At 44.4% G+C, this 72,089-nt stretch overlaps 1 long non-coding RNA gene and 1 pseudogene across 1 annotated transcript; both read left to right on the plus strand.

Moving 5' to 3' along the window:
- Nucleotides 1-4,640: 4,640 nt before the first annotated feature.
- Nucleotides 4,641-25,729, plus strand: LOC146350674 (uncharacterized). Its single transcript, XR_014788869.1, has 5 exons — nucleotides 4,641-4,780; nucleotides 7,796-7,873; nucleotides 12,541-12,672; nucleotides 13,408-13,567; nucleotides 25,382-25,729. It is a non-coding gene; the product is annotated as an uncharacterized LOC146350674 (long non-coding RNA).
- LOC146350675 (ATP synthase F(0) complex subunit C3, mitochondrial pseudogene) lies at nucleotides 15,170-15,609 on the plus strand (annotated as a pseudogene).
- Nucleotides 25,730-72,089: the final 46,360 nt, after the last annotated feature.

The following is a 72,089-nucleotide window of genomic DNA, read 5'->3' on the forward strand; positions in this document are numbered from 1 at the left end:
GTCTCGTGCCCCCACTACCTTCTGGTCAAGACCACCCCAGAACTGGACAAGAGACTGAAGGAAGAAGAGGAGCCTTTCACCAGCCTTGGTATTGATAGGATTCAAGGGGAGCCCACAGCCACCCCCCCCCCCCCGATTACCAGAAAGAAGATACCCTGCTTGAGGAGGCAGCAGGTAAAGGGGAACCCATGTGCCCTGACTGGTTCCATCTTCCACTTCCAGCCCCTCTAGGGCTTGTCTTGCTATGGTCTCTGTGACACCTTTGCTAGACAGCTTTCCTGCTATCTGGAAGACTTTGCTGCCCATCCCAACTGCTTGCTGGTAAGGCAGAATTCTGAGCTACTGAATTCTGAATTCTGAATTCATGGCAATGGTGGTGGGAACAGGACAGAATGTATGAAAAAGTGAATGCAACAAGAATTTAGGGGCCTGGTACAGTGAAGTATCTTACGCACTGAGACGCAGACACATTGCTCTGAGATAACCCACAGATGGGGACAAGAGAAAGAGCATCCAAAATACTGCATTCACCAATACACCAGGCTGGACAACGCTGGGAGGTCTGGGGGCCATTTTTGCCTGCAGACTCCCATGGCCTGCACCCCACTGCACTGTCAGGGAAAAAAGGGTATCTGTGGCAGCTAGAGAGCACCCAAAAGGTCAAAATTAGTTTATTTGTAAGCTAATTTTGACCCCTTTGGCACTCCATATGAGCTCCATTCAAAAATGTTTTTTTTTTTTTACCCAAGTTGGGGTACCTTTGGGCGGCTGCAGGGCAGTATGCATGTTGCCCACCCCCGCTATATACCCTACCATCCCTTAATTTTCCATCATTAGAGAACGTGGCACAGTGGGCATTATGCAGCCCCTATGCAAGGGACCCTATTGCCCCCAGCTTTGCTGAGGCACTGTGATTCACTGGCTTTTCCCCTGTTCCTTGCCATGAACTTCAACAGCGTTCAGCAGGTGCAGCTTTACCCATCGCGGTAGTTACGTGATGAAGAAGTCACACCTGCTGGGCTTCTCCCTGCTACATAGCATAGGAGTCTCTAGGTCATGAGCCTAGGTGCATGCCAGTGTTTCTCTGCAGGCAGAGCAGATACATCTCCAGAGGGGTAGAGCAAAAGCGGGCTGATAGAAGACTCCAGCATTTCAAGGGGCACTTGGATATTTGTAACATGTACCATCTGATGTGATGCTTGAGCACTCAGAGGTAAGATCCACTGAGTTCAGTCTGGCTTACTTCCAAGTAAGCGTTGAATTGTTCTCAAGGAGACTTGCAAGTCCCCCCCCCCCACACACACACATTCAGACAACTCAGCAGCCCTTATTCCTCTGGCTAATTGATGGGGTCAGACCATGCTTTTTTTCAGTTCTGCAGTCCTAGTGCAATTGGAGCAAAGGGTTCTTTCTGGCAGTGAGCAGGGAAGCCATCTCCTTTCAACTGCTCTCTCTCTCTCTCTCTCTCTGTGCCTATTATGGGATAGCTGCAATACAAATGCATTAGATATGCATAAATATTTCATTTAATACAAACCTTCAGGGTTCACATTATTCAGTTCCCATATGCTTCTGAAATGCGTCCTTTTAATAATACTAATATAATTTTAAAAATAACAGCAATAATGTAGTGAATTCCAAATATTCCAAGAGCCTGAACTCTTGGTCTAGCAAAGTACTAGCCTCCCTGATTAGCAGCAGGCCTCTGGCAGAGGCCCCCCCTAGTCTTGCTATCTGAGAGTGTAGTGGAAACGTGGAAGACAATAGTTATAGGAGTTAGTGATGTACAACAAATTGCTCCTTCTCATGTTGAGACTACCAGGTGGGCCTGCTGCTTTTCGTGGTTAGCTCTTCTTCCCAGGGCCAATTATTTGTTTGAGACTGTAAGACTGAGAGGCTAGTAGATAAGCCTCTGACGAGATTTCAAGGTTAGCCAGAGTAGCTGGGATAGAGTTATCCATGCTGGGTTACTGCCAAACATCCTCAAAGTCATGGGAGTAAAGCTTCAGAATAGAGGTGGGGTTACGATGGGCATTATAGTATATATGAAGACACTCCCAGGTTGGAGATTGTGACGCAGGCTGATCTGGAAAGGTGCTGTGTATGACCAGGCCGTTTGGAGTCATGTCTGTGGTCATATTTTAATGGGGTCCCCAGCAATTGTAGGAATGTAAACTTTTAATCTTGCTCTGTGGTGCTTTGCTTTCTTTTGCTTTAATCACTCTGTTAATTTGCTTCTGCTTAATAAAAGCTTTAGCTTTCACCCATCAGTGTGTTCATTGTATTCTGAATCTTAAAAAGAACCATTGCCTATTGGCAACACAGAGACCTTTTCACTAGAACTTCCAGGAACTGAACTTTGGGTCTGTCTGTCTGTACTGCATGGGCTCTGCCACCAAGCCATGCCGCTTGACTTCACATACATTATCTCATTAAGGGCACAGTCCTATGCATGTTTAGACAGAGAAAAGGCCTACAACTCCCAGCACGCCCCAGCCAGCAATGCTGGGAGTTGTGGGCCTTTTGTCTGTCTAAACATGCATAGGATTGTGCCCTAAACCTTTTAAACAACCAAATCAGTCAATCCTAAAGGAACTCAACCCTGACTGCTCATTGGAAGGACAGATACTGAAGCTGAAGCTCAAATATTTTGGCCACCTAATGCGAAGAGAAAACTCCCTGGAAAAGACCCTGATGCTGGGAAAGACTGAAGGCAAAAGGAGAAGGGGACGGCAGAGGATGAGATGGCTAGATAGCATCACCGATGCAATGAATATGGACTTGAGCACGCTCTGGGAGAGAGCGCAGGACAGGAAGGCCTGGCGTGCTATGGTCCATGGGGTCACGAAGAGTCGGACACGACTGAACGACTGAACAACAACAATTATTATCCTCATATTACATCTGTGGGGTCTGAACCTGCACTATGAGTTATTCTGGTTTTTTGTTTTTTAAAAATAAACTCTAATATATGTAGCTATATCATGGTGAAAGTTTCAAGGATTTTCTAGACAAGGCGTTTATTATGTGCTCACCATTTCTCACTTGTGGTTCTTTATGGGTGGTTACACGATGTTGTCACCCTCCAGTTTCACTCCTGTGTTTTCCAGCTTTCGCTGGTTTGGCGGCGGGGGGCGGGAGGGGCAGGAAAATGTGGTATTTTTCAGAATCACGAAACAAAGCACAACCCTTCACCACGGTGTAGTTGCATTATTTAGCTTTGTTTCTCTATACCATAAACTTACAGGTTATGTAGCAGAAAGTGTAGAAAGGCAGGAAAGAAAGAAAAAACTTTGTGTAGAGATCCAATTTTAATCCTGCAGAGAGTCCAGAAGTTGAAATAGCTGGTTCAACAGCTGTATCTAGAAAAGCTCTTAATTAGTTCTTGTTTAGATGGTTCTTGTTAGAAAACAAAACTCAAGGCTCCTTCACATGGATTTTTTTGTGTGTGATTGTTGTTCTTCTTTCACAGTATTCCCGCATGCAATACATGATGTCATTATCCTGCAGCAGCTGTCCCGCACCTTCCCCCTGTTTTTCCACTGATATTTCTATATGCAGAAAATGTGGTATTATTTGCAGCTGCACAACAGATCTGCCATCACACATTTCTGCCATCACACTACAACATGCTTTATGTAGGCAGGTGTTGGGCAGTGCAGTGTTGATGTCACCTAGTGACAGTGATCGGGTGGGAGTGTCACCCTTTGACACCTCCCTTGACTTCCAGCCCATTCACCATTCTGCTGCTGGGAACAACACTGGGAACTTTGGAAGTGCCGTATACCTGCGTTTCAGCAGTACAGCATACCAGTGTTTCACCAGTATAGCATGGCAGAAACTGCTGCTGCTCTGAAACCCAACAATGTTGCAGCCCCTTTCCACTCAATCCCCTCTCCCGGTGTATACTGAAATGAGAAATGTGTTACTTACTGCTTGCTTTTACAAGGACGATACTGATTTGTACACGTGGGCGGGGGGGGGGGAGAATTTTGGAAGTGCAGCATACTGGCGTTTCACTAGTGTAGCATGGCAGAGACTGACTTGTGCACATGGGGTGGGGGATGGGGAATAGCAGACTTTTGAAGTTGCGAATGTGCTGTTGATTGTATACAGAAGTGGGTTGTATATAGAAGTTGCCAAGGTAGGTACTGGAGGCAGCAGAAGTGAAAAGGGGAGGCAAGGAAGTTGCAATGGAAAAGTTCATGCTGAGTCGGGGAGGGGCTACCCCAGAGAGGGTGGACAGAGGGCGTACAATGCTGCTGACATCTGATAACATCCCACCAAGCTCCACCCACCAGTGTAAATGGCAGATAGTATTATGCAGTAAAGGGGGGGGGGAAGCCTGTGTAAAGAACTGATGTAAATCCCGCAAAGAATCCGGAAGCAGAAGCCCTGGCAAGTTGTGGGATAAAAGGCCTCGTGTGGTGAAGCCCTCAGTAGGAGCTAATATAAGAGTGCAAAATGTTTGACCTGGGGGGCCACAGGCAGCCCCCCCACCCAAGGCCTCTCTGGTAGCCAGCCAGACCACCAGCATCTGCAGCCAGTGAAAAAAGAGGGAAAAAAAGGAAAACCCCCTCTAGGAATAGGCTCTATGGTTCCTGTCATAAATGCCTCATTCCTAGACCATCCTAGGAAGCAGTGACTGAAGGTTCCTTCCTTCTTCTGAGGAAGCTCTAAGAATGAGGTTTCTATGGCAGGAACTATAGAGCCATTTCTAAAGTGCTTTTCCTCTTTTTTTTTTCTTTTTTCAGTGGCAGAAGAGGGAAGAGTTAAAGCTGTGAGTGAGTAGGGGAATATATGTATGTGTGTGTGTGTGTGTGGGGGGGAGAAATACGGTGGCCACTTATGAATTGCCAAAAAAGAGGAGATAAATTTGTATATGCAAATTTAGAAATAATTATAATAATTGAAATGGAAATACAGTACATCTCAGCAAAGTGTAGAAGACTGAGACCAAGTAAACTGCGTCTATGCCTGTTCAATCTACTGCCTAGGTGCTATCTATTGTTGGGCAACAGCTCCTATGGTTATCTTTATGCTGGAATTGAACAGGACAATCTTTCAAATAGAGGACACCTTCAAATACAGGGTGGTTGTCTGGCAGCCCTTCAAACAGAGGCCTGTAAAAGAGGATACCTGGCTACCCTAGGAGAAGTGAGTGGATGTGAGTGTCTATGTGTGGGGAGGCTTAGGGGGCTCCTGGCTTCTGGCTCCTGACAGATTTCCCTGCTGTCACAACTGGTGCTTCCTCCAGCAGTGGGGGCTTGCTCCTTTTGGTGGAAAGCAGGGAAAGTGATGATGCAACAATGTAAATACAGCACCTCTAGACTTAATTAATCCTTGTTACAGCACAGGATGTTTCAAGTTAGTACTTGTAGGAGCAGAATCCCTTCTTAGGGTCTGAAGTAAGTAGCTGCAGGATAAGGTGGAATTTCTCTGGCACAGTACTGGTAAGTAGCTGCAGAACCAGCATGAATGCTTATGGGACAATATGGCTAAGTATTTATTTATTAATTAAATTTATTAATCACCCATCTGGCTGGTCACCCAGCCACTCTGGGCGATGTACAACAATAAAAACAGTTTAAAACAATAAAATTCTACATTAAAAACATCATATTTCTAGAATCACCCTAACCCACCCCAAATGCCTGCCTGAACAACCACATTTTTAATGCATGGCGGAAGCTCATTAAAGACGGGGCATGGCGGAGTTCCCTAGGGAGGGAGCTCCACAGAGTAGGGGGCACCACAGAGAAGGCCCTCTCCCTCATCCTCACCAGCCTAGCTGTCCTGGCTGATGGGACAGAGAGAAGGCCATCCAAGACTGATCTTGCTGAGCGGCCTATCTGGTGTTGCTGGAGGCACTCCTTGAGATAGGCTGGGCTGGAACCATATAGGGTTTTAAAGGTCAAAACCAACACCTTGAATTTGGCCTGGAAAACAACTGGTAACCAGTGCAATTCCTTCAGCGCTGGAGTGATGTGATCTTGCCGGCGGCTGCCTTTAATCAGGCGAACTGCCGCGTTCTGTATCAGCTGCAGCTTCTGAACCGTCTTCAAGGGTAACCCCACGTAGAGCGCATTAAAGTAAAGTAAAGGTGTCCCCAACCAGTTGTGTCCGACTCTAGGGTGCGGTGCTCATCCCCGTTTCTAAGCCGAAGAGCCAGCGCTGTCCGAAGACGCTTCCGTGGTCATGTGGCCGGCATGACTGAACACCGAGGTGCACGGAACGCTGTTACCTTTCCCGCCGAGGCGGTACCTATTTATCTACTTGCAATTTCTTGCTTTCGAACTGCTAGGTTGGCAGAAGCTGGGACTGAAGACGGGAGCTCACTCCGTCATGCAGCACTCGGGTCTTGAACTGCTGACCTGCCGACCTTCCAGTCTGCAGTTCAGCGTCTTAACCACTAAGCCACTGCGGCCCCGTAGAGCGCATTACAGTAGTCTAAATGAGAGGAGACCAGGGCATGTACTACCAATGGGAGCAGATGGTCAGGAAGGTAGGGGCACAGCTGCTGTATCAGATGGAATTGGTACAGCGCTGTCCGGCTCACAGCTGACACCTGAGCCTCCATGGACAGCTGGGAGTCTAAAATGACCCCCAGGCTGAGGACCTGGTCTTTAAAGGGTAGCCGTACCCCATTCAACACCAGGTCAACGTCCCCCAGCCTCCTCTTGTCTCCCACCAAAAGTACCTCGGTCTTGTCAGGGTTCAGCTTCAGCTTATTCCTCCCCATCCAGCCACTCACCGTCTCCAGACATTTGGACAGGGATTCTACGGCCAACCTTGGTGAAGATCTGAATGAGAGGTAGAACTGCGTGTCATCCGCATATTGATGACACCGCACCCCAAACCTCCTGATGATAGCCCCCAGCGGCTTCACATAGATGTTAAATAGCATCAGGGAGGGGATGGAACCCTGTGGCACCCCACAAGTGAGCGGTCATGGGTCCGAAACCTCCTCTCCCAGTGCTACCCTCTGGAACCTGCTGGAGAGGAAGGACCGGAACCACCGTAATACAGTGTCTCCAATGCCCAACCCCTCCAGGTGGTCCAGGAGGATACCATGGTCAACGGTATCAAAGTATCTGCAGAATCAGAAGGAATGCCCACAGAGCAGGTAAGTAGCTGCAGGACCAGGGTGGATGTCCATGGAGTAATATTAGTAAGTAGCTGCAGACTACAAGAAACCTGAGGGATTGTATGGTGACCCCTGATGGCTCCTCCCTACTCCCCCAAGGGAATGCAGCACATGCTGCCGCCCCCATCTTAAACTGAAGGTTTTAAAAAAAATATTAGAATGTATACAAGACAGGCACGATGTGAGTGAGCAAACCATGTGTGTCTGAGTTGAGTTCTATGTGAATGGCACTCCAGCAGATACCTGATATGGTACAATAATGATTTCACTCTCTCAGGCCACTGGCCTCAACACATGGCCATTTTGTTCTGTGCTCTCTCACCCTTTCCCCTAGCCATATTGAGTGGTGGCAGCGGAGTGTGTTGGAGTTGCCTTGGCAAGCTTCTGATTTGACTGGTTGTGCAATGCAAATTAATATTAACGATCTGTCTGTTTTTCTGTGTAATTAAGCAATAATGATCAAAGCTCAATGTTTTTCTGGGGATTAATGATGGCTTGAGAATTGATGGTCTGACGTGAAATCAGGGGCCATTAACTACAGCCATCCATTATTATCCCAGGAGAAAAAATATTTGGCCTGAGTCATTATATCTGTTATACTATGATTATTTAATGGTGCTTTCTTTTTCTTGCCTCTTTATTTATTAGGAAACTAATTGGTATTCAGACAACATCCTGTGGAAACTCTTAGCAGTAAGTCAAATGGAACTTTGTAGGAAGCACCAGGTATGTGATGCAAGCCTTGTGTTCAGGTACAGTGTTGATGGGTGGGCTTGTTAATTTTGTATGAGACGGTAAAGGGTTGATATAAAGGTAAATACAGTCTTTATATGCATGCTCCTTACTGTTAATGCACCACCCACAGTGCAATCTGATGCATACCTATTCAGAAGTTCAGTGAGACTTACTCCCAGGTATGTATAGAGTTGTTGCAGCCTCATTCGGACTATTTGTTAAGTGCTGCAAATGAACAAACTGAGTTCTTTATTTCTCTTTACAATGGGAGGTTTCTGCCTCCCCACCTCCCCAGCCCAGAATGGCACATTTCTAGGACTCATAATATAGGGTCTGGTTCTATAGACATTGATCATTTTCACTAGCTCAGCTTGCTCAAGTGAAATATCACAAGAATAAAGGTGTCAAGGGTTGCGTGTCTTATGTTCCACACTATTGCTTTTTAGTTCCTGCTATTTCTTGAATTTAAAGCCCACTGTTTTTTTCCAATTACTCAACAGGATAAAAGTTTTGGAGAGATCATTCTCGTTGCCAAATGTACAGTGGATGAGGGAGTAACCTGCAGTCACTTTTTGCTTTTCAGGATGGTGGTGCAGGGATATCAAATTTTATTCTTTATTTCTGTTTCCAAAAGTATTGATCATCAGTGGATGGCATGTGTTGTATTACCTGTTTGTCTTCTTTTGACTTCATATAAAATAATGGAAGAAAATACTTGTAGAACATCTGTGGTGTGGCGCAGGGTATATAATACAGAAGTCTGCATGTGCCCTGAGATCCTATACAGAAACCATTTAAGTAGCCTTGTGCTAATGCTGGGCCATAGGCAGCTGAATTGGATCATGTCTGAATACTGGCGGGTCAGGGGCTAATATTGCCGGGAAACTCTAGGAGCAATTTTCAAAATGTTGTGTGGTAAGGATAGGTCCAAACAAGCTTGTTCACTGACCAGGTCAAAGCTGAGGTGTCTGGACAAAGCGGCTGGAAGGACAAGCTGGAAACAAACACAGCAAGAAGGAAAGTAACAGCAAGCTAGCACTTTCCTAAATGCACATCCAGGGCTGGCAGTACTTAAGAATCTAAGAAGAGCCCTGCTGGATCAGACCAAAGGTCTATGTGGCCCAGTATTCTGTTCCCACAGTGGCCAGCCAGATGCCTATGGGAAGCCCACGGGCAGCACCCTCTCACTCGTGTTTCCCAGCAACTGTCATACAGAGGCATGCTTACAGTTAGACCACATTGGGGAGGAGGTCCAGTCAGCTGCCTAGAGCTAGGGCCTGAAGAGAAGAATATTGCCTTTTTCCTCTCCTGTTCTACAAGTGGGAGTGGCTTGCATCAGAGGTGTAAGTATGCAGACAGACTAGAGGCCTTCCAGTTCAAGTTGTGTAGACTGTGCCGTTATGTGGACACTTTGCTACCGTAGTGGCTATCTGTTCCTGACAAAAATGATTCGACGAGCAACCAACACACCACAGAACACAGAACTGTTACACAAGTGAAAGCCTTTCCATGTTCAGAAACATTTGTGTACCACTGATAGTATTTATGTAACCAGTATTGCTTCCCAAGTGAAGGGTATGCAATGGGGGTAAGATCTACACTGGAGTCCATTTTGTTTCTGAGGCACCACTGCGCCGGTATTTTTACCAGTTTTCTCAGTAGGCACATGTCAGCAAATACGATGCAGTATCCGCTGGGTTTATACCATCTTTCTGTGTCACACAACAATATGCAGTGTTCCGATCATGGGAGAAATGGGTGATGTTTTTAAGACCATGTGAAGAGAGTTGTATCACCTTATAACACAATTTTGTGTTACAGATTGCACTGTATTGCTTCCATTGCATTAGAAGTGGGAGGTGGCTGTAAGATGAATCCTGCTGCTTCAGGGCTTTTTTTTTTTTTACGTTGTTGAACTCATGTGCACCTGCAAAAGTCTGCATTATTGTCATTGGAGAAAAGAGGGTTTTTGATTGCAGTCTGTTCTGCTGACCTGTGTCCCGTTTTAAAATGTCCCCCTACCCCATCCCACCAGTCTGGGGAGTTGATGTACTTTCCTGTTGCAGCCAGCATTCCTCTTAAGTGTTTTAGAGCTATTCTGCATTTCTACATTGCTTTCCTTTGCAGCTATTAATGTCAAGAGTTTTCCCCCTTTCCCCAAATTCCTTTCCCCTGCTCCACCAGAAAGCATTTTCCAGTCCCTTCCACAAACAAACATGGAAGTCAATGAGCCCCTCTCCTGTGCTGCCTCTGTTGTCATGTGTCATTCCTCTGGCCTTGCTTGCTTGGCCCCGTCCCAGGAGTAAACACCATTGAAGTCAATGTGACTTACTTCTGAGTAGACTTGTATATCATTGTGCTGTCAGTTAGAAGGTGTTTTAGGCAAGGAAATTAAAGAAAAAGGGGTGTAATTGGGAAGGCTTACAGTCATCCCAAATGTTTATTTCCTTTGAAGGAGGCATGGGGTTGTGAAGAAGCAACATCAATTTCACTCCCTATTACATTGCACAAGGCAGAAAGAGAGGAGGAGGGTGGGGGTGGCTTTTGAAGAGAAACGGGAAAACTGTTGAGGAAGGCTGATCACTGCCGTCCACTCCTGAAGAGATGGGCTACTTTTCCTCCCAGTTGTGGGACCGCAAAGGGTGCATGGTCAGTAGGGATGGGTGGATTCCCTACCTGCTGGTCCGGGTGGGAATCTGCCCTTGGGGGAGGCAATCTGTCCCTCCTCCCGGAATCTGTCCGGGCTGGCTCTGCTCCGCAGCAATCCTGCGGAGCTGGCTGCCGGGTCAGCATTGCTGGCGATACGGCCGGCCGCCATTGCTGTGCCGTATCGCTGGGCTAACTCCAGACGCAAATGGCGTCCACCACGCCATTTACAGCCGTAAAGCTGTTAGGTTAACCTAAATGCAGCCGAAAATGCAGACCCTTACTTCCTCCCCACAGAGGCTCCCCACAGAGCCTCCCCTCCTACTAAAAGTAAAAGGTTAAGGTGGCAACAATAGTTGCTGAACCAGTTGTATAGGCTGAAACCATCCCACCAGGATAAGGTACAATATCACAAGGTTAGTACACACAACCAGATATATGCAGCATGGAAACAGCAATATATTTAAAAAGTGAATAAAGTAGTCTTAAGAAATCAAAGGGTATAAGGGCAGAGATAGCGTGAGGAGAACAGACTGGGGGGTGCATTGTGCACTGTGCGAGTGAGCTAGGCATGACAACAATGGGGAAAACCCTTGTGTAGCTCAGCCCCGGGTTATCCTGCTGCTGGTTATATAACTATGGGATGAGTGTACACGCTATGGGCATCAGTGCCTCTCGCATGCCACCTTCATCGTACTGTAAAACCCTATGATCTGCCTCCAATTCTATGTGGCTATCTTGTTCCTTTGAAGGGGTTAAATCTCTCTGTGCACATTTGCTTTGTCCCCAGAGCAGTGACAGGGGATGAGTGGATCTGTTACACTTTTTAGGGCTGACTAAAACTGGTAGTTGTCCTTTTTCACTTTGGCAGCAAATTGTAGAAGGTTAATCAGCAAGTCTTGGCCAGATTCCTTTCCTTCTGGGCTCTAAAAGTTTCTCACTTGACTTTTTAAGCCTCCAGCCTCTCTGCATTTTAAACACAATTAATAAGGCTGCTCTGTCACTCCTGGGCATGGCTGCTAAGGGCCAAAGCAACATAGCATATATTTTGTCACCAATGCATTCTACAAGAACTGCTCTAGAGAACATTGTGTCATTGCAATACTAATCTTCATTTCATCTCTTGGAAACCAATGTCATCTCTCAGCTCACACTTAATATTTGCTTGTCACAAACTGGGGCCTCTCCTGTCTACATCAGTGGTTCTTGCACTTATCCCCCCCCCCGGGGGGGGGAATTGGTCTTCTAGTCAGATGAAATGCTGCAGATATATCCTGAAGCCACCTTCCCTGTGCACTCATTAGCATGTACACCATATGTGAGTCCGAAACAGATAGAGATGGGCCCGAGCCAGATATAACATTTTAGCTGCGTGAAAGAGCAAAAATTAAAAACTTGTAAAGTTTGGAATGCAGACTCCACATGGGTTTTGCAAGGAAGATGTTCTTCAGGAACCTGGAGGGGATTTTGTTGACTGGATATGATCTTTCCTCTTTATCCTGCAATTGGTGTATCTTTAAAACACACTCTCTCTCTTAATCCCATTCTACACTGTGGGATGGCTTTTGGAGTTCCTCTCTATGCAGGCTTTTGTGGCTGGCTTTTGGAGTTACTCTATATGCAGCCTCATCCCAGTCTGAACTGGTTATGTGCATTTGTGCATGGACTCTCACTGTCCTTGTGTGACCTTGGCTATGATAACTCTGGGAAACAGTTGTTGCCACGACAGCAGCTTGAGAGATTTCATCTAATCAGTCTTCATCCAATCAGTCTTCATCCTATCTAGCACAGGTCTACATAACTAAGCCAAATGCAGACTGATAATATAGCCTATCAGATGCTCGATAGCACCCCTGTTCTCGCAGGCCCCAGTGGGAGCAAAAACGGTAAGTTTATCCAATGGTAGCTTGAGCTGCCACACGTGGCTGTGTTTGACATAGGGATCCACGAATTGTGCAGACTTGTTCTAGCTCATCTGTTTGACTCAGTCCTTCATCTCTTTCTCTTCATAGACCTATCAAGGTTGGAGAGTGGAGGATGCATGCGCACTCAACCTGGTGTGCTCCAGATGTGTTGGACTACAGCTTGCATCCTTCCCAGCCAGTATGCTCAATCTGGAAGGCATTGGGTTGGGGAAGTCTGATGTAGGTGCTCATTTATCACTCCACCTCTTACAGGAAGTGGGAGGCAGGTTTTCATTTATTACCCTACTTGTCACAGGAAGTGGAAGATTTGCAAACAGAAAATCCCCCTTGTGCATTAGTCGGGGGCGGGCGGGGGATGCCTCTGTTTTCACTTGGATCAAATGAAAATAATAAGGTAAGTTTCCTCAATTTGGTGACTAATGCTTTAATTTGTTGAGACAGGTAGTTAAGAGGCGTTGTGTGACTCACCTGCTTGGATGTTAAAGTAATAATTTACCTTAAAGAGCAGGAAAATATTATTTAAAGGGACTTTATGAGGACTTTATTTGAAAAGTAACTCAGAATGCAGTGTCTCTGTTCTGAAATCTAGAGCAATTCAAGTAAAATAATTAGGAGGAAAGCACAACTGATCCATGTAGATCTTTCAGAGGATCTTCTTCCATGAGCAATGATGCGTTGGAGGAGGGGACTTCCATGGGACTGTGGTTCTTCCTTGATTAGAAAAATGGCAAGAATCACTGTTGATTGGTTTCCAGGTCTCGTGGGAATATCTCAGGGCAAATTTGACATGAACGGACAGGCAGCTCTAGCCATTGCACAGCTCCCGTTAATTTCAAAGGGGCAGTTGCAGGAGACTTTGGCACTGGATTGTGCCTAATCATATTGTTAGTAGTAACGTATTAAACATATGCAAAATATGCCATGACGTATAGCGCTGTAATACATCTCTTTCAGGTGCTGTTATGTATTGGTGAAGAGGCAGAAGCTAGTGCTGTTGGATTGCTTGCAGCAGATGGAACCACCATCTGGAAAGGGAGGCAGAGATTCTAAGGGCTCCCTGCTTGCTGTCTGGGTTTGACTTTCTAGTGTTCAGACTTACATTACCTGATAATTTGTAAGTTATTGCATTAGACAGCTGCTGATTTCATTGCCTGGAATTGCACTGTGGCCACTAATAATATGCATAGATTCTGCCCAGTATTTTCAAGCCAAAATTGAGAGCACATTAGATTCCTGAAGCAGGAATATTTTCATAACAGGTTAAAAGATATTGGATATTTCAATTGTTTAAAAGGGCTGCAACGTAGTATGGATAGATGTTCAGAGCATAAGTAAAGTAGAGGAAGTCTTTATCTGGTAGGGATGGCGGAGAATTTCTCCCCGAATCTCTGGGAGGCCGAATGCCAACGCATTCGGCCCCCCGAAATTGGCAGTGAAATTCTCCGCCCCCCGCCCCCCCTGGGATGGGACTTACCTTTGGCGAATGTCCCTCCCGGCGGCAGGTCCCGGCGGCGGTTCGGCGGCATCTCGTTGGGGGCGGGGGCAGCGGCCGGTCTTCCGATCCGCTGCCGCTGCCACCATTACAAAGTAAAGTAAAAAAACAAACCCCATGATAGGCTACATAACGATTAACGTAGCCTATCACGGCTAGATTTCCAAAGTCAGCCATGATAGGCTACGTTAATTGTTACGTAGCCCATCACGGGTGACTTTGGAAAAAGAAAAAAGAAAGCGCATGCGCAATTGGCGGTGCCTATGGGCGCTGCCATTTGTGTTCCTTATTTGGTCCCGGTAGTCTAAGTAAAGATTTATGTAGACTACGGCGAAAATAAGGGCAACGTAAATAGCGTTGCCCTTATTTTCACCGTAGTCTACGTAAATCTTTACGTAGACTACCCGGGACCAAATAAGGAACGCAAATGGCGGCGCCCATGGGGCGCTGCCATTTGCGTACGCGTTTTTTTTTCAAAGTCACCCGTGATAGGCTACATAACGATTTACGTAGCCTATCACAGCTGACTTTGGAAATCTAGCCATGATAGGCTACGTAAATCATTATGTAGCCTATCACGGGTGTTTTTTTCCCCCCACTTTTTCTTTCGCGGCCGGGGAGACGGGGTGCTTCTCCCCAGCCTGAATTTTGGCCGGGCGAGGCGGGACACCTCCCCCCCTGGCCTGAACTTTGGGGGGAGAACCGAAGCGCCTCCCCCCCACCGCGAAGCAAGCTGCGGGACCAGGTAAGTCCCTTTCGTACATGCCTATTATCTGGAGTTCCCCAAACATAAAGGAGAGTATAAACCACCCAGATACTCATTATGTGTTGTGCACCTTCATAATCTGACCTTGCATCAGTTGTAGTTTCATAATATGTTTGGTGGTGATGCCGACTGGGTTCCTCTTGGGCACTAGGTGGAATCTTGGCAAAACATCTTGGGGGCACCCTTGCAGGGACTGGAGTCCATTTTATCAGGTGCATGAAGTGTTATCTTAAGTTGTCAAATATATACACATAGTTGCACAGGTGGAGGGATGCAACACAAAACATCCAGTGCCCGTTGCATCGGTCCCTTTGCTTGCAGTCCCTTTGACCTCCTCGGCCAGAGGAGCTGCTGCTGTTGATGAGCCAGAAGGCCCAGCCCCGAGATTCCCATGCAGCCCCTGAGCTCCACCGGCCGCCCACTCACCTGCCTGCTCATTCACAGCCATAGCAGCAGCCATGTTTGCCTGTGTCAAACTCTGCAACAGCTCCCCTGCGTTGATCCATACCGGATCAAGAATCCTAGATGGACCAATTTCAGCATCGGTGTTGTCTAGGCCAGAAGCCAGAACTGGCAACACAGCTTTCCATACTGGGGCTCAGAACCCTGGCAGACAACTAAGCACTAAGGGAGTTTCAAACTAGTGCTGTCAGCAGGGACGTTGACACTCCTGCCAAATGCATTGCTGCTGGTGCTGGTATTGGAACAGTCTTTGGGAGTGTAATCATTGGCCATGCCAGAAATCCTTCTCTGTCTGAAGCAGTTGTTCTCCTGTGCTATTCTGGGATTTGCCCTGTTTGAAGCCATGGGTCTCTTCTGTCTGATGGTTGCTTTCTTGATCCTGTTTGCTGTGTTAAGAGATCTGTTCGTAACATTGGTGTTAATGAACTCGATGTGACTCTGTGAACTTTGGCTTGGGAAAATGTTTATCATGGAAATGTATGCTGCTTCCAAAGCAGCTTAATTAAAGATGGTTGCATTATTAATGGTGACCCACTCACAAGCCATGTCGATGACAACACAAACATCCTGGCATTGGTAAGCTAATTAACACATGTCGGGTGATGATAAACTTGTTATTCCAGTTCAGGCCACAGATAATAGAACTGAATGTCTTGAAAACTGTAATTCAGGGTTTTCACACTGCTGTTCCTCTTTGAATTCCTTAAACTCTCCGCTCTCTCTTAAGTACAACTTTTCCAACTGCACTGTTAGTTGCTTTAGGTGGTTTTAGTAGGGACATCTGTTGCTGGGAAATCTGTTCAAGTTAGCTGGATTTCCACAGCATGTCCCATCTGGTAAGCAGGGGCAGACCGAATCAGATTTTTTTTTTCTGGACTCTGGCAAAATTTTGCACATCCCACCTCCCGTTCTGCCATTTGCACAAATAGCAATTTGAACATATTTTTTGGTGGGTCTTGAAATGTGCACAAATATTGTTGATTTTTTAAATTGTCACTTGTGCACAACTGCGCAACATTGCAAGTCCATCTCTGTCCACTACTTAGCTGTGCAGGCATGTTCCCCTCTTGTCAGTACCCTTGTCAGTTTCATCCTGTCCATATAACTTTGTTTAGTCCAGCAGAGCCATACTCTGTTCTTGTCAAACAACTTGTCAATTCCCCCCACCCCCACTCCACTTCCACTCAGGAAGTGATTTGACAGATGTCAGTGTCAATTGTGCACAAATTACCCACTGACATCTTGGGAAACGGGGAGCAGATCTCCCACTCAGCAACCGGAACCTCAAGGTTTGAAGGGTTGAACTGACACTTGGGGGTTCCATTGCACACTTGCCTGAGTCACAAGCAAGTGCTTTTAACACAGATCTGGGGTCCATCCCCTTTTCACGGTTTCCATTTACAGTAACACAGGAGCTGTGAAAAAGGAGTAGACCCTAGATCTGTCTTAAAAGACTTGCTTATGACTCGGGCAAGTGTGCAATGGAAATGGGGTGCCCCCAAGTGTCAGTTCAGCACCTTCAAGTATCAGTTCAATGGACTTGTGATGCTGCGCAGTTGTGCAAGAGCAGCATTTTTTTAAAAAAAGACAATATTTGTGCACATTTCACGACCCACAAAAAGTGCGCAAATTCCAATTTGTGCAAATGGCAGAACCTGGGGAAAATCTGTACAAATTGCTGCCATTAAAAAAAAAGAAAATCCGTCTATTAGCTTGACTCGCTGCAGGTTGAGCTTGTGCCAGCAGAGCGAAGTGGAACAAAATCTGTGGGGCCAAACTGGAAAAAAAATCGTTGAGCTTTACCCCCCCCCAACAGAATCGTCTTGATATCTCTAGTTTTTAGAGACCATAAATACCAGGCACTCACATTCTTCACTGTGTGCTAATGTCATCTTCCATTGCCAGTCACTGATAGCATCTTCCAACCAATAGATCAGGGCTACATTCAACTTTCCATTTCATTAAATGGTTTAGTTGCAGCTGAACTCAAGCAATAGAGACTATAGTGAATATAAAGATGCATCGATGCTTCAACTACACAAGTAGACATGGTTTCTTTTTCTGGCCCTGGGATGAGCTAGTAGAAAGCTACTCTTCTTGCCCACATCTTTCCTCTCCTTAATCTGATAATCTCCTTTAGCTGGTTGGCCTCAGATTTAATGTCCTATGCTTTGTGAAGTGCTTGACTGGATTAAAAATAAACTTCTTGGAACTTTTAGGTATGTTGACATGAATTGCTATCTGTGTGGGTTTTACTGCGAATCTGGGTCTTTTGGTAACAGTGTTTAAAGCTCAGAAGGCTTTATATACATTTTTCCAAGGAGCCTGAGAGGTTAAGAGTGGCTGCTCATGTACGCTTAACACATCAAACCCTCTCTTACTTTGGTAGGCATGTTGGTACTTATTTTTCATGTTTCTGATTCATGTTTCTGCAAGCACTTAAGCCAATGCACAAGAAATTAAACAAATTAAAACGGCAACAGCTGGCAACATTATTAAGGGAGTGAACCTGCGGCCCCTACAGTGTCTGGTGGGGTGTGTGTGTGTGGATAGGATATTTTGGTTTCCTGGATCCAAGGTCAGAGACAGCGCTCTGACCTCAGATCTAGGAATCCAAGCTCCCCACCCACTTCCCCTCCCCCTTGCAGCTGGCATGGACAGAACCGCGCTGGCTGACTCCAAGCTTGCAAAAGTGAACTTGGAGAGGAAGGAAAGGGGGTGTGCTGAGGGGAGGGGACTGGGGAGGTTGGCTTATGATGTATCCTTGAGCCTCCCCAGCCTCCTTCCGTCCTGCTCCAACATGCACCAGGGAGACAGGCAAAAAAACCTATCTAGCCAAAATACGGAGCGGGAGAAGTGTAGAGGCAAAGATCTGCATTGGATGGTCCTAATCCTCTTAGTTTGCCAAGCTCCGAGGCAGCCTACCTACAGTTATCCATGCTCTGATAACCTATCGTCTGGATTACTGCAATGCGTTATATGTGGGGCTGCCTTTGAAAACGGTCTGTCAACTTCAGCAGGTCCAAAACAGGGCAGCAAGACTGTTAACGGGAACTGGACAATGTGATCATATTATACCAGTACTTTTCCATTTGCATTGGCTGCCAGTCCATGTCTGGGCCCAATTCAAAGTGTTGGTATTAACATTCAAAGCCCGAAATGGCTTGGGGCCAGGTTATCTGAAGGATCGCTTCCTCCCATATATACCTGCCTGGACCCTAAGATCATTTTCAGGGGTCCTTATCCAGGAGACCCTGCCAAAGGAAATGAGGTGGGTGGCTACTGGGAAGAGGGCCTTTTCTGCTGTGGCACCCTGGCTGTGGAATGAGCTCCCTAGAGAGATTTGCCTGGCACCTACATTGCACTCCTTTTGGTGCTAGGTGAAGACCTTTTTTATTTTCCCACCATTTGTGCACTCAAGTCTTTTAGTGCTGCTGTTTTAAATCTGTATTTTAAATCTCTGCATTGCCAGCCACTAGGTTTTATTTTGGTTGTACATTTATACTGTGGTTTTAAGCTTTCATACTTTATATTGTTTTATGATGTACTTTGTGGTTTTAATTGTTGTGAACTGCCCAGAGTGCTTCAGCTTTTGGGCGGTATAGAAATGTAATAAATAAATAGTTTTGACTAGCAAACCACCTCTCCAGCCCCCACTAAGCAGGAATTCTCATAATTTTACCAGCTTCTGACATGATTGATATGGCTGTGGGTGGGAAATTCAGCCTGTCCATGTCAATCCCCAGGGCAAATACAATAGCAAGAATGGGCCTCAGCTGTGAAGCAATTTGTAGAGAAATTGTGGGTTGATTATGTTCATGTGTGAACTGGCCCTGAGTGTCAGCAAAATCCATCTGCTAAGTCTTGTTTTATGCAGGATTTGTTTTAATGTAAAGGAAAGTACACAGGATTGATGTAGTCTCTGGAAAACTGTGTGCATGTCTTACACATTTCAGAATAGTCAAGATAAACAGATAACACTGAAGTGATCTTGAAGCTTTCCATTGTTGTTGTTCAGTCGTTACGTCTTGTCCGACTCTTCGTGACCCCATGGACCATAGCACGCCAGGCCTTCCTGTCCTCTGCTCTCTCCTGGAGCCCGGAGTATGCTCAAGTTCATATTCATTGCATCGGTGATGCTATCTTACGGATGTACAAAAGTCACTTACCTTTTCGCGGATGTGATTTGCGGTGGGGGGGGGGAGGCGCTCCATCCTTCCCCCTGGAATCCTTGACAGGGGGGAGGCGATCCGGCCCTCCCCCCTGGAATCCTGCCTGGCCGGCTCCGCTCCGCGGTGGCTCTGTGGAGCAGCCGGCCAGGGCCATCCGCAGCCGGAGTTCCGGCCGCGGACGGGCTGCTGCGGACGCAAATGGCGGCTGCCGTAGTGGCCGCCATTTGCATCCAGCCAGGCTGCCGTGATAAATACTTACGTAGCCTATCATGGCAGGCAACCCCCCTCACAAAACAGTGTACGCAAATGGCCGCCATTTGCATTCCCTATTTTTCGCTGTTTTATCCTACGTAAATATTTATGTAGGCTATTATGGTGGAAAAAAAAGGGGAACGCGAAGAGCGTAGAGGGCGCTATTTGCGTTCCTTTCCCCCCCGCCATTTTAGCCTACGTAAATATTTATGTAAGCTATTACGGCGAAAAAAAAGGAACTCAAATAGCGCCCACTATGCTATTTGCATTCCCCTTTTCCCCCCGCCGTAATAGCCTCTGTAAATATTTACGTAGGCTAAAACGGCGAAAAATGGGGAACGCAAATGGCCGCTGCTGTAGCCGCCGCCATTTGCGTATGCTGTTTTGTTTTTTTGCCTGCTGTGATAGGCTACGTAAATACCTACGTAGCCTATCACGGCAAAGAGCAGATGCAAATGGTGGCCGCGGCAGCTGGTCAAAAGACCAGCTGCTGGCGGCAGAGCCACCGGCGGAGCTGCCGCCGGTGGAACATCCGCCCCAGGTAATCTTCGTCCCGGGAGGGAATCCACAGGGGGGCGGGAGGCTGTTCCGCTATGGATTTTGGGGGGCTGAATGCCAGTGCATTTGGCCTCACTGAAATCTGTGGTGGAATTCTCCACCATCTCTATGCTATCTAGCCATCTCATCCTCTGCCGTCCCCTTCTCCTTTTGCCTTCAATCTTTCCCAGCATCAGTGACTTTTCCAGTGACTTTTCTCTTCGTATTTGGTGGCCAAAATATTTGAGCTTCAGCTTCAGTATCTGTCCTTCCAATGAGCAGTCAGGGTTGATTTCCTTTAGGAAGCTTTCCATACTTGACAAAAAATAAAAAATAAATTTCAAGCCTTCAGGGATAAGGTGGGTTAATAATCTAGAAAGTTAAAAAAGCTGCCTAAATATTTATTTAGGCAGCCTTCGTCCACTTTCAACCTTTATTTACAAATGTCATAAATTTTAGCTATGAAGGAGCCGAAGGTGGAACAAAATGTTTCGTTCGTCTACTAATAATTCATCCCTTCTTGAGACTGTTCTGCTCTGCTAGCCAGTTTCCTGAGTTAATCCCTATGAAGCTCTATTAACTGTACACAAATATTTCGCTCATCTTTGCTTGGTTTGGCACCCATCATGTCACCCCTTTTGCTAACAGTACCCTACATTAAAGTAAGGGACAAATGGAAAGTTGCTTTAATTTCCACTTAAATCAAAAGAAATGAGTTAATTATATTCAGAGTTGTATGCTGATTTTGTTGCTGATGTTAGAAAAACTGAAATATAGATAAAATAACAAATCTGTTTTTTCCAGTCTTCTAAGGAGATAAGCTAAACTATATTTAGAGGATAAAATGTAACCTGGAAAATGACTCCTAGATTCTGATTTATTTCAATTACATTTTCCAGATCTGATGCCTAAAAAATGAGTATCAAGATATTGTCAGAACAACAATACTTGTAACTTGGCCAAGTCCTTGTGGACTGTTAAGCTGCTTCAAGATAAGAATTGCAAACACTGATTATTGAGAAGCTAGCTGTATCTGTTACTGTACTGTTTATAATAATTCATCCTTTGATAAAACTTCAGGCCTTGATATTCATGGTTTCTGAGGATCCTGGTACACAGACACACAATGATTGTTCAGCAGTCATTGTCAGTACCTCTTTGCCTCATGTACCTCACGGAGTTACTGGGAGGATAAAAACGAGTGAGGGGAAACCATGTATCTTGATCCCCTAGGAGGAACTGTGGGATATATTTGCTATCGAGAATAAATAAAGAGGATGTGTCTCTCTGCTGGTCAGTGCCATAGCTCCAAGACTGTGAAACCTAGACCCCTGAAACTTGGTATGCCTACTAAGGGGAACCTAGGAGTGTATCTCAGTGTGTTTGGTTTTAAAATGCATTGATTAATTTCAGTTTAAATGTATCCATGTGTTCGAAGCCTGCAGTACCATTGTCAGTCATGTCCCTAACCAGCCCATAGCTTTGCAGTTGATACAGTTTGAAGCTGGGGTGTGGGGTGTACTCCAAGAGACAACATTATACAGCTGCCCACTCCTCCGTCCTGTGGGAGCCCCCTCCTCAGAGGAATGGACAGATCCCTCCCTCAGGGGGGATATGGGGTGCACAATGGCAGGGACCATGCCTAGGAGTGTCAGTAGGCGTGGCTTCACTCAGGTGGGGCGGGCACAACTCTGTGTTCAACTCTGACAGCTGTGAAACTTTGCTTGAAGGCTTCACTGTATCAAGTAAGGACCAATCCATGCAAAGCCAGATCCACTTGCTAGTATGTAATACATAAAGACTGCAATCCTATATGTCTAGCTGCTAAGAAATTTCTATTGAAACATTTAGGATTGGGCTTCAAGAATATTAATTTTCCTTCAGCTGTGTTCAGCTGTTGCAACTCATATCTTTAATTTTTTTTGTACTGATGTTTAATATTTGATGAGCTTCTTCCATATCCATTTTTTTTTGAATCAAAGTAAATGCACATGGCATCAGATAAACACTAAAATGGGTTAGGAAGACACAGCCATGGGTTAGAATATGTTATAAATGGGTAAGCAGAATTAAATATATGTATTTCTTTCCAGTTGTGTGTGTGTGTGTGTGTTAGAGAGAGAGAGAGAGAAAGATGGGCTATCTTTATGCTGGGCTGCATGGATCATTAGCATTCAATGCCTTCTTTCCATTTTATTGGTGTGTGTTTTTTAATGGTGCTTCTAGGACGTCTTGAAGAATCTTGCTGTCCTACCAATTCAGTTTTTCTGGATGAACTTAGTGTAGAACAATAAGAATGGCAATAACAAAAATTGGTAACAAACGGATGATTTAAGCAGTGCTACATATCATTTGATGTGGTGGCATTAATACTAGTTATGGAGGCAGCACCTATCGTAGAGCAACATTTCAGGATATAAATACAATAGTAACCAACTATGAAAAATGCATCTGTCATCAGTGCAGTGCATCAGGATATGCAAATATAGACTTGTCCCATTTCCCCATAAGGATTGACCTCCCTCGCAAATTGTCCATTCAAAGCACTTTTCTATCTTACAACCTGGTGCTATGCATGTATATGCCCAAGTAAGTTCCACTGAACTCAGGAGGACTTTTTCCTAGGTAGGAGTGCATACGGTGTAGACGTGTTCTTTCTTGAAATTTTATTTTATTAAAAAGTCTTTAGAATGTGTTTTATATAGAAATGAACACGACAAGGAGAGGGCGTGTCATGTGCCGCTGGGTCTTCCAGGTGAGTTTTTCAGGTAGCAGTACTCTCTCAGGAAATGAATAATATGTCAAAAAAGACAGTTTAGGGTGCAGTCCTATGAGACCTGCCCTTGATGCCAATAAACCTCCAAACTCTGAGGCTTATGAGCAGCATCCAGTGCAGGCCAGGAGGCACAGCGGAGGCAATTGTTGCCTCTGCCATGCCTCCTGCTCCACATTTTAGCTGGATGGGCTTTTTTGTCCATCTAGCTGGGTTGTCCCGGAGGGGGAGGGAAGGAGGCTGGAGAGGCCTGGGGATAGCTGGTATCCTGGCCTCTCCATCCCCTCCCCGCCCACCAAAACACCCTCTTCTCCCCTTCTCTGAGGTTGAGTTCCTGACCTTGGAGAGCAGCTGGCATGGTTCTCTCCGTGCTAGCTACAAGGGGGAGGGGGTTGGAGCTCCGATTCCCTCCTCCGAGGCTGGAGTGCTTTCTCTGACCTTGGAGCGAGGGATCCAAAGTATCCTATGCCCTGCCAGATGCTGTCTGGGAACCATAGGATTACTCCCTTACAGCCGTAATCACACACACAAGAGATACACTTTCCTTAGTTAATGGAGTGCAACAATTTTTGCTCAATCCTCTTCATTTCCTAAGAGCAATGCAGGAGAAACTCCAGCGCTTTGCTCCACTAAGCAAATAGTTAATAGATAAATAGGCACATATTTATGTGAAACCAGGTATATATTGTTAGCAGCTTCTGAACAGGTCAGAAAAAGGAACTAATACCAGGAAGTCTGTTGCGCTGCCTTGCTTGGCTAATTGGTGCATTATTTTGTCCATTTAATAGAGTGTGCTGAATTTTCAGCCTTTTTAAAAAAAATCCCTGCAAAAATGTTTGCAGTAAAGCTGTGCACAAATGGCCTCTTGAAAATTCTTCACCCTATTTGTGGGCAGAGAAATTGGGAGGACAATTTCACCGAATTTCCTCAGGGGGAGGAGAAATTCTCAACAGTTTCTCACAAGTAGGGCTCATCATTGGCAGCACAGCTTCTCTCTTTTTTTCCTAAGGTTTTTTGTTTTGTTTTTGTGTGTGTGCTGGCACTGTAACTGGCAGCAACAATTGTGCTGGCAGGCTGGCCCCCCATTTTGCCTCTACCACAATCCAGATGTGAGGGGGCAGTATTGTGTCTAGCTCCAGGGAAGAGGTGGAGCACACTGCCAAAAATCGTCCTCCAATTTCCTGGATGTCTTCTTCCCTCATGAAAGATGCTTCCATTATTCTGCAACATTTTTAGGGTGTTTTGTAAGTTATTTTTGTGGTGTTTTCCAGCTTACCTAATCATTGTGAGGCAGCTGAGGATGCTGTGTGTGTGTTTTCTTTCTATTGTACATCTCTTCATTGCTCTGCAGCCCCCCTGGCTGCCTGCGCTTCCTGATCTGAAAAGTCCTATGGGAGGAATTATCTCATGATGTCTTCCCCTGGGCTTTCACTGAAGTGCGGGAAGCTGAGGAGGCTACAGGCTGCCTGAGAGATGATTGTATGATGAAAGACAAGACACTCATGCACACCCTTTGGCCACATCCAAAGTAAACCCAAGAAACCTGAACCCAGTGCATGAGAATTTCTCTGAATTTTTCTTCTCTATTTTTAGGCCACTCTTCAAACTAATCCGCCCCCCCCCCCACGTGTCCTACATACAATAAAAACAAAAAGAATATTAAAAACAAATATACAATAAAAACACCATACTAATATTTAATATTGTAAACATTGTAAACATTGAAAAGATACATAAGTCAGTCAAATAAAGGTAAAAATGTAAGAGTAAGTCAAGAGTCTAAAGAGATTGGAGTTCATAGCCAGCAGGGGAATCCCCATTCTTATCTCTGATCTCTGATAGGAGTGGGGGTACCCTCTGAGGGATTCCTCCAGGGGATGGGGTTTGGAGCCTAAGCCCTGCCCCATGGAGGGACCCTACGAGGCAGCATGGGCCAAACTGGGGTGCCCCACAGACCAGACGTTCTGCACACCTGTCATTGTTGGTATGAAGTGACTGGATCACACAGCAGTATACCATTTTACTCAGAAGTGAGCCCTATTGATTTCAGTGTGATTTACTCACAAGTCAGTGTGCTTAGGATCATAACCTAAAACTTCTTAATTCAAAACATTGAAACTTTTCCCCTTTGGAACACAAGCGAGCCCCACAAAGTTGCTCTTTGCTGATACCATGGCATATAAAGAGCTCTACAGTGCCGTCATTTAAATTTGGGAGAAACCCATTCCCTGTAGGGACACAGGGGGCAGGGTGGGTGGCTAAAAGTCAGGTTGTATTAGCAGCAAAGGACATCTTTTATTCATGGAAATGAGAAATAAGAGGGAACTGCAAAAGACATGCTGCTGGATTATGATACAAAAATAATATACGAGGCGCTGACAAATTGGCTCCTTGACAGAATGTCACTTACGGTTTGAACACTGCATATTTTGAAATCTAATTCAGAGCTGCTTATCAAGTTTTCTCTCTTACAGGTTCCTTTATTACTGTTTACGTGAACAATGGATCTGTACGCATCTGGGAGACGTGGTTACGCAGCGCATTGCCATGCATAAAACTTTGATTACTCTGCCTCATCTTGATTATCCTACTTGACTAGATCCATGCAAGATTCTCTGGCGTCGATGGGATTCCCTGGTGGGACACTGGCAGGTTCACACTGCTAGCAGCAGTAAAATACCAGTATGCAGTGTTCACTTTTAAAGGTCTTGAAAAAGTTCTCCACAGCAATGCTTTGGATGGAAATGGGCCCCAGCTAGTGTTTTCAACTAGCCAGTGTTTTACAGTACTGGTCCATCCAATAAAACTGTTGTCATTCTTTTATATTTTAAGAAATACTATCATTTAACCATGCAATATATAAACATGCCCTATCTATCTATCTATCTATCTATCTATCTATCTATCATCTATCTATCTGCAAATATAAATTTCCATAAGATAATAGATATAATTGTCATGTCCCCACTGGAGGAATCCTCCTCCTCAGAAGAGCTGGCACTCCCAGAAACCGAGGGCACCCGAGAGCAGTCACTGCCACCAGACCAGGAGGAGCCTGGGCCCTCAGGGGAGATGGCTGCAGGTCCGTCCCTGTCAGGGGGAGGGGACTCTGCCTCTGGAGCAGAGACTGAGCAACCTCCTGGCCCCCAGGAGGGTCATTGCCTCAAGTGACAGACTGGCCAGCAGGGCTCCCGCGAGAAGGAGTGTTCGCTTGCAAAGGAGGACTCTTCAGGAGAAAGTGACTCCTCATGGGTAGGGCTCTGATCATAGAGTTCTAATGTACTGCAGCGGGCTCTGTGGGGCTCACCAGGCTCTGGTGTTAAAAGTCTTCAGTGGCTGCCTAGCCAGTGCTAGACAACACAATTGTATCAGCTGCAGTGCCTTGTACTCCAGACCTTGTCTTGTGATTGGCCCTCTGTGCTACTGACCCTTGGACTCCTTTTTGACTCACCTTCTGGACTGTGTAATGTATCTGACTGCCTAAGTGTGTTTTGACCTTGCCTGCTACCTTGCCTCCTCCTGCCTTAGTCTGAAACCATTGGACTGAAGCCTGGGTTCTAGAACCTTTGCCTACTCCATTACTTTGCTTCTTGGTTAGCCCTTCACTCAGAGTCTGCTGCAGCCAATGCAGAACAATAACAAATATCAACTGAGTTGTCATTCTTAAAGGGTTGCTCAAAGTGGGGAGTTGATGCATCTTGTCTCTAGTGCACATGCAATTAAATGCATGCACGTGGATGCTAAGGCAGCTAAGGCACCATGCAGTGCACAGCCTGCCATGGTAGCCAGGGGTGCCTTGTACTTGTTGCTGAGGTTTATTTATGTATTGTGTATTGTTCTATTTATTATTATATCTATATCTCACTTTTTTTTCTTTGTGCCAGGAACCCAAGGTGGCTTGCAGGGTCTTCCTGTTCTCCCTTTAATCCTCATGACAGCCCTGTGAGGAAGTTAAGTTCAGAGTTAATGACTGGCCAAAGTCACCCAGTGAGCTTTATGGCTGAGTGGGGACTAGAACCTGGGTCTTCTGAGTCCTAGTCTAATACTCTTATCAACTACACCACGCTGGTTCCTGTATAAACTGTTGCTAACCTATTGCAGGACAATTAATTTTTTCTAGGATATTGTTAATAAAATGAGGAATGCTCTCCTAACTTTAACATGGACGGAAAACAAAGTGAATGAATACAGTATAAACCAGGTGTGGAGTAGAACCTCTGCAGTGTGAGTGTGTTTCTGGATATTAGAACTGTGGTATTTCAAGTGCTTCCCTATTTTGTTTATGAAATCTTGGATGGTATGCCATAATATGACACTCTACTGTGGCTCTACCCTGACCAAAGAATTCATTCAGTCTCTTCCTCAAGCTGCCAGGTTCTGCTTTGGACCAGTCCCTGACCCACCATATCCTGTTATGCTCCTGCCTGGCTTTGCTCTTCTCCTTTTGAAATCAAAAGCTGGCAACCTTAGGGCAGATGGCCAAATGATGCAACAGTAGAGCTTTGTGACATCATCACGACAGGTTGATCAGAGCTTCCACACTGGATCCAACCATCCTTACCCTTGAAGCCCTTCGAACGATATGTGACACTAACATTTCTGCTCTCCTTCCCTCTCTTTGCTTTCTACTTCCTGCTGTGGTCAACCCAGGGGGAATATTTTGCAGTTGACATGGTAAGGACCACAGCTACTCCAGATTTCAAGTGTACTCCCTGATGGATGGAAAGAAATGCCAAATGAGGAGTATGGATAATGGGATATTGGATTGTATTTCTGGAAGACCAGGGAGAGACAGTCCAGCTTTCAAAGGTAACCCTCCCCTCCCAGCCTGAGGAAGAAGAGATTTCCCTAATACCAAACTACATTATACCGTGTCCTCTTTTGTGATGTCAACCTGTGGGGTAGATGAAGCAATACCATACTTGCTTTGTTTCTCTCAAACCTCCCAGCTTGAATATTTAAGAAGACAAGAGAGTTGTTCTAATGTATTCTTTTTGTGAGCTGCTAAGTGCTGTACAGTGGAAAGGTAGGATAAAATTCTTATTTAAAATAATAAAACAGATTCAATACTTTGTTATTTATGTGAAATTATATAATATGTGCACATAAAGAGGACAAGATAGTGGAATTTGTTTGTAAAGCTTATAGGTGTTGGATCGCATGTGTCTCACCCTTTCAACACACAGAGAGAAATAGCATGGTACAGCCTTCCTGAAACTCTACCACTTTAGACTTGCAGGTCAGTTGTTCATTCCTGCTCCTGATGTGTGTGTGTGTGTGTGTGTGTGTGTGTGCACGCATGTGTGTGTTTCATTAAATAAAAGCATAATATAGCAGGGAGAAGATAGGCTAATCTTCTGACATGTTGCATTTCTACATACAGGGTCCCCTACAAACACACAGCATGAAGTATTATTTTAATCTTGCAGCTTGATGTGGTACAGTCCCAGGAAGGCTGTACTACATAGTTTATCTGTGTATGTAAATTGTCCCTTTGTGTTAAGGCTTGTAAACTTTAAGTACAACAAGGGGATGTGTCTGACTGCATGTCAAAAGCAGCATCAGCATAATCATAATCTCTGCTAGCAAGGTGTGTTCATAGCATTAAGAGCGTCCTGTGATAGCTGGACTGGAGAACAGTAACTTTGCCCTTCATGTGACAGAAATGATATTCATTTGTTTAACAAAATAAGTATACCATTGGTTAGGTGACAAGAAGAAAAATGACTGGTTAAATACAATTTATAATGTCCTCCAAAATCTTTTACTGGTCCAAGTTCTATTTTTACTCAGATATACAGTGTTCCATAAAGGTTTTTTGTTGTTATCAACTCCTGGAAAATATAAAGTTTGAGTAAAAACGACATTTAACCAACTTCATTTGTACAAATGTTCAAGCAATTAATAACAGTGGAGCAGTTCAGGATCTTCACATGTGTAATTTATTCTACACAGCATAGGAACAAAAATATATAGTGATATGTGTGGAAAAACCTGAATGTCTTTCATTGGCACTGCATGCGTGCATTTGAACATTGTGTGAAGGAAAATGCTATGTCTGAAGTCGTTCCCCTGAGATTCTCTACATGTTATCTCCGGGTATCATACTGAAGGATTTTTTAATGTTATAAATAATTTTATCCACGTGTAATTAGTTTTAGCAATAAATAATACCAACCATGAAAGGAAAGCCACAAATCAATTTAAGGAAGTCTTTCTGATGACAGGCATGAAATATGTGAGCCTCCTGCTGCCTATTTAGAGTTTATTTATTTATTTATTTATTTATTAATTATTAAATTTATTAATCGCCCATCTGGCTGGTCACCCAGCCACTCTGGGCGATGTACAACATACAATAAAAACAGTTTAAAACAATAAAATTCTACAAGAAAAACATTTTCTAAAATACCCTAACCCACCCCAAATGCCTGCCTGAACAACAACGTTTTTAATGCACGACGGAAGCTCATTAAAGAGGGGGCATGACGGAGTTCCCTAGGGAGGGCGTTCCACAGTGGGGCCACCACAGAAAAGGCCCTCTCCCTCGTCCCCACCAGTCTAGCTGTCCTGGCTGATGGGACAGAGAGAAGGCCATCCGAGGCTGATCTTGTTAAGCGGCCTGTCTGGTGCTGCTGGAGGCGCTCCTTAAGATAGGCTGGGCCGGAACCATATAGGGTTTTAAAGGTCAAAACCAACACCTTGAATTTGGCCCGGAAAACAACTGGTAACCAGTGCAACTCCTTCAGCACTGGAGTGATGTGATCTTGCCGGCGGCTGCCTTTAATCAGGTGAGCCGCCGCGTTCTGTACCAGCTGCAGTTTCCGAACCGTCTTCAAGGGTAACCCCACGTAGAGCGCATTACAGTAGTCTAAACGAGAGGAGACAAGGGCATGTACTACCAATGGGAGCAGATGGTCGGGAAGGAAGGGGCGCAGCCGCCGTATCAGATGGAGTTGATACAGCGCTGTCCGGCTCACAGCTGACACCTGAGCTTCCATGGACAGCTGGGAGTCCAAAATGACCCTCAGGCTGCGGACCTGGTCTTTCAAGGGTAGCCGTACCCCATTCCACACCAAGTCAACATCCCCCAGCCTCCTCTTGTCTCCCACCAAAAGTACCTCGGTCTTGTCAGGGTTCAGCTTCAGCCTATTCCTCCCCATCCAGCCACTCACCGTCTCCAGACATTTGGACAGGGATTCTACGGCCAACCTTGGTGAAGATTTGAATGAGAGGTAGAGCTGCGTGTCATCCGCATATTGATGACACTGCACCCCAAACCTCCTGATGATAGCCCCCAGTGGCTTCACATAGATGTTAAATAGCATTGGGGAGAGGATGGAACCCTGTGGCACCCCACAAGTAAGTGGCCACGGGTCCGAAACCTCCTCTCCCAGTGCTACCCTCTGGTACCTGCTGGAGAGGAAGGACCGGAACCACTGCAATACGGTGTCCCCAATGCCCAACCCCTCCAGGCGGTCCAGGAGGATACCGTGGTCAACGGTATCGAAAGCCACTGAGAGGTCGAGGAGAACAAGGAAGGAGCATTCACCCCTATCCAGAGCCCTCCTCATATCATCTACCAAGGCGATCAAGGCCGTTTCTGTCCCATGCCCCGGCCTGAAGCCCGACTGAAATGGGTCTAGATAATCAGTTTCTTCCAAGTGTGCCTTCAACTGCACCGACACCACCCGCTCAATCACCTTGCCCCAAAATGGCAGATTTGAGACTGGGCAAAAGTTGTTCAAAACTTGAGGATCCAAGGAGGGCTTCTTTAAGAGTGGTCTTACCACTGCCTCCTTGAGGGCTGATGGCATCACGCCCTCCTCAAGGGAGGCGTTCACCGCCGCCTTGATCCCCTCACCCAGTCTCTCTCTGCAGCTCATAATGAGCCAAGATGGGCAAGGATCAAGTAAGCAGGTGGTTGGCCGTAGCGATGAAAGCACCTTGTCCACTTCATCAGGAGGAAGAAGCTGGAACCGATCCCACAAAACCGGTTTGCCACAGGCCGCCTTTTGCTCACTAACTGTATTCACAGCGTGCAGAGTAACACACCTAATCTGATCAATTTTATCTGCAAAGTGCCTTGCCAAGGCCTCACAGGAGGCCTTAGAATGCTCCAGTGGTTCCGGAGCCACAGGACCGACCAGGCTCCGGACCACTTGGAATAGCCTCCTGGGACAGCACTCTGCAGACGCGATGGAGGCAGCATAATATTCCTTTTTTGCTGCCTTCACCGCCACGTGATAGGCTGAAGATACAGCTCTAGCCTGTGTCTGATCGTCTTTGGAGCGAGACTTCCGCCACCGGCGCTCTAGCCGTCTCACCTCCTGTTTCAGAGCTCGTAACCGCGGATTGAACCATGGTGCAGTCTGAGCCCTGTTCAGGGGGAGAGGGCATTTCGGAGCCACCTGATCTAATGCCCCAGTGATTGCGGCCTTCCAGCCACCCACCAGAGTCTCGACCGAGTGGCCGTTGGCATGCCCCAGAGAATCCCCAAGCGTGTTCAGGAATCCATTTGGACCCATAAGACGCCTGGGGCGGACCATTTTAATGGGTCCTCCACCCCTGCGGAGGGGTTGTGGAACCGAGAAGTCCAACATCACCAGATAGTGATCTGACCATGACAAGGGGGTGGTGGATATACCCCCGACTTCCAGATCACTCTCCACTTCTCCAGAAACAAACACAAGGTCTAGTGCATGACCGGCTACATGGGTGGGCCCAGTTAGAATATGGTGCAGCTCCCAGGAGGCCATGGTCTCCATGAAGTCCCGAGGTGCTCCTGTGAGGATGGCCTCCGAATGTACGTTGAAGTCCCCTAACACCAGTAAGTTAGGGGACTGTACACACACACCAGAGACCACCTCAAGCACCTCGGCCAGGGAGTCAGTCATGCAGTGGGGTGGACGGTACACAAGCAGAATCCCCAGACTGCCCTTCGGGCCCAACCTCCAGTACATGCACTCAGCAACCTTGGTCTCCCGGAGAGGGGGTCTGGTGAAGACCAAGGACTCTCAGTAGATAACAGCCACTCCCCCTCCCTGATCCCCAGCCCTCGGCTGCTGTGCATACGAAAATCCAGCTGGACACATGGCTGCAAGGGTTGGAGCAGCAGCCTCGGCCAGCCAGGTCTCCGTAATACATGCCAGGTCTGCACCCTCATCCAGGATCATGTCATGGATGAGGGAGGTTTTCTGGGTAACAGACCTGGCATTGCAGAGCAGCAAACGAAGGCCAGAAGATGGAGTCACGCCTCCCCCAGCCATCCTTTGGCTCTGGACAGGCCTGGAGCAGGGGACAGATACTACACATCTCTCCCTTGTTCGCCTTACCTGGCATGGCCTGCCCCTAGTGCTCCGCCAGCACCTGCCGCCCAGCCTCGGTATCTTCTGGCCCCCAACACTCCCCCCACTGCCTCCATCAGGTGGACACATGCCCCCTCACTCCCGCCTATCAGGCAGGCTACCCACCCCTAAAACCACAACAAAATCCCCCAGAAAAAAGAAAACACACACACACAACAATTAAAAATCCCCTTAAAAATAATGCCAGGCCGGAGTCCACAGGGAAGGCCAGGTGGTTGTGGTGGTGGTGGTGGTGGTGGTGGTGGTGGCGGTGGCGGCGGCGGCGGCAGCCGCTGCCGCAGGCCCAGCAGCAGGCGCACCTCTTCCCCGGTGATGGTGGTGGCCTCTCCTGCAGGCCCTGGCTCTTCCAGGCCACCTCAGCCAGCCAGCTTATGTAGCCCCTCCAGGGAGGGCAGGTGGAGCAGCACAGCTGGCTCGGTACCTGGGGGCCTGGTCCTGCAGGGACTGGCAGTCTGCCAGGCAGAAGTCTCCAGGAAAGGCCTGGTGGCGGCAGCGGCAGGCCCGCCTCTTCCCTGGTGGTGGCCTCTCCTGCAGGCCCTGGCTCTCCCAGGCCACCTCAGCCAGCCAGCTTATGTAGCCCCTCTAGGGAGGGCAGGTAGAGCAGCACAGCTGGCTCGGTACCTGGGGGCCTGGTCCTGCAGGGACTGGCGGTCTGCCAGGCAGAAGTCTCCAGGGAAGGTCTGGTGGTGGTGGTGGCGGCGGCGGTAGCAGGCCCAGCAGCAGCAGGCCCAGCAGCAGCAGGCAGGCCCGCCTCTTCCCCGGTGGTGGTGGTGGCCTCTCCTGCAGGCCCTGGCTCTCCAGTTGAGCCTATCTTCCAGATTATTTGCAGGGGTTAGTGCTTAAGGAATGCATTTGCCCCCTGTCTTGTCAAACACTGAGCTTTTCTACATGAAGCATTTGTTGTGTGCTCATCATTTCCTACTCATGGTTTACAGGTTCTTTGGACAATGACATAACCCTCCAGTTTCACTTCTGTTTGTAAACAGCACTTTCTGCGAGTTTTTTTTTTTAGAACAGGGAAAATCGGGTATTATTTCTGCTGGCAAAAGAAAGTGCAATTTCCTCTTTGTATTTGCACTATTCCGCTATACCACAGTGCCACCTAGAGGTTATGTAGCAGAAAAGCAGAAAAGGAAACACTGTTCCTCCTGTAGAGCTTGGATCTCAATTCTGGGATGAAATCGAAAGTAGAAGCAGCAGATTAATAGCCTCATGTAGAAACACTCATTGAGTATATCAGAAAGGTGTACTCGTACTGCCTCTAATGTATTTGCAGGGCCTTCCCTGTTTCTGGTCTGCTTCAGAGGTGGTTGGAGCTTCCTTCTACCCATTATCCCCCAAGTCCCTCCTTCCCTCCTTACTGGCAAAAAATGGCAGAAATGCCCTGATGGCAAGCTGAGACAAGCTGCAAGGACAGGGCAGGTAGGGAGTCAGATTTTTCTCTTCCCTCTTCCCTGGGCTCTTGCCTCTTCCCTTGAAACTTGGGCTCCATCTACATGGACATGAGATGAGAAGTGCTTTCTGGTTATATCCGGATTTTCATGAAATCACTTGGGTCCGTCAGGGGCACATGAAGCAAGAAAAGCAGAGTACACACTACCTAAAAAACCGCTTTCACAGGTCACATAGCACTTGAAACCCCCTTACTCCTGCATTGGGTGGGCAAAGTAGAACTGAATGTCATCAAGCCTGTAGGTGCTGCTCAGCAAATGAGAGAGGCTTGTTGCCTGCCTCGTCCATGCTCCCCTGCTCATGGAAGTGCTGAATTAAGCCCCTGTAGTTTACCCCACACCTCTCCACTCTCATCCATCATTGTGACATTGTGAAAGATTAAAAGATACTGCACTATTCTGAATGGGAAAAACAGGCTATAAACTGTGAATGGATAAAGCAGCTATTGTGCTAGGCTACATATTGTGAATAGGAAAACAACACTACTGTGATATAGTGAAAGGATGAAACAGCACGTAGTAGTGCTAAATGGGGAAGACAGCCTGTGTCCAAAATCCCCTACTGTGAATGGGGAAAAAGAGGGAATACGGAGGGGAATAGGTGGCCCCACCCCTTGACCACATCACTGCCAGGTCACAGCCAAGTCACAGAGGCACGCCCAGGATTTAATGCCCGGGGGGTGGGGCATACTGCAGCAGAACTGTATGGGAGCCACGTTTAAGGAAAAAAGACGCACTGAAAGGACTTTCTGAAAATGCACCTTTTCCAGAGGGAAGCTGCGGGGGGTTGCTGTGGATTGGCAACAGCATCATCTCTCATGAACAACCCTGATGTGGTCTTGCTCTGCACTAAATAGGCTGTGTTGATGGGACCCAGGTGTGCTCTAAAGCAGTGCACTTGGCCAGGCTAAAATATCTGGGAAACATAGTTTTCCCAAGGGCGATGTCAGGTTCTAGTGTGCCGCTGTCAGGGGGCCTAGCCGGCCTCTTTCAGTCTACTCCAGTAGCCAACTCCAGACACAGACAAAGGATTCTTTTCAAGGCTTTATTCCTTTTACAACTTAATAACTCTATCACCAGCGACTAAGCTATGAACAGCAGAGTAACCTATGCCCCGGGTTGGAAACAGTTGGTCCCCACTTGCAGACCCTGAACTTATGGGCTAGGAAGAGTCCCTCCCCTTTTCCCTTGGGTCCTCTGGACGCAACTGTTGCTTGCGTGCCAAACGGGCGCTACGCCTCCTTTCCGTGCCCTCCATAGCTCATCGCTCTTTGCGTCTGCGTCGAGCATCCACCAAGCCCTCCTCCCATGCTCTTTCACTCCCAGGACTGCTATCTTTCTCTGGAATGCCAGCAGGAGGAATCTCTGCCAGCTGCAGGGCCTGGGAGGGATGAGCGTGCTCCTCCCCCACGGACGGCTGTTCCTCCTCGGAATCGAGGAGGAAGTGCTAGGGGATACCTCAGTTCCCTTCTTCCCCTCTTTGAAGTGTTGCTGCAACTTGTCCCCACTGCCAGAGTTAGAGCCACCACCACTCCAGCTGGGTAAGTGGGGTGGGCATAGGGATGTACGAAAGTCACTTACCTTTTCGTAGATGTGATTCGTGGGGGGGGGAGGCGCTCCCTCCCTCCCCCCAAAATTCTGGCCGGGGGGGAGGCACTCTGTCCCTCCCCCCTGAAGTTCTGGCTGGGGGGGAGGCGCTCCATCCTTCCCCCCCGAAATTCTGGCTGGGGGGGGAGGTGCTCCATCCCCCCCCCCGAATCCTGGCCGGCTGGCTCTGCAAATGGCACGGCTGTAGCCGCCGCCGTTTGCGTCCCTGCAGTCAGCCATGATAGGCTATGTAAATGTTTACGTAGCCTATCACGGCTGATTTAAAAGAAAAAAAAACGCACGTATGCAAATGGCAGCGCTCATGGGCGCCGCCATTTGCGTTCCTTATTTTGGCATGTCTTAGTCTATGTAAACATTTATGTAGACTAAGACGGCGAAAATAAGGGGAACGCAAATAGCAGAGCGTCTATGCTATTTGTGTTCCCCTTATTTTCGCCGTCTTACTCTACGTAAATGTTTACGTAGACTAAGACGTGCCAAAATAAGGAACGCAAATGGCAGCACCCATGGGCTCTGCCATTTGCGTATGCGTGTTTTTTTTCTTTTAAATCAGCCGTGATAGGCTACGTATACATTTACATAGCCTATCACGGTGTTTTTTAAAAATCTAGCCATGATAGGCTACGTAAATCTTTACGTAGCCTATCACGTTGTTTTGTTTGTTTTGTTTTTAACTGGAAATGGCGGCGGTGGCAGCCGATCGGAAGACTGGCCGCTGCTGCTGCCACTGCTGAACCGCCGCCGAACCGCCACTGGAGCTGCTGCCAGGAAGATCCGCCCAAGGTAAGTCCTGTCCCGGGGGGGGGGGCGGGGGGGGCAGACCGTTCCACCACCGATTTTGGGGGGCTGAATGCGCTGGTATTCGGCCTCCCCAAGATTCGTGGCAGAATTCTCTGACATCCCTAGGTGGGCATGAGAGGATTTGTGGACCAGCTGGGTGGGAGGGTGTAAGAGCAGGTAAGAGGAGGAGCATTTTCTCCAGCTTGGACTGAAATCTGATCTGGAGAAGCACTGGTGGGTCACAATACTTGCTGCTTGCTTAAGGCGAGTGTTAGGAGCTCCTGTGACTCACTAATCAATATTCACAACATTTGAGCCTCTTCAAAGAACAACTTTAGAAGTGGGCAAGGTATGAGTGCTAAGAAAGGCTTTTTAACATTTAAATTGGGAATTCCTCTCTGGAGTAGGCTGACCACATTTTCCCATGTATTATCTAGAGACTGTAGAGAGAAATGCACAGGAGAAGGAAGATAGATTAATTTGCCAACTCCCAAAACAGGTGTTTGAGCACTGTAAGGTGGCAGTAGTCATGTCAAGCAAACTCAAGTCCACTATACACACTTGTACAGTCTTAAAGCGCAGCCTCATGCACATTAACTCAGTAGTAAGTCTATGTTCAATAGGGTTACTCCCAGGTAAATGTGGATAAGATTGCATCATCATCATCATCATTTCATTATACCATCCAATAGCTGAGGCTCTCTGGGTGGTTCACAATTACAAACCACAAATACAAGATAATAAAATACTGCATAATTTTTTAACATACAAAATCTAAAAAAATGTAATCAGCTAAACACAATTTCAATAAGATACTAGCCCTGATAAAGACAGCTGGCATAAATGCCCTATCATATGCTATTAAATGCATGGGATTAAAGGACAGTCTCAAGCTGGTGTCAAAAAGATGACACTGTTGGTGCCAGGCAGGCCTCAGTGGGTAGATCATTCCATAATCAGGGGGCCACCACTGAGAAGGCTCTCTCCTTTGTTGCTACCTTCCAAGGCTCCCTCAGAGGAGGCACTCCGAGGAAGGCCTCAGATGTTGATAGTAGTATCCAGGTAGGCTCATGGTGGGAGAGGTGCTCCATTGGGTATTGCGGTCCTGAGCTGTGTAAGGCTTTATAGGGTAAAATCAGCACCTTGAACTGGGCTTGGAAACATATAGGCAGCCAAAGCAAGCGGGCCAGATTTGATGTTATATTATATTCAGACCTTCTGGTCTTGGTTATTAATCTGGCTGCCGCATTTTGCACAAGCTGCAGCTTCTGAACAGTCTTCAAGCCTTAAGGAGTTTTTCTTTCTATTACCATTTTGTACAAGTGACACAACTTCATTCACTTTTTTTTTTAGAAATAGCAATTAAAACCAGTATGTGCTTACCCTCACAAACAGATCTTTTGGGTCAAAATTATGTTTGCAATTTACATTCTGTGAGGCAAACATAATTAAGGGTGGGTGGTTTTTTTTTGCATTTTATCAACAGCTCACTGACGCTGAGAGGCCTGTGACTTAATCAAGGCCTCCCAGTGAGGCAACGGCTGTACTGGGTTTACCAAGTTGCATTCTTGGGTTTAACATCATGAGGGGGACCAGCATTTGGCTGCTACATATTTAACCAAAAATATGGCAATAAAACAGTAACGCTTGCTCAGTAAGCTATAAAAGCGGGACGCGCATTTTCCTGCCGCAGAATGACTGCACTCTGTGCCATTCAAATCAAAAGATGATGGAAAAAATGAAAATCAGTTGAGCACAACATGTTTTTGTTTTCATGTCACTGCACCTTACAGTTTGAAATTTTGGAAGTGCCGCATCCTCATCAGTTATGTCTGTGGCCTTTTCAGCAGAATGGGAAATGCCACTTAGTGACATGAATGAAGATTACGGGAAGGCACTAAAACACTTTAATGAAGGTGAGCACCTCATATATGCCATTGGTTTTAACCTCGGTCCATAATGCCTGTGTGCAGCTCAGTTCAATGTGGCGTTATAAGCTGTGGGAGTTAAGAATTTCATGCAATTAACTGGCAGTTTAGTGAGACACTTCGCCTTAATCAACCTGGAAATATTTCTCATTGCATATAAAGTGCCAACACCCTTGAGCTAGGGTATTATTGAGGCATAGGGGTGGGACATCCACCCCTATGCCTGAATGTAGCCTGAATGTAGTTTCAGGCTACATGAGCATTTCTCAGGAGCACTCGTATCCCTGGCTCTTCTAAGTAACCACACCGAATGATACTGGAAATATAGGAAGCTGCTTTACATTAGTTCAGAGTGTTTGGTCATCTAGCTCAGTCTTGTTGACTCTGAATGGCCCCAGGGTCTCAGGCAGATGTCTTCCACACACCTATTACCCAGTGGCAGCTGGGGACTCCTGATCTGGAGGGGCTGTGAGTCCATTCAGGGTTTTAGTTACCACCAGCCAAAACTCTAACAGCGCTGAAAGGTGCTATCCAAGGTGCTGAACCTTAGCACCCAGATGGGTTCAGCACCTTGGATAGCACCTTTCAGCACCTTGAGTAATGGTTAGAGTTTTGGCTGGTGGTAACTAAAACCCTGAATGGAATCATAGCCCCTCTGGAATGGAGTCACCAGCCACAACTACTATTACCTGATCCTTTCAAGATACCAGGGATTTGACCTACAACCTTCTGCATGCAGAGCATGTGTTCTGTCACTGACCTGTAGTCCTGAAGCAACCATGATCTAAATGTACTGCTTTGTTTTGCAATTCAACATTGAATTTATCATTTGAACCTTGCTACCAATCTTTTTGCCTTCACTGCTGAAATCTCTTTGCCTGCTCCTAGTCAAAACCAGCCCCACTTTCAGCCTCCGGCATCACAGCACCCTTTGAAGATGAGGCAAATTCTTCTGATTTAGGTGAAATGGAAATGGAAAGTGGATTCTGAATCAACTTTAAATGCTGCTGCTTAGAACATGACAGGCATTGCCCAGCTGTGGTTTTTGGATGCCCACCCCAGACCAGCATGGCTATCTTTGCTTTTGTTTGTCTCTTATAATTAGTGACATTTGATTTCTGAAGGTTCTTTTTGTGCACATCAGTGCCAACCTAGGTCAGAAGGGTTGAGGTTTTTCTAGTCTTGGATGGATTTGGAGAGCTTTTGTACATGAGGCTGTTGGTCGTCTGTATTTACTTTGGGTTTTGTCACACAGTTGAGATCTGGGCACTACATAAAGAGTATTTCCTTTTCTGCTTTTCTGCTACATTACCTCTAGATGGTGCTGTGCTATAGTGGAATAACACAAATACACAGGCAGGAAAATACCATTTTCTCACCATCAGAAATAATACGCTGTTTTCCCTGCTCTAAAAAAACCCTGGGAAAGTGCTCTTAAAAAACAGAAGAGTCACAATGTTGTCTAAAGAACCCGTAAACACCTGTTAGTCAGGAATGATGAGTGCACAATCAATGCCTCATGTAGAAAAGCTCGTATTCCCCCTGAAGGACATGATACATAGTTGAACGATATATATTCCTGGGTCCTGCACTGCTCCTGTAATCTGACTAGCGGTGCCTTCCACCAGCTAAGGTCAGTGAGCTGGCTGTGACTAGTTCTTCCAGGCAAGGATTTGGAGCTTTTCTACACTAAGCTGTTAATATGCTCTATCTACTTTTGGTTTTGTCACAGAACTGAGATCCAAGCTCTACACAAAGTTCTTTTCCTTTCCTGTTTTTTCACTATATAACGTCTAGGTGGAACTGTGCTATAGTGGAATAACAGAATTATACAAGTAGGAAAATACTTTTTTTTTTGCTTTCACAGATAGTACTTCATTTCCTCCACTCTAAAAAACAAAACCCCCAAACAAAACAAACATGCACACACACACACCACCCATGAAAGTGCTCTTAAAAAAACAGAAGCAATATTGGAGGGTCATGTTGTTGTTTAAAGAACAACGATGAGTAAGAAATTATGAGTGCACAATAAATGCCTCGTGTAGAAAAGCGCTTGGACTCAGACTTCCCTGCTCTGGTAAACAGATAACTGCAATGTACTCTAGGTGGGGCCATCTCTGTAAGGCCCCAGACCTGTAAGCAGGCTAATAGTAGTTTAGAGAGGCTTAGAGATCCATAATCCTCTCTGCTTTGGGTCATTATTAGTTGCATTTCTCTTGCAGGTGAGATGTAAGATGAGTCAAAGGTCAATATGGCTGCCTCAGCACATTCCATGCTAATGAGCTCTGGTACCATTTATCTTATAAGAGTCTCAAATGTGCCTGAGAAGTGAAGCTATGTTTATCTTAAAGCTACAGGTGGCTGTGCTGGGAATATTCTGATAGTCTTGCCTCTGCAAAATATGTTACTAAGCAATATTAGGCTATGCTGGGAAAGTTGTAGATGAACCCTAATTAACTCTTGCTCCTGTCATACTGCCTCACTGCTATGCCTGGATAACATGTATGATATAAAACCCATCATGCACTACAGCTCTGGGTTCAGAGAAGCTGTCTGATCCAACCATTGGGTATGCCTATGTGCTGTAAGTACTCAATAAAGTCTCATTGTACGTAAACCTGGATCTGGCATATCACTTTCTCGGCACCTCTAAATCTTGGCAGCCCATGGCCGGGACATACAACCTCTGAAGACAGTTCCTGTCCTTTAGCTAATGCAGAATGCTGCAGCTCACTTCTTGACAAGGACAGGCTGAAGGAAGAACATTTCTCCTGTCATAGCTCATCTGCTCTGGCTTCCTTCCAGACTCCATTCAAAGTACTGCTCATGACCTTTAAAGCTCTACGTAGTCATGGACTGGCATGCCTTAAGGAGTGTCCCCTCCTCATCTATATACCTCACTGCTCCCTCAGATCTGTGGTGGAGGCACTGCTCTGTGTCCTTCCCAGAAATGTGAATTCTCATAGAATTTCTCCATGGTGACACTCTCATTGTGGAACACTGCCAAGTGAAGCATAGCTGGTGGCTTCTGCACCAGCCTCTCAGCACTCAGTTCAGATGTGGCTTTTTGAGAAAGCATGACTAGCTGGTTAGTGGCACTCAGAGCTGGAACCTCTCTGTTGGGACAGATATTTTAATCTTTTTTGGCTTTGGCTTTGCTGGCTGAGTTTGCTTCTCATTGCGTTTGGAGGGTTTTTAAAATGATTGTAATAGTTTTATTGTGTTCTGCTGCGTAGTACGTGGTGTCTAGTGTCATTTTTTTTTTTTTTGGCAGAATGTTGAGATAGAACATTTCAATTAATTAATATTTGGCACTGAAAGGAGAGGAAGCAAGTTCAGAGCATGGGCAGGTCAGAGCAGGAGTACAGATGACACATCACATCAGTGGGGGCTGGTGGCTCCGATTGTGGTGGGGTTTCAAATCCATTCTGGGATTCGGTCACAACCAGCCAGAACTCTAAAGGAGCTGTCCAAGGTGCTGAACCTGAGCCCCAAAATAGGTTCAACACCTTGGATAGCTCCTTTAGCATTCTGACTGGAACCCAGAATGGATTCACAGCCCACTGAAATCGGAACCATCAGCCATTGGAACATTATGTACCATACACAGATTGGCCCTCCACAGAGTCAGTTAGGCAGCTGAAATTCTCTTTGCTTTATATATTATTATAATAAATTATTATGGGATTGTAGGCATCAGGTAGTATAGCAGGTTAGGTGTGTCCCATTGACCTTGCATAATATGCTACTGTAGGCTACAGTCAGTGGTGCAGCTATGCAATTTTAGACCCTGGACTTGATGGTCTTATTGGGGTGTGTGTGCTTTAGACATCTATGTGTATTAGTTCAGTCGTGACATGCACAACTAACATTTCTCTCCACCCCTCCCCTCCCCCTCCTCTCTTCCATGTTTTACAACTGCTTCTACCGTCCTGATACATTGGGGGCAGGGGGAAGGAAGGAACCTGCTTGCCAACCCTGATTTAGAAACAAAGCCAAACCAAACTCTGAGCATGTGCAGTTTTTATTTTATTTTAAACTCACTTAAATCACAGTACGATCATGACTGCAGGAATAAAATGGAATTTGCTTCTGCTGCCCTGATGCTTAACATGTTTTAGGAAAGGAAAGGTTCCTCCCATGCAAACACTGGGTCATTACTAACCCCTAGAGGGACGCTGCTTACGCTGGTGTTTTCATGGCAGACTATAGTGGGGTGGTTTGCCATTGCCTTCCCCAGTCGTGACTACCTTTCCCCCACCAAGCTGGGTACTCATTTTACTGACCTTGGAAGGATGGAGGGCTGAGTCAACCTGAGCCAGCTACCAGAGACCCAGCTTCTGCTGGGATCGAACTCAGGTCGTGGGGAGAGTTTCGGTTGCAATACTGCTGCCTACCACTGTGCGCCACATGAGGCTTTAACATATTTTACTTGGGAATAAATTGTTGTAGAAAAGGATAACATATATTTAAAGTAAAGATAGTAAAAAGAGCATCTGTAACTATATACATGTCCAGCCAGCCAGGCCCTGACCATAACAAGTTTTTTAAAATAAGAAAGTATCTTGCAGTGAGCAGTGTCATGCTAGCCCAAGTGTTGATGCCAGACCTATTTACAGCTTAACTTCTAGGAAGCAGGTAGATAATTAAGGGGACATGTCCATCAGTAAATATTAAAGAGTTTCCAATACAAGGTTTACCTGTATGATAACACCCTCCCCCAGAGAGGAAACTATTGCCAAAACAATTGGTCAAAAGAAACATTAGCTGTGCTACCCCTGCACCATGTTCACCATCACTGTTGCAGGACTGAATCCCCACTTCACCCATTTTCTTTTTCTGGGCTTTGGAGTTTGTTCTGGTGATTTGATAAGGGCTGCTCAAAACAAACACACAAGGTATAAAAGATCTAACAGAACTGCACTAGACCAATAAGAGAATGTTATACCATGTTTACAAATAAAGCACTTGATGGTGCACATCAAATTATAAAGGGGATGTATTTTTCCAATGCCTGTATAACATTTCTAACAGTCATATTAATATCATAACAACAATATCAGTCATAATCATATAACATATATAACAAATGAGTCACAATTGATGGTACAGATCAAACTATAAGAGAAACTAATATCTACATTTAGAAACAATCATCTCAGTGTTATAAGCATATCAGTCATATCCGTCTATGGGACCCTGGTATATTCCCAGTTTGACTATACATAGTCTTTATCAGGAACTCCTATAGACAATTCTTCAGGTACACAACACATTCTAGCAACAAACTCTGATAATTGATATCATTGAAAGATTTCACTTCCTGAATAAGCAGATTTTTCAATGATGTACTGGTCAATAAGGCAAAATAGCCAATTATGTTTATAGATTGAGAGTGAGATAGTCCTTCTAGGAGAAGACTCCAATACTGTATTGAATGCAGAAATTCTGCAAGAGAAAAGCAAATGCATTTACAAGGGTATTAGCATTAAAGGGTCTTAGGTAAGCCCTGCTGTCAGTACATCAAGCTGTTCTAGGCATTCATTACAGTAATACTTCACTGTGATTGTGATGTACAACTGTAGGGAAAAAGAAATCCAATTTCTATTTGAGAGGGAGTATACAAATTTGACAGGGAAGGCAGTGTGCCTTACGCTCGTCATTAGCTATAGGCTTGTTGATGACTCTTTATACAAAATGCTAATTTGCTTTTTCTTTAACCACAGACTTCAAACTGTGGTTCTTGTTTTTGCAGTTTAGCCAAGAACAAGTTCACAGGTCCTTAACTAGATACTGTGAATGAGTTTGGAACGCAATGCTCTCTAGAGGGCAGGCTTGATCTATTTATGCTTTGAAAGGTTTTCAATAAAGCCTAGATTTGCAACTTTGGGGGAAAAAACACTTTTAGTTTAAAAAATAGAACAAAAAAACTTTTAGGTATATATGAGAAACTTGTTTCAGTTCATTTTTTAATCAAGATTTACCCAGTTCATACCTTCTTCTGGACCTAACCTGGATTCAAATGCAATCTCCAGTTGAAGTCATACATTTCTGAGCTTGCGATGTGGTTCATGGGCCAAAAAATATCATTTGATAGTATGCACACATTTGAGAAATGTGCATGATTTTTTTCTTTACTTTTGAAAAGTGTACACAAACATGCTTTAATCAATGGGAGAAGAATGAGTACATTTCAAAGCTTGTGTACATTTCAAATATACATACAATTGATGCCTACATTTGGAAAATATGCATGAAAATATACATGCCATTTTCATGTGAACAGAAAAAAAAGATCATAATTTGCTATGGACATGAGGTGGAATGAGCTTCGAGGTGGAATTTGGAGAACTTTGACAAACTCAAGTTTTTCTTGTATGCAGATCCCTAACCAGTTTTAGCTTTTAAAATTTATCATATTTCTGCCATGCCCTTCTGCTAAACATGGCCTTCAAGGTGTTCGTGTTTTAAACTATACCTTACAGTAGACTTGGTGTGGTCAGTGAAAATAGACTCCTTAAAATGTGCTCTCCATTTTCTCTTCCTAGCATAGTTTCAGTTATCTGGGATGTGGCATTGTCATGTTGTACTTCTCCATATTTGGCTGCCACTAATATAAGTCAGGGTTGCATAACATGACCAGTCATGTCACAGGGAAGTAAATCTACACATTACCGAGGGAGAGGGCACATAACTGGAAGGATGTTTTGGTGTGCACTCCATGTCTATTGTAATGTGTAGTTGGGCTGCAAGCCAGATGAAGCTACTGTGTAGCTGCACATACTGCAGATGAAGCTGCAGTTAACCTTGAAATGTATTAGGCAGTTATGTGCATTGATGTAGCAGTGTGCTCATTGCGAATATATGCTGTGGTAAGCATGCTGACTTCATAAATACAATTTATTTTAGAGAGTTGTGCCTCACCTTTCAATGAGTTCCCAGGGGGATCTTACAAAAAATAAATAAATCAAAATTACAATAAAAGCAATGTAAAACAAAACATTAAACAGAGACCTTGGCTCTCAGTAATGTGTGGAATCAATCATCCAGAAGTGAATTTGCTACTTCTAAAACATGTGAGTTGCCTTACGCTTATGCCTGAGGAAAGGTTGAGGAGACAGTTCTCCAAGGTCCAAATCCAACACTATTTACTTAATTGAAGTGTCTGATGTTACAGCAATGAGATGACAACCTTTCATTAAATAAAACAATATTATTTTCTTTTATTTGAGTATGGTTTGAGTGTTTAGTTAAACAAAGCATGTATCAACAAAGTCATACTGTCAGTATCTAACAAAATACAGAGAAAACTGAACATAGCTGCAAATTCTATTCAATCACATAAGTATCGGAAAGAACTGCAAGTGTATGAATGGAAAATGCTGCAAATTCCTTTTTCTGGATTATTTTTCACCCTTTATTTCACTAGTTCATTAGCTATGTGTAGAGTGGTTTTTTTAAAGTGTTCTCATAAGTTGGCAGACATGATACTATTCCAGTTACCTCTAAGATAGGTTGCAATATTTTCAAAGCAAAAAATGTGTGTGCAAGAAGAACCAGATCCTTCACTAATGCAAGTAGTACATCTTCTCTGCATCGGGAGCAAGCCCAAATTAAGGATATGAGAGGCCAAAAGCTAGTAAGAGGGAAGGACCTATATTTTTTTGTCACAAAGGGTTATCCAATGTTAGTCTGACTTAGAGTAGACCCATTAAAATTAATGGGATTTAAGTTAGTCATGGTTAACTTAAGTCCCATTCATTGTAATGGGTCTCTTCAAGTAACATTGGATACTACCCAAAGTGTGCCCCCTCCACCAAGGGTGCCCTGTCCCTTTGTCCTGTTCTCATCCAAAATGAATGACATGTCCACATAAATGCAGCAATTATAGACATTATTAAAGCTTGTTACAGCACAGGGTCATTCAAGTTAGTAGTTGCAGGATAAGATTCACTTCTTGGGAACTGTAGTTAGCGATGTATGAAACCCCTACTGTCCAGTCTGGGGGGGGGGTCTGTGGAGGGGTCATCCGTGCCACTCAGGGCCCCACGGAATCCTTAGGAGCCCAGTAGCATCCGCTGGAGTTTGTGGAGCAGCTCTCCATCTCCCTATAAGACACGATACACTAATGGCAGCTGCCATTAGCCTATCACAGGAAAAAATACAGCTGTAAATGGCACATTGCACACCATTTGTAACCATAAAGCACTGACTTTGACCTAAATTGCAGCCATTTACATATATTTAGGTCAAAGTCAGTGCTTTATGGCCTCAAATGGCATACAATATGCCATTTATGGCTTATTTTTCCCTGTGATAGGCTAATGCCAGCTGCCATCAGCGTATCATGTCTTCTAGGGAGCCAGACAGCCAAGCCCCCAAAAAATTCTTAGGAACTAGAGGTAAATGCAACTGCTCTGCCATGGATTCCAGAGGTCTGATTCTTTGTAATCCAGCCTCATTGGAGTCCATGGTGGAATGCTCTGACATCCCTAATTGTACTGTAGTAAGTAGCTGCAGGATAAGGCAAACAGTCTCTGGAGCAATACTAGTAAGTGGCTGCTGGACCCAGGATAAAAGGTCATGGAGTGAGCTAAGTAGTTGCAAGACCAGGATGGATGCTTGCGGAGTGATACAGGTAGGTATTTGCAGGATCAAGATAAATGCTCACAGAGTGAGGTAAGTATCTGCAGGATCAGGATGAATGCCTATAGTGTAATACTGGTGAGTACTGACAGGATCAGGATGAATGTCCATAGTGTGCACAAGCAGCTGTAGGGCTAAGCTGAGTGTCCATAGAGGAGTAAAGGTGAGTAGTTGCAGGATCAGAGAGAATGCCTATGTAATGATATTAGATAAGTAGTTGCAGAGTCACAATGATCTGTTACTGAGCTTGCTGTGGAATTGAACAAGTCTTTTCTTATCCACTTGTCCTGGTGTGTTCCTGACTGCACTGGAAGATTTCTCCTATGTTTCCTAGCAGTCACTCCTCTGCTTCAGCTGTCTAGGCTTCTAAGGAGTCAGCTGCTCTTTTCTTCTTCCTCCTACTACCCATTTCTTTGGCTTCTGTTTTTTGTTCCTAATCAATTGCTCTTTCCACCCACTATACCTCTTTACTCCAGCCCTGCCTGTCTTCCCCCAGCCTTGAGCTTCAAACATTCAGGCTTTTATCCTGTGCTTCTGCCTCCTCCTCCCCCCTCAGAGTGCTGGAGACATTTAAAGAGTCCATGTCCCATTTCCCTTCCCTTTTGTTTGCCCAGCCCTAACTGTGGCTGGCTACTGTTGCTGGGCAATTAGGCCCACCTGGGGGATTATATGGTGTCTCCACACCTTGCAACTACACACTGCTATTTAAAAACAGCAACTGGAAAGTCATCTAAAATTAACAAAAGGATTCAAATCAAAGAAGAAATCTTCACATATAAAATCACTACACTCATTTCTTCAAACAAATGTTTTTCTTTTCCTGTATTTGGCTGTGGCAAAGTTATGAATGATGTCATAATTAAAGATCTGGAGGAGAAGGCAATCAATGGCTACTAGTCTTAATGGCTGTGCACTCCCTCCAGTATTGGAGGCAGTATGCCTCTCTACATCAGTTGAGAGGGAATGTGGATGGGAGGGTGCTGTTGCACTCATGTCCTGTTGTAGGTTTCCTGTGGGCAGCTGGTTGGCCACTGTGTGAAGAGAACGCTGGCCTAGGGGCCATCTACATGAGCCGTTTACTCTGGGGCGGATCTGAGTCGAGGTCCTTTTGATTAGATAACACAGTTGCCACTTCTCAGCCATCCGTGGTTTTCTCCTGGAAAATGCGGATTTCCAAGGAGATGTTTTGCGGTGATGTTTTTGGTTTGCTGCGGGTTTCCTGTGATTGTGAACCATCTGTCCCTTCCCCAAACTGCCTTCGCATTTTGCGGTGGGTGTGTTGTAGGGGTGCGTAGTGCTTGCATCGCTCTGTGACGCCCCTTTACTCCCCCTGTCCCTTCGCAGCTGCACAGTTACAGAGGCACAGAGATGCATTTTCATCTATTTAATCACACTTTCACACATTTTTGCAGCTTTGTATCTCCGCAATGGTTGTTTTGGACTCAGTGCCCAAGGTCTGGGGGGTCTTGGGGGAGGACCAACTTCGCTCCAGCCACCATTTTGGAGTGATGGGTAGGCACGTACTGCTCACACTTGTGAGTGCAAACCATTGCGAGAGTCTCAGGCTGGGGAACTGACAAACAGATGGCATGGAAATAAAGGAGCACAGAACACACACTTTTTACCTAACGAGGGACAGAAAGACACAGAGCCCCTAAAATACAAAACAGCCACTGAAGTGTTGCCCCCCCCACACTTACAGGATTGCACAGCTGTGCATTTAAGTATAATGGCAAAAACAAGGGCACGGCTGACTCTGTTAGGGAAGCGTGCAGTAAACCATAAGCATATACCACCAGAAGCTACTTTGAAGCTGAAATGCTGCGCAATTGCGACGGGGTGGGGGGTGAAAGCATTGCCCTGTAGATGGGGCCCTAGATGGACCCTTGGTCTGATTCAGCAGGGCTCTTCTTATGTTCTTATCTGACAAATTCACTCATAATGCTCAAGAAGGACAAAGCAGTGACATGCTCTTGAGCCATAGTGGATTGGAGGGCATTTAAAAATCCTTTTAAGAAGAGAAATGGAATGTTCTCCCCTACAGTTAGTGATCATTGGTGACAAATACTGCCACAATGCAGTGTCAACATCTGTGAAACACTCTATCATGTTGGATTCAATGATAATATGGTACAGTACATCTAAATAGATTTGCTTTCATTGTCTTCTCTCTCAATATCTGAGAAGGATGTGAATTCAACAAATTGCTGACATTTTTTAGTAAAAGCTAATGGGAGATCACCTGGGTATTTCTGACACAGACATTTGATACCTGTACTGCCATGGGAACTTGAAATATTAAGTGAAAATGTGCAAGCACAATAAAGGTTTTTTCAATATCAGCATAGGTGATAGACTTTGATCCAATATTCTAATGCATTCTTCAGTTTTTCTACTGACTGTGATGAATATATTCACTCTGAAGGCCTCCTTGTCTCCTTCCTCTAGTTGAGGGAGGAGTCACTTAGCTCTTAGAGAAGAGAGCATGAAAAAGAAGCCATTTTGTCTTGAATCTGAAATAAATTATTAAGGCTTAGGGTATCCTATCTCAGAGCCATCCTTGAGTGTGTGTCTGCCACAGCACATTACACTCACCCTGCTGTGTGTATGAAGCCTTGAAAGCCATATTACTAAAGGTAGTTTTCACACATTAACACTTTAAAATGCCTTATTGTGCCTCTCCCATTTTTTTTTTAAATAGCTGTATTATACTACAAGAGTTCTAGCATACATATGTGGATCTCCCCATCCTCACAACATTATCTGTGAGGAAGGTAAGGCTGAGAGAAAGAGACTAGCCCAAGGTCACCCAGTGAGGTAAATGGCTGAGCTGGGAAACCAAAGGCCTAAAAATATGAGGGCCCAAGGCAATAGTCTTATTAGAGTAATGGTTAATCTTGCCCTGATCAAGAGATGCGGGTCTCAAATTGGGGCTCCCTTAAACTGTGACAATAACTTAGGCTCAAGACTATCCAAGAACATGGGCTGCTAGACAGGTCTCTATGGGCACCAACTGAAAAGTAGAGCAGCAATATCCTCAAACCTAATTGGCCTGTGAAATCCTAGTCTTGATTGGCTACACTGTACATAAATGCTGCAGGCTGGTCAGCTGGACATTCTGTGGCACTGTAGATTTGTTGTTTTTCCTACGTTCTAGCTTCTGCGATTCCAGCCTCCCTTGACTTCTAGACTAAAAGTTTTTTTTTTTTCTGCCTCCTGGCCTAACACCCCAGCATTGGATAGATCTCTTTGATCATCCCTTTCATCTGGACCATAATTCTATTACCAGATCACACTTTTTGGTCTTAATGTTGGTGGGCTGATTATGTGGCAGTGGCATGGCTATTTTACTCTGCTTAAGTTAAGCATGATTTCTATAAAACGTACCTTCCAGACACTGTCTCTGCATACATGCCTATTTTTATAAATATATCAAGTACAGAGAGGTAGAAAAGAAGAGGTCTACTTCATACCATTGTTGCTTTGTGGCAATGTTAATTGTACCAACTTACAGGAGGTGTTTAGTGGGCAACTGGTTTTGTCTCGCCATTTTCCTATGAATCTCATAAATACCACGATGATGGAGAGAGGGATTAAAATGGCAAGAGCTTTATTTCTCTGCAGCTAGCAAAATGGTGGGCTGTCATTGCCTTGGGGCTACCAAAGACATGGTAGATACCCAGTAACAAGCTGCCCAGTCCATCTCCAAAGGCTTAGTACCTGGGACAAATATGCCATTTGCCCACTTGGTTGGGATGGTCCTGCAGTTTTCCAACATAATAGGAAAAGCACTTAGCTACTGAGTCACACCACTAAAGTCAGATTGTGTAGCTGTGTTCCTACTTGCAAGGTGTAATGTGCAAATGTATTTACTTTATTGAATTGCTGGCTCTGTCAACAACGTTTTGTGTGAGATATTGCTGAGAAAGGATTATTCTCGTACCTAGCCTAAGATGCTCCATTGCTGGTTAGACAGTACATTTCAGCAGCATCTTGTTGGCACTTCTGCAAAACCTGTTCCATCCAAAATCCAAAATGAATACCAATGCTTTTCAGTTTTAATCTCTCTCTGACTTTCATTCTGGAACACGTCTAACATATTGATATATCTCTTCCTCAAACCGATGATTGTATCTCACATCACTGCCCTCCAATGTAGCTGAATTAAGACACTAGAGTAATTAATTCTCCTGCCAGATCAACAATGATGCTTCTTTCCGTTCCACAGAGCAGGCGTCAGACTAATTTTAATGTGAAACTGTCAGAAGACCTCATTGCCATTAAGAACCAGTTAAACATTAATTAATGGCCACTTAAACCTTTACTGGGACATGCTTAGTGAAAAATGCTCCACTGGCAGAATAGGAATTGCCTTCTAATGATCACATGTCTTTGAAAAATGAGTAGTGTATCTGCACTATTATTCCTTACAATTTGATGGTGTGTCTTGTATCGTGACCTATACAGCTAAGGAAAGATACAGAAGTAAAATGAACTGTTACTTCCCATCTTTCTGCTAAGGAAAGATACAGAAGTAAAATGAACTGTTACTTCCCATCTTCCCATCAATTTCCAAGTAAATGTGCTCAAACTTGTGCAGCAAGCAGAAATTGAAATGGAAACATTTGTCACCTTTAGAGAGAAACATGTGCCGAGATTGTTAATATTTGCAAACTCACTGACATTCTGAAAGAGCCAGCCATCTCCAGCTACCCTTTCCTGAAGGAAAAGCATTTTGAGGCACTTCAGTTCACTCTTTCTGCTTCATGTTACTATATTTCCTCATTCTGGTGGGGGAGGGGGAAATCAATAGTAGGCATTAATCATTCTCTCTCATGTGCAAAGACTGTGAACACCTTAAAGGTGAAATGCAAAGCTGGGAACAACAGGAAAGGGTATGTGAATTGCTGCTAAGTGCACTGTAATTGGGGAGACTGTTAAGGTGATTAAATTCTACTATATTACATCTTATTACTCACACAGATGAGGATCCAGCCCACTGCATCAGCTCCTTTCTGGCGGCAGACTCCTGCTCCTTGGAAAAGCCCCTTGGGCCTAAACCCAAGGAGAGTTTTAACCAATCTCCTAGACTTTGCACACTCAGCTGGTATTATTATTATTATTTTATTTTATTTTAATCATCAACATGGTACTTAGCAGCTGTTGTCACTTCAAACAAATATGTAATTATTATATTTTAATTATATATGCCCTCTAAGCATATGGTGTGTGTGAACCTTCAATATAAAACCCATTTAGCAGTAATGCACAGCAAAAGAGAGCATTAGACAGGCAAAGAGGTTCAAATCTACAGGGCCATTTAATACACTTCATAGAAGTTTATTATTAGGAAATCAGCTCACTGAGAATTCAAAACACAGAAGGAAAGAATGTAGTTCTAAATCTGGATTAAACTTCCTTCCATGCTGGTATAAAGGGGCAAGACACTCTATCATCTCTGTCTATCTATCTATCTATCTATCTATCTATCTATCTATCTATCTATCCATCCATGTTTTAGTTACCCTAAAGTACTTATTCTAGCCATTTTAATGGGTTATAGATGGTATTGGCCACATCTTCCCTGGGCTCTGGAGCAGTAAAACTTCAATGTGTGGTGTTTATCCAGGTGTAGAGAAGAATGTCCAAAAAAGGGAGTGAAATGCCTGGCCCTCTCCTCTTTGTACAAGACTCAAGATCAGGTTGAGTCTGTCAACTGTAGACCAGTGGAGGTTGGTGGCTCTGATGTTAGTGGGGAAGTGAAACCGCTCTGAGTTTCAGTCAGAACCAGTCAGAACTCTAAAGGAACTTTGCACCTTTGATAGCTCTTTTAGAGTTTTGACTGGTTCTGACTGAAACCCTGAGCAGATTCACTACCCCACTGACATTGGAGCCACCAACCTTCACTGCTGTAGACTGTTGACCCCCTTCAGGTGATGTGAACCAAGCTTGCAAACCATCAATAGGCAAAGCTTGTGAATATCTAGTCAGGAAAGTGTTTGTTAATGAGACGTTTCCATTCCTCATGCAAACAAAGATGGATCAGCAATGCCTAGTAAGAAACATGTTAGCATTTCATTTTAGAATTCCAAGAAGGATTGAATTTTGACCTGACATCTCTCTGGAGGAGTCTGCCCAGGAACCTGGGAATTCCCCCAGTTCAGGCCACTTAACAGGGATTAGGCAGTGGATGGAAATGGGGTTGCATGGAGAGAGACTGAGAGAGAGATTGAGATTGAGAGAGAGGTTTTGTTGTCTATTCAAAACAGGTAAAAGAATCCTTGTTTAAGACCAGGTAGAGAGCGGGGTTGTTCTCATGAGAATGTTGACAGCTATGTATGTATGTAATGCTGTACGTAAGAAACTCTGTGAATGTTGACAGTTATAGGTGTTTACCCACAGGCCTCCTACAAAGGAATAAGGTCTACAAAATCTTCCCAGCAAAACCCAAATTCAGTTGAACACCTTTTGGTAAATAACCAAATTTCACCAGAATTTTCATCACACCCCAGGGTAGGGCTACATTTACCATGGCATAGATGTAAATGCTGAAAATAAATCTGTATAATTAAATGTAGTAATTCCTGATGCTCACTTGTTCTTCTTAGTAGGGATGTATGAGAAGTTCATTTCAGTTCCTTTCTGATCAGAAATTACCTAGCTCACACCACCTGGAACCAAACACAGACCCAAATGCAATCTGCAGTTGAAATATGTACATTTCCGAGCTTGCAATGCGATTTCCAGAACAAACAAACAAAAAAAAGTGTTTGGAAAATGTGTGCATTTTTCAAATGTATGCATTTTCATTTCTGAAAAATGTACACAACATACTTTAATCAATGGGATAAAAATGTGTGCAGTTAAAAATGCACACAAAAATATGCACACATTTTTGTGCGAGAAGAACAAACCAAAGCTCGCAATGTGATATGGGAATGAGTTGGAACAAGCTTCGAGGCTGAAATAGGAGACCTTGCCAAGCTGGAGTTTGACTATTTCGCACATCCCTACATCTTAGGGACCACGAAATGTCTTCAGTAGATTATCTCAATTTTTAAATGAATTTACATCTGAATGTATTTTATGGTTTTAATTGTTGTGCACTGCCCAGAGAGCTTCAGCTATTGGGTGGTATAAAAATGTAATAAATAAATAACAGCATCCAGTGTTTGAATCAAGTCAAAATCTACACTGGAGTGATCTATTGCTAGTGATATGTGGAGAAGTAAAAAAACTGGGATCTGAAGGACTGTTTATTCTTCTTCTTCTTATTAATTACATTTCTATACCACCTCATAGCTGAAACTCTTTGGGCAGTTTACAAGGACAAAAAACCATTAAAATATAGTATACAAAGTTTAAAAACCATTTATGTAAAAACACACAGATAGTACATACAGAGACAACATATATCTAAAACAACTTTGAGCAATCAGCCATAGCCATAAGACAAATTAAGGACCTGATTAAACTCATATGCTGCCAAATACCTGAGAAAAGAGAAAGGTCTTAACCTGATGCCGAAAAGATAACAATGTTGGTGCCAGGCAAGCCTTGTCAGGGACATGATTCCATAAGTGTGGGGCTACTACTGAGAAGGTCCTCTCCTTTGTTGCCACCTTCTGAGCCTCCCTCAGAGCAGGCACCTGGAGGAGGACCTTAGATGCTGAGCATAGGGTACGGGTAGGTTCATGTCAGGAGACGTGTGCCATCAGGTACTGCAGTTCCAAGCCATGTAAGTTTACGGTGTTCTGTATACACTCCATGACTTCCCCAGGCCCTTTCTGCTGTAGGACTCTGTGCTCCCCGAATGCTGTTCCTAACAGTCGAAAGACCCTCTGGAATAGTCTGTGATGTGGCATGGGTGGTTATAACTCAGGCGGTTGGGTGGGGGGATAGAGACCCCTATGCGGAAATGTGTTCTGCTCGTGCTCAGTGTACTCTGAATCCAATCCAAATACGTTCATATCACAAGGAATTTTAGAAAACTAAGGGTGCAATCCTATGCCTGTTTAGACAGAAAAAAAGTCTTATGACTCCCAGCATTCCCCAAGCAGCATGGCTGCCTGGGGCATGCTGGGAGTTGTAAGACTTTTTTGTCTAAACATGTATAGGAATGTGCCCTAAGGTTTCTCTCTTTATTGTTCCTCTTTATTTCTAGAATTCAATTTAGGCTGAACTAATACCTTGCTGAGAGATATTAATATCTGAGGTTTGTGTGTCTGCATCAGTTCTAGTTCACCCAGATGACAATGATCTTGATTTCTGCTGAATTTACAGTCTGATCTCAACTTGCTATGAAATTAATAGTTTGATATAGATAGAGTGTGGCAAGGAGGGCAATAGGGCAACAGCATTTTCTGTGTCAGGTCATGAATTGTATTTAGCGACGCTTGGGTGTAATAAATATTATACTCCATATTGCCTATCAAATTACCTCCTTTTATTCTTATCACACCAGACATTAATCTACCATCAATGATCTGGAGCTTATCACCAGAGTATTTAATATATATGTGCTGAAAAAGTCATTACCAAAATGCTTACAGCTGTGCAGAGTCTCTGGTATTTTGTCAGTTATTATTAACAAATACCAGAATGGAAATTGACGATCAGTCTTGATAGGAGACCTGATTGTGCTATTTACATCAAGACAATTTTAATGAAATGCCTAATTCATAAACATACATCATTGATTTTCATATTCACTTCACTGCAATTAGGATTTGGTATTTAAAGGGCATGCTTTGCACTCTGCATGTTTTTAATCATCCAGTTCAAGTTTGCTTGGGGGGGCGGGTAGGGTTGTGTAATTTCCTCCTCAGGGGTGAAGTAATTTACCTCTTATTTTCATTTTCTCTTATTACTCCATTGAGGGCAGTGCCTTTTAATGGCCTCGTATAGTTGAATGAGTGTGCGTGGGATCTTTTGGGGAGCTAACTAAGGTATGTTGTGGAGGAAAGAGCGGAGAATGGTCTTGTGGCACAGCTGACACATGTTGGGCTGGCCAGGAAGCATGGTGTGGAGAAAAAGGAAGAAGAAATGGGCAAAAGATGCTGCTTCTGACTTAAAGAGCCTTACCTGGCTTGAGACCACAATACCCAACAGAGCACCTCTCCTGGCATGAACTTACCCATTTACTACACTCATCATCTAAGGCCCTCCTCCAGGTGCCTCGTCCGACAGAGGCTCAGAAGGTGGCAACAAAGGAGAGGGCCTTCTCAGTGGTGGCCTCCTAATTCTAGAACAATCTTTCCAATGACACCTGACTGGCACCAAGATTGTTATCTTTTTGGTGCCAGGTTAAGGCCTTCCGGTACTCAGGCATTTGGCAGCATATGATGAGGTACTAATCAGGTCCTAGATATTATTGTTGATTGTTCAAATTGTGTGTGTGTGCATGCGTGCTGTCTCCTTATGTGTTTGTATGTAAACAGGTTTTATACAAAGTATAATATTGTATTTTTAAGGTTTTTAAGCTTTGTAAACTGCCCAGACAGCTTCGGATATTGGGTAGTATAGAAATATACAGTAATGAATGAAAACAGACAGGAAAAATGGAGCTCAGAGCAGGAAAGAGTGGCGCTGCAGAAAGAAACAGAAAGGAGCTGGAGCTGGAGGCAGCTGAGCAAAAGAGGTGAAACGGAGTCGGTGGAGGTCAAGAAAGCAAGTGGTGATGCCAAATTAGAGGAGGGGAGGGGGAGAAGAGAGATGGATAGAAGGGGAGAAAGCAGGATGGAGAAAGGCAGAAGAAGGGTGGGGGTGGGGGAGAAAGGGATGGGCCAAGGGCTAAGGCTCCAGCCTGGGGCAAAGATACCTCTAGATTGTCTCAAGCCCATATCGGCCAACAGTAGGGGAGACAAGCTGCCACAGGCAGGGTTTCCATCCTCTGCCAGGGCATTCACTGGGACACTCATGGCTGGCACTTCTTTCTGCCATAAAACAGGAGAGGGCCTGGTTTACTGTGTTGCTCCTTGAGCCCGAACTCATGGAACTAGATTAAGTAAAGCTTGGCCAAGTGCTGTGGATGGATAGGCTATTCTGGAGTGAAGTGGGCCTATGAATAAATAAGAGCTTTTGAGCATTCACTGAGCATGCTGGTTGATTTGGCTGGGAAAGGATGCATCAGTCTGGGTTCAAAATGCCATTATACTCCAAGCCCGTGAAAATTAGGGATGTCAGAGAATTCTGCCACAGATCTCGGTGAGGCGGAATGCCAGTGCATTCGGCCCCCCGAAATCTGTGGCGGAATGACCTGCCACCCCCCACCCCCCGCGGATCCCCCCCGGGACAAGACTTACCTGGGGCAGATCTTCCGGGTGGCAGTGGCTCCGGTGGCTGCTCCGGCGGCGGGTCCGGCGAAGGCGGTGGCGGCGGCCAGTCTTCCGACTGGCTGCCGCCACCACCATTTCCAGGCTTGTGGAAAAAAAAAAAAAAAGACGTGATAGGCTACGTAAAGATTTAAGTAACCTATCATGGCTAGTTTAAAAAAAAAAGAAAAAAAAGACATGATAGGCTACGTAAATCTTTACATAGCCTATCATGGTTGGGCGTGGGTTTAAAAAAAAAAACCCGTACGCAAATGGTGGCAGCTACAGGCACCGCCATTTGCGTTCCTTCTTTTTGGCTGCCTTAATCTACGTAAATATTTACGTAGACTATGACGGCGAAAATCAAGGGGAACGTAAATAGCATAGCGGGTGCTATTTGCGTCCCTTTTTCATTCACCGTTTTAGCCTACATAAATCTTTAGGTAGGCTAAAACGGGGAATCAAAAGGGGATGCAAATGGTGCCTGCTACGCTATTTGCGTTCCCCTTGATTTTTGCCGTCATAGTCTACGTAAATATTTATGTAGATTAAGACGGTAAAAAGAAGGAACGCAAATGGCGGTGGCTGTAGCTGCCGCCATTTGCGTACGTATTGTTTTGTTTTGTTTTGTTTTTACCCAGAGCCCTCCGCGGCCGGAAATCCGGCTGCGGATGGCTCTGGCCTGGCCTGGCCGGCTGTTCCGCGGAGTTGCCGCGGAGCACAGCTGGCCGTTCGAGGATTCCGGGGGGGAGGAACAGAGTGCCCCCCCGGCCAGGATTCCAGGGGGAGGGATGGAACGCCTCCCCTCCACCATCAACATAATCCGCGAAAGGTAAGTCACTTTCGTACATCCCTAGTGAAAATAACCCAGCATAAGATGACAAGTGAGAATCAAATCAGGTCTTCTGTCAACATCCAATGTACTGAATGTTTGGTTGAAATCTTTTGGATGGTATCAAAGCAGCTTGAAATATTGTTTTCAGCTGAATTGCATTCCAGTGTTTTTCCTTTGAAACTGGGATCAATGTTTGTGGTAGATCTTCATTCTTTATATTCTCACAACAGTATTTTGTATAGTTTTGACAGCTTGTGTCAGACACTGTGCAGGAAAGTTACCACCAAGCCTGAGAAGATGTCAGTCAAGGAATACTTCCATAGTCAAGGAAGCTCTTAGAGGCAAAAGGGTTCCTTCCTTCAGAAAATGGAAATGTTGTCCAAATGGGTAGAACAAAAAGGAAAACAAACTTGCGTGTGTCCGTACAGACACAAACACGCACAGATTCCCCAGTGAGGAAAGTTTATAACACTAGGTGCATTTTAATTAAAAAACAATATTTTACATTTAGAAATAAAGGGAAGTAAGGGGAGACACGACAGAGGTTTACAGAAATAGGCATCGTGTGAGAAAATCCAGTATCGAGTGAAGACTCTCTTGACATCCATTTATAATTTTTAAAATCTGAAACCTCAAACAGGAGCACCTCGAGAGATTTACTTAAAATGTTGGGCGAGGGTTGCCACTTATGCATCATTAAAAAAAAGAAGACCAAAGAGGACACAAATTTGCAGATGCTAATTTCTATGTATAGATGCACATTTAGAAATAATTATAATAATTTAAATGGAAATACAATATATCTCACCATAATGGGGAAGACTGTGACCAGTGTGTCTGCTCAGACTGCTTTCCAGGTGCTCACTGTTGCTGGGGAACATCAAGGCCCCTGCTGCTCTCCCTTCGCAGGGCTCTTTATCTTTAAGATGTGGACTGGACAGCCCTTCAAACAGAGGATCCTTCACATTGAGAACTGTTGTTTGACAGCCCTTCAAATAGATGGGTGGCCTATGTAGGGCTCATGGCATCCCTACATTGAGCTCTGTGATGGTAACATATTCAGAGTAGATGCTCATCTCCCCATACATTCTGGCCCATCAGAGGAGAAATAGAAGCTTCTCCACTTCTAAACCTGCAAGAGAAGGAACTTTATGTAATATCATCTTAGCTTTCCCTTTGCAGAGGGGCCGTATGTCAGTGGTAGAGCATATACATGCATGCATTCATAATGTCCTGTATTCAATCCCCAGTATGGCTACTTCAAGGACCTTGGGGGTGGGGGAGGCTTAGGAAAGATCCCTGAGACCTTACAGAAGTGCTACCAGTTAGACTAGACCAGTCTTCCCCAACCTGGTGCCCTCCAGATGTTTTAGGCTACAACTCTGATTAGCCTCAGCCAGCATAGTTAGTGGTCAGGGATGATGGGAGTTTTAGCCATATCTGGAGGGCGCTGGGTTGGGGGAGGTTGGAGTACACAATACTGGGTTTGATGGATTACTGTCTGACTTCATATGTTCATATGTTTTCCCCATCAGACTTGAAGACAGCAAGTTAAAATCTCTGCATCCAGACATAGAACCATACCAAATATACCTCTGAATACCAAATGCAGGGACAAATGGAGGTGGGGGTATTCCCTTCATACTATATTTGGCCACGTTTGGAAACAGAATGCTGTACCAGATGGACCTTTTTGTTTGATTCAGCAGGGCTCCTCCTATGTTCTTCCTCACCTCATAATCTTTAGATAGCTCTTAACATCCTCTTAGGGTGCAATCCTATGCATGTTTAGACAGAAAAAAGTCCTACAACTCTCACCATTCCGGGAGTAGTAGGACATTCCCTACCAGGAAATGCTGGGAGTTATAGGACTTTTTTCTGACTAAACATGCATAGGATTATGACTTTAATGGCTGTGGCTACTAAGGTTACCATACAATCGCTTTTCTGTATATTTTAGAAAGGCCAGCAATGTCTCACAATGTGTCTTTCTCACTCTGAATGACAGTTTAATTGTGATAAGGTCATATCATTTTGTTACCTCTGCTAACTTTTTTGTTTTGTTTTTTGGATGGATATGATTAGCAGGTTTGGTGCTTTAGATCTCAGAAGTGTCTCAGAATTTTTTTCGCAAAGCATTTTGTTTTGCCCCTGAAAAGAAATTACATCAGTTGACTTAGAAGGAAATTAATAATTCAGAGCTTTGAATGGAAAATGAAAACCAGACAGGCAATAAGTTAGCAGCGTTCATGTTTTGCTGATCATATGATTTTTTGTATGAAATGCTTTCTCATCAACTGACAAAAATGCTAATGTGTTAAAATATCTATGTGGTACCATCAGCCTTATTTCACTTAGGGAATGATGTAAAATCAATTCCATCGTGCCCTTTCGAAACATATTGAAATTAGCATTTGTTCTATGTATGTTAATACAAAGTTAACCTTTAAAAAAAAACAAAAAAAAAAACTCCTGTCTCTACCCTTGCAGCTCCTTCTGCTCATCTGCACAGCAAGTTGTTTAACCTACCTGGCTGTTCCCATTTTTGAACTACTGGATCATAGACTGAAAGTAACTTCATATGTGAGGGGAACTCAGAAAAAAATAATCCCTGTGAACTCCTTTTTAGGGCAGGTCTGAAATGACAATCCAGAATGAATCTGGCCAAACTGTGGGGATGGCCCCAAACCCAGTGGTAGAACACATGCTTTGCATGCCTAACGTTTAATCCAGAGGTGGTTCTATAATGGGGGCAAGTGGGGCATTGCCCCTCTACTTGTTCCCCACCCACTTGTGGCAGCCACAGCCAGGCACATGTACAGCTGTCAAGTGCCACACATAATAATCTTCTCTTGTCCTCCTCTGGCAATCTCAGTGGAAGCTTGAACATACACGCTGTTCTCCAGCCTACCAGCCCCAAAGGGCACCAGCCAACACTGGTTTAATCCCTAGCACAGGGGTGGGCAACTTGTTGCCCTCCAGTTGTTTTGGCTTACAACTTCCATCATTCCTAGGCAGAATAGTCAATGGTGAGGGATCATAGGAGTTGTTGGGCCACAAATTACCTACCTCTGCTCTAGCATCTCCATGTTAAGAACAGGTATACATAGCAGATTGAGACACCCCGCCACCCTCTAAGACCAGGAGAACTCCTGCCAGAGTAGATGAAACTGGGTTAGGTGGACTAATGGTCTAACTCAGTGTAAGGAAATTTAATGTTTCAGATATTCTCCCAGGATGAGGCTAAGGCTGCCATCCTAAATACACTTATCTGGGAGTAAGCCCAACAGAAGTCAGTGCAATTTTCTTCTGAGTAGACATATATAGGATTGTGCTGTAAGGTTGAACCGCTAAACACACTTTATTTATTTATTTATTTATTTATTATCTATGTATGTAAGAGATTAATACACCACTGCCCATATTTAAAAATATATCTAAGCGGTATATTTAAGATTAGAGACATTCAAAAATAAGATTAGAGATATTTTTAGATATCTCTAATCTATCACTTAATAGATAGTACATCCCATTGTGATAGTGCATGGGAGACATAATTTTTTACTGGCGGATTCCCCTTATCTGCAAGGGCTCCCCCCAAAAGAATTACGACAGTTGCCACCATAGGCTCAACCTAGCCTGAAAAAAACTATAGGCTGTCTGGTTATATTTTTTGGAGTGGGGTGGGATGTTTCTACCCCCACTGACAAAGACCCCTCCGACCAGACAAGCTCTGTGGAAATAATAATAAAAGAGCTTTAGATTTACTTTCCCAAAGACCAGAGGGCACAGAACTTAACATTAATTTGTGAGATACCCTGAGATCATAAGGGGTAGCTGAACACCCATGCAGTCAAGCATGTCGGGAAGATTCTAGTAAGAAATTCCAGGAAAATACCTTTAAAAAATCAATGAAGCCAACTATCAATGTATATAAATATAGTTAATTTAGGATTTTTTTGACACAGCAGGAAAAAATAAGGCAACAAATCATACATAGACTTTCAAATGAAAGTAATAAAGTCAGTCTAATCTAGCTAGTTAGTCTAGACTAACTATGCTGGAGTAGAATCTTTGGTCTGAGAGAATGTTTGTCTCTTGTGGAGCATGTTTGGTCATCTTTACTCATGCTTCCAAAGAAGGCAAGGGACTAGGCTGATACACCACATATTTATGGGGATGTAAGACCAGTGGAAGCCAGCCTCCTACCTGAGATGGAATGTAGTTTGGACCAATGGTGAAACAAGCTATATCTCTGATGTAAGTGGTGAAGGTGGGTTGGACAATTTTACAATCAGGTGGATCCACCATACTCAACGAGTGCTAATTAATGACTCAGCATCCTCCTGAAGAAAGGTCTCTAGTGGAGTTCTGCAGGGCTCTGTTGTAGCCCCTGTGCTGTCAACATTTTCTAAATGACTTGGATGGGGGGTGCAGAAGGGTTGCTTATCAAATTTGCAAATGACACAAAGCTAGGAGGGATAGCCAACACCAAAGAAAACAGGATCGAGATTCAAAAGCAAGCTGGAACACTGGGCTGAATCTAACAAGATGAGATTCTACAGAGATAAATATAAAGTCTGGCATTTAGGTACAAAAAATCAAGACCACAGTTGTAGGATGAGGGAGACCTGGCTTGGCAGCCATACATGTGAAAAGGTCCTAGGTGTCTTAGTGGATCACAAGCTGAATATGAGCCAGTAATGTGATGTGGCAGCTGTTGAAATAAGCCTGAACCTACTCATGTACCTGAATGTATTTGAACCAAAGTGTTGCCATCTTGTATGTATTTTCGACAATAACAGGATGACTTCTGACCACAGCTGGTGTCACAAGATAAGAGCTGTTGACACAAAATACTAGGCTGGACTTAATTCAAAATTCAAGGCTGGACTTAATTCAAAGGCTGGACTTAATTCAAAATTCCATTACTGATATGCAGAGAGCCGTGGATTTAATTAATGCGTCACAGAAAAAAAATGGAGTCCAAAATTAATGAGCTTGAAGACTGAGTGGCAAGAAATGAAACTACGACACAAGTTATTTGTAAAAATATATCTGACAGAATCTCTCAATTGGAGGCCTATATGAAGAGAGCCAACGTACGTATAGTGGGGATTAAAAGCTTGTCTAATGATATGAAATTGTCTACTTTTGTGGATAAACTTTTGCATGAGATACTTTCTATATCCTCTGATTATTCTCTTGATATTGAGCAGGCATTTCATGTGCCAAATCCTAAAGGGAATGATTATACATTTGTAGTTCAATTCGCAAAAGTCTCCACAAAGTGCTATATTCTGAATTTAGCAAAACAAGCTGGAAGCCTTTCCTGGAAACAGGATAAAATTATGAAGAAGGCAATTTATCAAAGCAAAGAATCTGGCAAAACAAATGAACTTACAATATTACTTAAAATATACTGCTACACTTTGTATTGTGTCTGAAGACCAGATGAAGAAGTTTACGAATCATGAAATGGCGGAGGCTTGGTTGAATGATAAAATGCATGAGAACTCTGTCACAATTCCATGAAATGGAATTTCTAAACAAGTACTGTTAACTGCTTGTGTGTAGCTTTCATGATCTAGGCTAACTCAGAAGAAATTATTTTATATATATTTGTTCATCTTTATGTATTCTTTTTTATTATTATTATTTTCTTTCTCTTTCTCTTTATGTATCTTCTATTTTATATTTTAAAATAGACAAAATATCTAATATAAAAGTATTATTGACTGGTGAAGATTTATCTTAAGTTTTATTATTATACAATACTATACTCTCTCTTTTTGATTATTATTATTACTAATATTCAGGTTTTGGGGAATGAAGTGTAGAACTGTTGCGTTGATATAAAAGATTGTTTTACTAAATTGTAAGATTGTATAATAGATATAGTTTTTTACCACTGGAGGTTGGGAGATGTTGGAGTTTATTTTTCTTTTTTCTTTTTTCCTTCCTTTCTTCTCTTTCTGTTATTATGGTGTCCTAATTAAAATATTGTATGGATGAGAATTGAAGTACTGAGTAGGTTGTTGGTAATTTTGGTAGTGTTTATAAAGATAAAATAAATAAAAATATATTAAAAAAACAAAGTTGACTTTGACACGGAATAAATAATTGAGCAATGAAGCAATTAATAATTCGTTTTGTTTTCACAGTGCCTTACTTGACTGCTGAAAAACCTTTTCCAGCTTTTAATCACCATGCCAATTCTTTAGTGTCTCTAGTAGATGCCATACATGCCACGTTGAACCTAACAAAATGTTGGATATGTTTAACTGCCTCTGAAAGAAGAGACATAACTTTTCCATTTCAGGTAATACCTCTGTCTGCTGAAGAAATAGCTAGCCCTGTAATTCTATCTGATGATCCCCAAAAGGAAAATCAAACATGGAAAGCTGCTACGTATGGTAAATGAAGCTGAATAATAAGATGTGAATGATCAACTTAGACATTGGTGTTTATGATCCTGGCTATCATCCTAGTTCCAAGGACTGTCATGGCTCTAGAAAAGACTTGGCTTAATAGCAACCATAATTTGTTTTGGTATTCTTGCTTGCTGCTGTAATCAATGTATACCAGGTATTCTTAGCTATATGTGATCAATGTGCCCAAAACCAGTTCATGGCCAGATGTATCAGGATGTTGATAATGCCCCCACCAAAAGACTGCTCTCCATCAAGAGAGAATGTGAGCTAGAGAGAAAGTTTTGAAAGCAAGCCCATCGAAAAGGATTAAGTTCCTATGGGCTTGAAGGGGGGAGTGTTGAAATAAGCCTGAACCTGCTCATGTACCTGAACGTATTTGAACCAAAGTGTTGCCATCTTGTATGTATTTCAACAATAACAGGATGACTTCTGACCAGGGCTGGTGTCACAAGATAAGAGCTGTTGACGCAAAAAACTAAAGGGCGTCAGTCAGAACATCCTGACCAAATAGATAAACAGATGTCAGCATAAAAGTGTTTATCCAGTATTTTCTGGTACTTTCCATGTTCTATGTAATCTACTCATGCGCATTATATTCAGTTATGTAACTTGTTTGTCTTACTATATAAAAAGCCCAAGTAACTTTCATTCAGGGCTGACTTCCGCCTTTGGAGACAGTCAGCCTTTGTTGCAGCAAATAAAATCTTGTTGTACCTTACCCGAGTGTCTGTGTTACTGAATTGGGACCCACGCTAGACACAAACCTATTGAGTAGCTTTCTACTCTTACCACACAGCTAAGAAAGATAATGCAATCTTGGGCTGCATTAAAAGAAGCATTGTGTCCAGATCACAGGAAGTCATAGCTGTGCTCTATCTGCATCAGTCAGCCCACATTTGGAGTACTGTGTCCAGTTCTGGGTTCCCCCATTTTAAGAAGGACATTGAGAAGTTGGAGTGTGTCCAGAGAAGAGCAACCAGGATGGTGAAGGGTCTGAAATCCAAGTCCTATGAAGAATGGTTGAAAGAGCTGGGTATATTTAGCATGGAGAAGAGAGGATTAAGGGGAGAAATGATAGTGGACTTCAAATATCTGAAAGGCTGTCATGCAGAAGATGGAGCAGATGTTCTCTGTTGCTCCCGAGGGCAGGAAGAGAAACAATGGCTGGAAACTGCAGGGAAGCAGATTTTGGATAAACATTAGGAGAAACATCCTAACAGTGAGAGCTGTTCAGCAGTGGAACAGAGTAGCTCAGGAGGCAGGGGGTTCTCCTGTGCTGGAGGTATTTAAGCAGAGGCTGGATGGGCATCTGTCAGGGATGCTGTAACTGCACCCTGCAGTACAGAGCCTGCATCAAGCAGGGGTTTGGACTAGATTATCTCCAAGATCCTTTCCAACTGTGTGATTTTATGAAGGTAGCCAATCAGAAATTATATAGAAAGATGGTTCCACCTTCCTAATGGGTTTGGACATGACAAAAGAGCTAGCCAGTTCAGTCTAGCTGGCTATTGTGAAAAAAGGATTAAACTGGGAAAGCGGATTGGATCTAAAACTAAGGATATTGGTCTACAAGGGGGATTCTTAGCAGAGAACCAAAAATTTGGGGTCTCTAGATGGCCCACCCATTGAACTCAGAGGGACTTACTTTTGAGGAAACATGCTTAGGATTGCACTGTAAGGATGATAGCAGAGCTTGGAAAGGCCAAATGAGGCACGACTCCAACTAAGGATAAGGGAGAAGGGATGTGGTGTGTTGGCCCTGATTATGTGCATCTTTTTGCATCTATCAATGTCATGAATAATAGTCATATTCTCCCTGCCCCCAACGTCATACTACTTCTGCCAGTCACATCACTATTATTTCTTGTGTGTTTGTTGAAAAGCTGGTAAACTTGACATTGTGCTATGCTCCACCCCAAAAGATAATCCTCTAGGTTCTTGCCCTGATTTTTGTCCAGATATTCTCCTGGCTCTTTGCCTCACTCACCAGATGCGATCCTCACTCTGCCAAGCTCCCTTTTGCATTCCTTGCCCCTGCCCGTTTCGTTATGGAAATGAAAAGCTGGCAGCTCTACCCACTGTGTGTTTTCCAGCCCCATTATTCAATGTTCATCTAGTCATGTACGCGGGATGTGAGATCATTCGGGGGACTGAAAAGAATTTTTTTCTAAACCATTGCAGCCTTGTACACAGTAGAATAAAAGAATAAGCCTTGAGAAACAACGCTGTATAGGGGTTTCATCCAAGATGAATCATAGTTAGTTTTAACCAGTGTACACAGTTTGAGATATTGTTAAATTTTAAAAGCATGTTGTGGGTGTCATTCACCCTGTAGCTGCTCCTGCCGCTGATGCTTGAAAGCCTGCATTATTTTCTGTTGCGCCCTCTAAGCTCTGTGATGGATGGCTTGCCAAACACAGGGAGTTCTGAGTTGGTGATCAAAGTACTTACATAAACCCTCTTGAGTAGCACTGACCTGCGGCTGCAAGGACAGAATACCTCAAGTGTCAGCAAAATGTGGCAGCAGTTTGAGAGGTGGGATGGGGGAAAAAAGAGTAGAGCCCTATTTTGCAAAAAAGAAGAAAAAAGTTGTGCTGAAATCGCTGAGCAAACTGTTTATTTGAAGCAGGTACAATATTTCTTCTATATAAATTGTCACTTCTTCTCTTGGTTCATTGTGTGTGTGTGTGTGTGTGTCTATCTATCTATCTATCTATCTATCTATCTATCTATCTATCTATCTATCTAATCTCCAGTGCACCAGTTACTGAGCCCTTCCTTAAATAGCAAAGAGGTGTGATAGATTTCCTCTATATTTCCAAATGCCAAACTTTCCCAACCTGGCACCCTCCAGGACTACATGTGTTGGACTAGTGTAGTGGCAAAAGCGTTGGACTGGGAGCTGGGAGATCCGGGTTCTAGTCCCCACTCGGCCATGGAAGCTCACTGGGTGACTTTGGGCCAGTCACACACTCTCAGCCCAACCTTCCTCACAGGGTTGTTGTTGTGAGGATAAAATGGAGAGGAGGAGGATAATGTAAGCCACCTTGGGTTCCTTGCAAGAGGAATAAAGGTGGGATATAAATGCAATAATAAATAAATAAATAATAAAATAAAAATCACCCACAGCCAGGATGAGTGTGCTGCCTGGGGTGATGGGTTTTGTGGTCCAACACATCTGGAGGGTGCCAGGTTGGGAAAGGTTGCCATACATGTGGGCCTGCTGGCTGGAGGTTTGGGAAAGGCTGCCATACATAAGTAGACGTGCTGGCTGGAGGAGGATGGGTTTTGTAGTCCAACACATCTGGAGGGCTCCAGCTTGGGAAATGCTGTCATACAGAAGTGCCTTATCCTGAGTCATACCTTCTAGCCTAGTACTCTGACTAGGGATGGGTAAACAGATGGCTGGTCTGGGGGACAGTCTGCCGTGGGGAAATCCAGCCTGCTTGGGGCTCACTGCATTCCCCCAGAGCTCTGGTTCATCCTCCAGATTTCATGGAGTGTTTTCTGGTTTTAGCACAAGCAAAGTATTAATAGGGATGTCAGAGAATTGTGCCACAGATCTCGGTGAGGCTGAATGCCAATGCATTCGGCCCCCCGAAATCCATGGCGGAACGAAGCCCCCCCACCCCGCGAAAGGCGTGCGAAACGGGACACCTACCTGCTGCCGTTCGCGCTGACTTGTTGCGAATGGTGGCCGTGGCCGCGGCTGCCATTCGTTCATCACTATAGCCATGATAGGCTACATAAATACTTACATAGCCTATCACGGCTAACACAGGGACGCCATTTGCGTCCCTGCGGAAGCTGTGATAGGCTGTGTAAATATTTAAGTAGCCTATCACGGCAAAAAAAAGGGAACGCAAATGGTGGCGGCTACGGCGGTTGCCATTTGCTTGCCTGTGTTAAAACCAGAAAATTGTCCTGCGCAAAATCCAGAGGATGAGCAGGTAAGCAGAACCCATCTGCTGCAGACTCTGCCAGTTGGATTCTTGGGAATCTGACCTTATTGGAGTCTGCAGTGGATTTCTCCAGTATCCCTAACTCTGACCAACAGGGTCTCTCCTGAGTCTCAGGCAAAGGCCTTTCCTAGCCCTGGAGGGGATGGATATTATCTTGCTTCATTAACTTCTTTTTCCATTATGATGACACAGATACAAATGTTATCAAAATCTTCAGGAGCAGAAATCAACAAACTTTTGCTTGTGCCTGCAGTAGCCAGAAACTAACCTTACGAATTAGATAGAAGATGTTATACTGTAGGTATTTCCAATCGATAGATATTTCTAGCAATAGCAATAGCTGAGATTTTGCTTGAATAAGGTGTTGTAGAACAAAACACTGTATGCCATCTATCACTGGTGGTGCAGCATGGGATAGTGGATAGTGTCAGACTTGAATGGGGAAAACTTGGGTCTAAAAATCCTAAAAATCTTCAATGGATAGCAAATCACGAATGTTCAGGATAACTTGCTTCACGGGGTCTTCTGAAGACAAAACTGGGAAAAACTCGTTGGACCCTGCCTGAGCTCCTTGGAGGAAGGATTTAATAATCAATATTTGAAGACAAATAATAGTGCATGAATAGCATTTTTTTTAAAGAGAAAGAATAGAAGCTTGCATACTATGGGGGTGCTTCGATTTTAGTTCACAAAATGACTTCTTCACAATGAGCTTTGTCATCATCCTCCCTGTTATGGCTTGTGAGAAGTTGCCTGTGAGTAGGGGTAGGGTTGGGGTGCAAAGAAGAATCTGCGCATTTATTTTAGGGGAAGGCAGCTGTCACCAGAGCAAGTGGAAAAAGATAAGAGAATGAAGGCAGTGAGGCAGGGTAGCTGATGGCCAAAACAGACATTAATTTAAATCCATATCTAGCAGCAGTGTCATTTTTTTTCATTTAGAGTAGGTGCATGCACGGGGGCAATCTGGATCAGGCCCCTACATGGGGATGGGTTTTTTAAAGATCTGGATCAGGCCCCTTGCACTTATTCTAGAGTAAAAATGGAAAAAGGCACAACTGCTAGATATGGATTTAAAGTAATGCCTGTTTTGGCCCTGAACACCAGCTGGAAAGTGCGCTTTCCCAAGAGTACTGAGGTAAGGCACGGAGAGAGGAAATATGTTTGGAAGTGCTTGGTTATACTTTGCCTCTCATTAAAAGGGTAATATGTGAATGGGCCCTTTGTATGCCCCACCTAGAAGCAACCAGAGGTGGTAAAGCTGTTGAGGTAAAAGATCAAATGACTCAAGGGTAAGGATGGGGGAGAAATTAGTTCAGTTCATATTGTAATACAGACTTACTTTTGGACCAATACTTGAACTGAAACTCAGTTATCCTTAGAAATTTGCACTTCTCCAAATTTTGCAGTGGAGTTCTCCAATAAAAATAATATATTAGGGAAACATATACACACAAAATGAACTTGAGCATGCTCCGGGAGAGAGCGGAGGACAGGAAGGCCTGGCGTGCTATGGTCCATTGGGTCACGTAGAGTTGGACACGACTTAACGACTGAACAACAACAAATGCACACAAAAATGCATATATTAGTGAAAATAACATTAAAATGCATTTCTGAAGGTTTGAGGCCTACAGAGGCCTATAGAGGTAAAGGGAAAAACAGTCAGGCTTAGAGGCCTGGAGTTTTTTATTGGGAGAGGGTATCTCTCAGAGGAGTAGTTTTATTTCTCTGGTTAAATTTCAGTTTCATTTCCCCAGTTATGTTGCATTTTGAAGGAGGAGGGTATATAAAGAGAGCGAGAGAGCCAGTAGGAAAGAGCTGGGGAGAACAGATCCTGAAGAGGGAGCAGGAAGAAGCAGTCTGGAGAAGTCTAAGCTAGGGTAAAGGAACGTGTTTTGCAACTTATATTTTCGCTTAACGCCTTTTGTATAACTCAGCTCTGTTGTGTAAATACCTTTAATTGCTTGCTTTAATTTACCAGCAAACTGTTGTGGTTAAACCCTGTATCTAGAGTGTCAATCACCCCATGCCAACAGCCTAAACCCCATGTTATTGGAAAGGGGAAGGTAAAAGAGGGAAGGTGGGATGCTTAAGGAGACAAGAGATCCTTAAGGAGGTGCTCAGAGGGTCCAGGTCATGATGGGAGCCCTGGCAGCATTATATCAGAAAAATTACTGCAAAAGTATATATTTAGCAAAATTGCATAAAAATGTGTACATTGGGAGAAATATGCATAAAAATGTGTAAGAAATTGTCATGCAAACTTAAAAACTTTCTCAGAGTTTGAGACAAACCAAACTTAACATTGGAAGAATTCTCAAAGTGTAGGATGAACTGAACTGAAGACTGAAAAATGAGAAACTGAGAGAAACCGAGATTGACCGATTTGTCCATCTTGACTTTTGTGGGCCAATGAAAGGACACTAAAGGCCTGTTCTCATGTTCCTTCAGGGGTGTAAAAGCTGCTTTCTCATGGCAAGGACCCACATTGGGTGAGGGTTTCTGCATGGGTCTTTCCCAGCCAGTCATTGCTATCTTTCCTCAGGCAACATGGGGAGGTCAAGGGTGATGCTGGAGAACATATCTGTATTGCTGCTGCTCACATTTTATTTTCAAATGTTTGAAGAGGGCTTTTGAGGGTCCAGGGGTTACCATACAGAGAAGTGGCCCCCACATCCTTGAGGAAACATGGGAAGGGGCCTTCTATGTAGTTCTCTCACTGAGCGTTATTTGGGTAAACCAGGGGTCCCCAAACTTTTTGGACCTGTGGGCACATTTGGGAAGTTAAGAGCACAATCCTATCAAGATAGGCAGCTGCCTCCAAACTCGGAGGCGACCACCAATCCAAAGCAAGGGAGGAGAGGCACGGGGGGGGGGGATCATTCCCTCCACATCTCTCCTGCCCTACTATTTTCCGCTAGACAGCCGTTTTGGGCTGTCTAGCCATGGAGGGGCCGACCGGGAGAGGAGGCTGCTGTACAACACATTGGATGTGCTGTACACGTAGCTCCGCTCTCCCCGCCCTGGAACACCCCCATCCCCGCCCCTTTTTAGTCGCTCTGCACTCCTCTTATGAGCATGAAGGATGGGGCTTCTCTGTGCTGCCTCCAAGGCAGCACGGACATGGGGGGGGGAGGTTGGTTTTCTGGGAACCGACCTCGGAGCGCAGGCTCCAAGGTCAGTTCCTGGAAAGGAGCATATCCTATGGCCCTCTAGACAGTGTCTAGTGGCCATAGGGTTGCTCCCTCCAAAACAGCTGCGGGCACCACCACTAAATAGCTCCCATGGAGGATGTGGCTGTGTGTGTGTAGAAATAGGGAGTCTAGAGGCCGAGAGGGAGGGGAAACACCAAGGCAAAGGGGTAGACAGATCTACCATCCCTTACCTTGTCAATATTACACCTAACTTTCTCATGGAAATTTGCCCCTTGATTTAGGTGCTTGGCCATCTCTATCATGTTCTAATCTAGGGAAACATTGACACTGCCTGTGCTTGTAGAAAAATACCTTGACATAAACTAAAACAAGCCCCGTCATTTAATATTTAAAGCCATTGACTTAAAGCCTAATGAAGTGAATTTAATATATTTGGTTACTGGCAACAGTATTAAAATGAAGCACATAATTTGTTAAATACTAGCAAATACGCTGCAAGCTTTAAAGCTAATGTATTTTTCATTTTCATTTTTTTTTTTTTTGCTTTAGTAGTACCCCTAAAGTTTCAAGATGCTGCTTTCCCCAAACCTCAACTTTTGGAGTTGTAAGGTCACAGTAGCAGATGGAATTTTCCCCCCTTTTAGCAAATAGAATAGGGCCAATTCTACTTCTTCATTGGGTACCCACCACCCCTTCTAG

This window comes from Heloderma suspectum, chromosome 3 (assembly GCF_057233095.1).
Source record: "Heloderma suspectum isolate Gila_16-S chromosome 3, 16-S_ref, whole genome shotgun sequence".
Lineage (NCBI taxonomy): Eukaryota > Metazoa > Chordata > Lepidosauria > Squamata > Helodermatidae > Heloderma > Heloderma suspectum.